This window comes from Oncorhynchus tshawytscha, linkage group LG09, assembly GCF_018296145.1.
Source record: "Oncorhynchus tshawytscha isolate Ot180627B linkage group LG09, Otsh_v2.0, whole genome shotgun sequence".
Classification (NCBI taxonomy): Eukaryota; Metazoa; Chordata; class Actinopteri; order Salmoniformes; family Salmonidae; genus Oncorhynchus; species Oncorhynchus tshawytscha.
In genome coordinates, this window is record NC_056437.1 from 71520079 (window position 1) to 71592167 (window position 72089).

Consider the following 72089-nt stretch of genomic DNA (forward strand, 5'->3'; position numbering starts at 1 on the left):
GTTATCAGTGGTGTAAAGTACTTAAGTAAAAAAATACTTTAAACTACTACTTTTGAAGTTTGAGGTAAATGTACTTTACTTTTTTAAATATATTTATATTTTATATTGTACTTTTTACTGCATACATTTTCCTTGACACCCAAAAGTACTCGTTACAATTTGAATGCTTAGCAGGACAGGAATATGGTCCAATTCACACACTCAACAGAACATCCCTGGTCATTCCTACTGCCTCTGATCTGGTGGACTCACTTAACACACATATTTAGTTTGTAAATTATGTCTGAATGTTGGAGTGTGCCTCTGGCTATCCTTAAATTTAAAAAACAAGAAAATGTTGCCGTCTGTTTTGCTTAGTTTTTTTTTCAATTGCTAACAAGTACCAGTCAATACTGAAGCCACTTTTTCAAAACTCTTCACACAGTCTGCATTACCAACATGCATCTTGGCCAAACAGTTAATCTCACTCCAAAACTCACCATAAAACTTAATGTTTCAAAATTAGCTTGTTCGGCCAGAACACTGGTAACAGTTCTCACTTCGAAAGCATATATTGTCACTCATAACACACTGACCTAAAAGTCACTAACAGGGAGCATTACATAAATTTACTTTTCTCTTTATAGTTTGAATGATTTTTCACATAAATCAGTATTTCATTAAAGAATAAGAATGTAATGAACACGAGGGCGACAAAGAGCTGGTTTCAAGCGCAGGGCGCAGCAGGTGTTTGATGTAAAGGACCACAGGAGGAGGCAGGTAGCTGGGTCCAGGGGCAGACAGCAGGTCATACACAGGGGTCCAAAAGGCAACAGTACAGGCAGGGAAAAGGCTAGTAATGTCATCCAGGAGATCAGGGAATAGGTGAATAACAGGAAATCTAATAGGCTAAGGTACAGGCGTCATTAGTGAGGCAGGCAAAAACTATCCTACCCGAGAACACCAACGCTCCGAAGAGAAGTGTGTCAAAAACAAACAATATCTCACAAAGATTGGGTGCAAAGAACTGAACTAAATAGTGTGTGATAATGATATACAGGTGTGTGAACAGGTGATCAGAATCCGGGTGATTGGGATCTGGAGAGTGAGCTGCGTTCAGGAGATCTATGTGTGAGAGTGTGAGCTGGAAAGTGGACTGGAAAGTGATCTGCATTCAGAGTATCTACATGTATGGGAGTGTGAGTTGGAAGCAGACGTGACAAAGAATAGCACCTTTTCACTTTATTGACTGTACTAAAGTATATGTGACAATAATGAATCAGCAATGCAGCACTTTGCTTCTATAGCCTTTATTTTTTCTATATCTTTGCATATAGTAATTTACTTGTGAAAAATAAAAAGTTGAAATAAAATTAAAATCCTGAAATTCAGGGCTGCAATAAAAATGACAAAAAACTCCATCAACAACATGTATAGTATAATCATTCATACTGTACAGTACTGTGATGGTTCTAGTTCTCCCTCTCTCCTGCATTTGGCCACAAGTTCTCATCAACATCACATCTTATGTCTTCTCTGGCAATGCGTCTGGGAAAGTATCTTCTGGAATGTCTAATCCAACCCGGGCAGTCTTCAGGAGAAGTGTCTCCACACCCTGGCAGTCTTCAGGGGAAGTGTCTCCACACCCTGGCAGTCTTCAGGAGAAGTGTCTCCACACCCTGGCAGTCTTCAGGAGAAGTGTCTCCACACCCTGGCAGTCTTCAGGAGAAGTGTCTCCACACCCTGGAAGTCTTCAGGGAAGTGTCTCCACACCCTGGCAGTCTTCAGGAGAAGTGTCTCCACACCCTGGCAGTCTTCAGGAGAAGTGTCTCCACACCCTGGCGGTCTTCAGGGAAGTGTCTCCACACCCTGGCAGTCTTCAGGAGAAGTGTCTCCACACCCTGGCAGTCTTCAGGAGAAGTGTCTCCACACCGCACATTCATGGCATTCAGTAAGGACATCTGGTCCTGTGAATGGTGGTCATAAACCTTCCACCTCCACGCAGAGAAAAACTCCTCTACGGGGTTTAGGAAGGGGGAGTTTGGAGGCAGGAATAGTACGGACATCCTGGGATGTGTGGGTAACCAATCTGTGACTGCAGCAAAACCAGTCTGTGACTGCAGCAAAACCAGTCTGTGACTGCAGCAGAGTGGTGGAATGACACATTATCCCACACAACAACGAAGGTAGGGGAGTTTCCTCCCTTCTCTCCTCCGCTGGCACAAGTCGATTATGCAGGTAATCCGGAAAAGAAATGAGCCTCTCTGTATTGTAAGACCCAATGAGTAGTTTGTCTAACAGCAAACCATCATTGGACAGTGCTGCACACATTGTGATGTTCGCTCCTCTGTTGGCTGGGACATCCACGGATGCTCTCTGTCCAATTACATTTCTTCCCCTGCGGCGTGTTTTTGCCAGGTTCCAGCTTCATCCACAAAGATGAATGTATGTGCAGTTTACCTGGCTTCCATCTTCATTACTCTCTAAAATAGAGTAAATCCACAGTTTTGCAGTACTTTACATTATACATAACTGTGTATGTACCCTGTTTGGTTATTGAACAGACATCTTACCTGGACATACTGATACGGGAGTTCTTTCACACGTTCACCGTTTCCCTCAAAGGGTACAGTGTACAACTGCTTCATCCTTATTTTATGTTTCTCTAGGACTCTGGAAATTGTCGTTGTGCGTACCGTATTCACATTCCTAAAAGTGATATTGTCTGCCAGCACGCTGCACCGAATTTCCAGCGGTTTTATTGCATTGTTGCCAATTACCATTTCAACAATTGCAATTTCCTGCGCATCTGATAATATTCTGCCTCTCCCCGCTGTGGGAGGCAACCTTTGGATCCTACTGAAAAACACAAAACAATCAATATGTTTCAAAATGTCAGTACATGTAAAAATGTGAACATACTGTATTGTACTGTAATATGCAGTTCAATTATCATTGAAGGAGGCACATCTCACCTGTTGTTTTGCCGGAAATGTTGTACTATTGATGCAACTGTTGAACGCTGCAGATTTGGTTGCACCCTTAAACCGGCCTCTCTCAGAGAGAGACCATGGTTTACAACATGGTCAATAATTGTGGCCCTTATCTCATCAGAGACCACCTCTCTTGGTCTTCCTCTCCTGTGTCCTCCATGCATTCTCCCTCTCCCTGCCACTCTTCTTTCCCCATCAACCTGTCTTCCTTCATCCATGTTTCTTAACTAAATCATTCCGAAGCCATTCTCTTTTGTCTGTTTGGTAACGAGACTGAAAGATGGATACTTGGGTAGGCTTTAAACTGAAATTGCAATTAGCTGTGTTTGGAATGATTAATTATTCTGCTGAGATGTTCTATATGTTTCCATCTGGCTACTGCAGAAATGCACAACATTTGCCATCCTTCTGTATGAAATGTGTTTTGAATAGTTTTGGTAAAAGTGTGTAGCATTTGAAAACGTGCTGCAAATATATGGTTTTGCAGGTAGTGGAGTATGAATGAGAAAAGAGTTAATGGATTTTGGAGAATGTGGTCATTGAATGCATTTTGTGTGAAAGCAATGAACAATGATTCACAGTTTGGTCCACATTCACTTCTGTTTCGCTGACTGTGTGAAGAGTTTTGACAGTGTGACTTCAGTTTTGACCAATGCATGTTAGCAATTGAAAAAAACTGAATACAAGGAATTTCTAATTATTTATACTTTTACTTTTGATACTTAAGTATATTTGAAACCAAATACTTTTAGAATTTTACTCAAGTAGAATTTTGCTGGGTACCTTTTACTTGAGTCATTTTCTATTGACGTATCTTTACTTTTACTCAAGTATGACAATTGGGTACTTTTTCCACCACTGAGGGTTATACCTGGAACCAAAAAGGGTTCTTCAAAGGGTTCTCCTGTGGGGACAGGTGAAGAACCCTTTCAGGTTCTGGATAGCACCATCTTTTCTAATAGTGCAGTTGCAGGTATTTTGTCATTGTATTGTCAGTTTGAGTGCAGATAAAGATCAGCTTTCCATCGCTGTCTCCTTCCAGCCCAAAGGTTAAGTTAAGGTTGCGGATGGGACAGGAAGGCGTCAGAGGCTTCACCACCACTGCACCCCCAGGTAAACCAATCCTCTCCCGGTGCAGAGGAGACTGAGGAGAGAGCTAGTCTCTACCTGCAAGCTGTCCTTGACTATCAATGATGAACATGTCTTTAGGGTGGCCTAGCTCCCCCAAGTGACTATTTACACTGTATTCAAGGATTTCCTTTGTGTTGTCTTAGGAATTCAGCCCTCTTTGTGTTGCTCTTGACATCCCCCATTCTGTCACAGGTCTATGAAGCAGAGGTTCAGTTGTCTTTACATTCTCTAGGTCTAATAGCTGATTGGAGGTTAACATTACAGTAATACTATTGGTCAACAACTCAGATTGTGAATCCAAACAACTCAGATGTTATAAAGGGGTCTTGGATTCGATGTCTCTTTTTCTTTGTTCCTGACCTGTCACTGGTGAGATACACTTCTCTCTTTCCTCCCCAGGGACACTTGGGGGCATGGCCTTTTAAGCTATGACTTCTCTCTCTCTCCCCCGCTCTGATCTTGCCTAGAATAATGCCTTGTAATGGTTGTTAATGATTTGTAACCTACGCTTTATGCATTGTATAATGTATCGTTCATTTTACAATGATATTAAATATATTTGCCCTTAGAATTCCATTCTCAGACCTTTCTTGACCTTTCTATTACTGTAACTCATCAATAGTCTCTTGCACATTGCTAAATCATCTTTATGGAGTCAGATATTCAGTTTAATAGACTTTGTTAACATACAAATGGTATAGTTTTTTCACAGGTCACTTGTGAGGTATATATATATATATATAATATCATATGATAACTATTACCCCACTACAGGTCCGACTGAGACAGCAAGAAAACAAATCTCACATCAGTCCCAAATGACACCCTATTCCCTTAATAGTATATCACTTCTGACCAGAGCACTAGTGCACTAAATATGGAATAGGGTGCCACTTTGGGACTCAGACATCATTACCTCATCTGGTATTTAAGGCAACTTGCTGGGTCACGTGACAAACTGCTCATAGATGGCTATCAATTCTCTTTACTCATCTATAATTCAGTGCATTACATTACTGTCTTTCCTCGGTCTCCCTTCCTCTGTTCCTTTGTCTCTCCTCCCCCCCAGATCCACCCAACACGAGAGACGATCCGCACAAAATAGAATCGCTGAATATCACATTACATTCTTTGTCTATTATTGGAAGCCAAGGAGAAAGGGATGATTGACAGGCCAGGCTGAGTGGCTGGCCTTGATTTGCAAAACTAAGCTCCTCAATTGAGGAAAGCCCCTGCCAGTCAAACAACAGGAGAGGAAATCTCAACATGGCTGTTAAGACATTTGAAAGGCTTTGATATTTTTGTCTTGATATTTCAGAAAGTACGATTGCCATGACGATAAAAAAAAATCTGTTCAAGTATTTCATCATTAGCCATCTTAGTTGTGTGTCTACATTGCTGTGGTACTGCGGTAGTTCTGCTTCTACAATCTAATATTATATTGGGATTAAGAGCAGGGATCTAGGGGAGGATAACCACATGTAAATGCAGTTTACCCACTTTTTTTTGGCTCAACAGTTTACCCAACCTTCGCAGAAAAATGCATTGAAGTATCACCCACCTAACATTTTACCACTAAATCCCTGATGAGACTATGTTACTGGGACGTATATACACCATTTCAAATATCCCAAATGCTTCCACTAATTCCATCTCTGTGTTTGTGCATTTTGTTCTACTTGATTGGGTCTAATTAGATTGTATTGATTCTAGCCTCTCTCCCTCCAGACAGAAGATCTTGGCTGGCAGCCCGGTGGACTGTCTCCTGCTCTCTGGCTGACTACTTCTGGCTAATGTTTTTACAACTCTCTCTCTCTCTCTCAATTCAATTTCAATTTATGCCATAAAAAGGAACATACAATTTGACATACCAATTAGGATCTGGCCAAAAAAATACTTGAATCAGTTATCAGTTATTGGTGTTTTACATTTGTACACTGAGGATATTTTTGCAGAATTCTGCATGCAGTCTCAATTTGGTGTTTGTCCCATTTTGTGAATTCTTGGTTGGTGAGCGGACCCCAGACCTCACAACCATAAAGGGCAATGGGTTCTAAAACCGATTCAAGTTTTTTTTAGCCAGATCCTAATTGGTATGTCAAATTTTATGTTCCTTTTGATGGCATTGAAGGCCCTTCTTGCCTTGTCTCACATCTCTCTCTCTCTCTCTCTCTCTCTCTCTCTCAATTAAATTCAATTTAAGGGGCTTAATTGGGTTGAGAAACATTTGTTTACATTGCCAAAGCAAGTGAAATAGATAATAAACAAAAGTGAAATAAATAAATACATTTAATTAATAAAAAAATGAACAGTAAACATTACACTTACAAAAGTTCCAAAATATTAAAGATGTTTCAAATGTTCTATTATGTCTACATACAGATACAGTGTTGTAATGATGTGCAAATAGTTCAAGTACAAAAAGGGATATACATAAACATAAATATAGGTTGTATTTACAATGGTGTTTGTTCTTCACCGGTTGCCTTTTAATCTTGCTATGATGGCACACAGTGGTATTTCACACAATAGATATGGGAGTTTATCAAAATTGGATTTGTTTTTGAATTCTTTGTGGGTCTGTGTAATCTGAGCGATATATGTGTCTCTAATATGGTCATACATTTGGCAGGAGGTTAGGAAGTCCACCTAATTTCCACCTAATTTTGTGGGCAGTCTGCACATAGCCTGTCTTCCCTTGAGAGCCAGGTCTGCCTTCGGCGGCCTTTCTCAATAGCAAGGCTATGCTCACTGAGTCTGTACATAGTCAACGAGTTCCTTAATTTTGGGTCAGTCACAGTGGTCAGGTATTCTGCCACTGTGTACTCTCTGTTTAGAACTAAATAGCATTCTAGTCTGATCTGTTTTTTTGTAAATTCTTTCCAATGTGTCAAGTAATTATCTTTTTGTTTTCTCATGATTTGATTGGATCTAATTGTGTTGCTGTCCTGGGGCTCTGTGTGGGTCTGTTTGTGTTTGTGAACAGAGCCCCAGGACACACTTGCTTAGGGGACTCTTCCCCAGGTGCATCTCTCTGTAGGTGATGGCTTTGTTATGGAAGGTTTGGGAATTGCTTCTTTTTAAGTGGTTGTAGAATTTAACGTCTCTTTTCTGGATTTCGATAATTAGCGGGTATCGGCCTAATTTATGCCTTATTTGGTGTTTTACATTGTACACGGAGGATACCCCCCTGTCTCGCTATGTCTGCACATTGACCCTGGCTTCTCTGGCTCATGGTGGGCTTGTGTTTGGGTTTTATGTCCTAGTAGTTATCAGTAAAAAGGAGCAGTGGTTAAGATTGGCTATAGTAAAAAAAACTTGGTTGGCAAAGTGCCCCTGTAGGGCCCTTAGAAAGTGCCCCTCTAAGCCCTTAGATCGCATTATCTACTAAGCTAACATAGGGAATTGTTTTAAGATGGTCATAAAATTTATCATTTAGGCATTTGATTTGGAATTTTAGGACCCCTGTAGGTATAAACAAATATATATTCAAAAAAATGATTTGATGAAACATTGAATTTTGCCTTTACTGCTGTACCCCATATAATCACATTGAATAACACATTCATAGAAGGCAAAATAGAAAGTCAAAAAAATAAATAATAAGCCACAAGGTTTTGAAGTGCCTGTCCTATATCTGAAAGATAAGAAAATATTTAATGTTTTGTCACATTACTTTTGGCACATTTGACCCCCTATGCACTTTTTGTCATTTCTACAGCCCAGTACAGGGTTAAATTCAGATGACTCCCCTGAAGCTTGTGTGTGTAGTAGAGCAAAACAACTGACACCTTCGTGTTTGTGAGAGTCTCCTTTCGATTTTGGTGACATAGCTCAAACAGTTTGGTCTGGACAGTCTGTTTTGTGAGAAGACCTCTTTGAAATATTACTTTGTAGCTCACACGGTTTGGGTTCTACAGCTGATTTTGTGATGACTTTCTTATCCGGATCCTTTCATGTAAAAACAAAAGGCGGCTTTCACAAGCCCCATGTTATGGAATGGGCGCAAACTTTATATCTCGGCTGACAGCGGAAAGAGGGGATTGCGCTGTATCCACTACAAGACGGTCTCTAGCATAAACACACGGGTAGCTATACAATATTCAAAATGACATCACTCTAGGGGGCTATATTCATGACACACACACACTAAACACACACACACACACACATACTGTGGGAGCCGCTGGAAGCAATACTTCGCATTATATTAATCTGCCGTATAATTTCTGATGGATGCTTTTAATACAGTTTTCAACAGGTCTATCAATGAAAACCTGCAAAGAATCCATATAATTTCTTTATTTGATATCTCCCTCACTATAATTTAGAGCCAGAGGGAAAATTAAACCAGTCAGTCTTGCGATAATCTTTTCCAGAGGAAAACAATACACATTGAATATAATAAGGTCCAACTTGATAATTTTAAACTGGCAGTTACTGAAACAGCCAGTTGCTGATACAGTATATTTGGCAATGACTCAATACTCTTATTTCAACATACAGTACCAGCCAAACGTTTGGACACACTGACTCATTCAAGGGTTTTTCTTTATTTGTACTATTTTCTTAGTGAAGACATCGAAACTATGAAATAGCACACATGGAATCATGTAGTAACCAAGCAAGTGTTTTATATTTGAAAATCTTCAAAGTAGCCACCCTTTGCCTTGATGACAGATTTGCACACTCTTGGCATTCTCTCAACCAGCTTCACGAGGTAGTCACCTAGAATGCATTTCAATAAACAGATGTGCCTTGTTAAAAGTTAATTTGTGGAATTTCTTTCATTCTTAATGTGTTTGAGCCAATCAGTTGTGTTGTGACAAGGCAGGGTTGTATACAGAAGACCAAGTCCATATTATGGAAAGAACAGCTCAAGTAAGCAAAGAGAAATGACAGTCCATCAGTTAATCCTGAAAATGTCAAGAACTTAAGTTTCTTCAAGTGCAGTTACAAAAACCATCAAGCGCTATGATGAAACTGGCTCCCATGAGGACCGCCACAGGAAAGGAAGACCCAGAGTTACCTCTGCTGCAGAGGATAAGCTCATTAGTTACCAGCCTCAGAAATTGCAGCCCAAGTAAATGCTTCACAGAGTTCAAGTAACAGACACATCTCAACATCAACTGTTCAGAGGAGACTGGGTGAATCAGGCCTTCATGGTCAAATTTCTGCAAAGAAACCACTACTAAAGGACACCAATAATAAGAAGAGACTTGCTTGGGCCAAGAAACACGAGCAATGGATATTAGACCGGTGGAAATCTGTCCTTTGGACTGGTGAGTCCAAATTCAAGATTTTTAGTTCAAACCGGTGTGTCTTTGTGAGATGCAGAGTAGGTGAATGGATTATCTCTGCATGTGTGGTTCCCACCGTGAAGCATGGAGGAGGAGGTGTGATGGTCTGGGGGTGCTTTGCTGGTGACACTGTCAGTGATTTATTTAGAATTCAAGGCACACTTAACCAGCATGTCTACCACACCATTGTGCAACGATACGCCATTCCATCTGGTTATTAGTGGGACTATCATTTGTTTTTCAACAGGACAATGACCAAAAACAGACCTCCAGGCTGTGTAAGGGCTATTTGACTAAGAAGAAGGGTGATGGAGTGCAGCATCAGATGACTTGGCCTCCACAATCACCTAACCTCAACCCAATTGAGATGATTTGGGATGATTTGGACCGCAGAGTGAACGAAAAGTAGCTAACAAGTGTTCAGCATATGCGGGAACTCCTTCAAGACTGTTGGAAAAGCATTCCAGGTGAAGCTGGTTGAGAAAATGCCAAGAGTGTGCAAAGCTGTCATCAAGGCAAAGGGTGGCTACTTTGAAGAATCAAAAATATATTTTGATTTGTTTAATACTTTTTTGGTTACTACATGATTCCATATGTGTTATTTCAGTTTTGCTGTCTTCACTATTATTCTACAATGTAGAAAATAGTTTAAAAAAAGAATAACCCTTGAATGAGTAGGTGTGTCCAAACTTTGACGGGTACTATAGGTGGTTAAAAAAAAGTATTCCCGAAAAGATCTGTTGAGTGTCTAACCTCTGGGAACCCATTCTCATTCCATTTGAACACAACAGCAAACCCATTCATTGTCTATCTGTCCGTTAGATAACTGGGAATCTATCCATAAGTGACTAATCACAGTGAAACAGCTGGTTATCTCCTTGTGGGCCTGTTAATGGCAGTAACAGATGATTGTATTACTGCAGCAGATAATGTATTTGATCCAACTGCTCTGCTGAACGGACCTATGTCATCAGCCACACTACTCTCTCTCTCTATAAACACAAGGTAAAGCCAGAATAAGTTGGGCCTATAAATAGCCTAGACCAAACCATTACACAGCCCCATTGTGATACAGTATATAATTGTTTTGATATAAACTGATTGTACAAAACGTTAAGAACACCCCTCTTTGCCCCTCAGAACAGCCTTAATTTGTCGAGGCATGGACTCTACAGGGTGTCTAAAGCGTTCCACATGGATGCCGTCTCATGTTGACTTCAAAGCTTCCCACAGTTGTGTTAAATTGGCTGGATGTCCTTTGGGTGGTGGACCATCTTTGATTCACAGGGGAAATTGTTGAGTGTGAAAAACCCAGTAGCGTTGCAGTTCACACAAACTGGTGTGCCCAGCACCTATTATCATACCCAATTCAAAGGCACTTACTGTCGATCTTTTGTCTTTCCCATTCACCCTCTGAATGGCACACATACACAATACTTGTCTCAAGGCTTAAAAATCCTCCTTGAACCTGTCTCCTCCCCTTCATCTACAGTAATTGAAGTGGATTGAAGTGGTCTTAGCTTTCACCTGGATTCACCTGGTCAGTCTATGTTCTGGATGATTTGTATACTCAGTGTAGATAAAATGACCTGGACATCAGTGACCATGTGGAATGGACAGACAGACAGACAGACAGACAGACAGACAGACAGACAGACAGACAGACAGACAGACAGACAGACAGAGACAGACAGACAGACAGACAGACAGACAGACAGACAGACAGACAGACAGACAGACAGACAGACAGACAGACAGACAGACAGACAGACAGACAGACAGACAGACAGACAGACAGACAGACAGACAGACAGACCTAGGAGACATATAGATGGTTATGAAGTTTAATCAATGCAGAATCGGACTAACAGGAATTAACAATATAGCATAACTATGCACAGGATTCAGCCATCTTCTACAGTTACAATACATTTCTTTGTGCTGGGCTGATTAGCAGCAAGTGCCAAGGTCGAATCTGCCCACTGTTTTGAAGATGTCCTCTGGGACATGTCTGAAAAGGGCCTGTAGTATGTTTGAATCAATAACAGCCTCTCCACAGGAAACTAAAGAAGAGCAACTACATTAGCAAGGGGGTTGAATTTGGAGCTGTGTAGAAATAGAGTGCACATGAAAGTTGCTGCAAAGCAAATTGGAGTAAATCAATAAACACTGTTTTTACTTGACTGATTTAATAGACGGCCTCAAAGAAAAGTATAGGCCCACTAAATAAATCACTGACACCTGCGCTACGCTCATACGACTGTACGTGCGTTTTCTGTCCGCAAGGTGGCATTGCCTGACTTCAGAGCAGGTAGCGGGGAAACTGAATGGGGTCCAACCATCCCGAGTTTCATTAGGCTACCGTAGCCTAATCAAGTGGTTGTTTTTGGTAATGATCCTCTCCGCAGGCCTACCTCTCCCCAAGGAATACTGTTTTTGAATGACATATATATATATATATATATTTAATTTGAATATTTAAAAACATCTGCTGATAAATTATATTGAATAACCCCCCTCTCTCTCTTGCACACACACACACCACATTGTCTCTCGCTAACTCTCTAACTCTCAGTGTGGTCATGTCTGTTCAGGAGACAGTCTACTCCGAGGGCACTCTCACTTTAATCGAAAGCAGAGGGACAGCGAGTGAATAATCATCACCTCCTTATGGCACACCCAACCCATCATATCTTTTTGTGGAAAATGTTCAACTAAAGCCTGTGAGAGTAGGTTAAACGCTTTTGTAAAGAGTGCACTGTTTAGAGGAGGATACCCAGATCCATGCGCAGCGCGTTATTGGCCATGGAGACCTTTACGCGCTACAGGTAACAAGTCTTTGTGAAACAAAGACAACAAAGTAATGGATCAAAACTGCAAGTGATTTTTTTCATACTCTGATAAAGTTATGGCTGCGCTACGGAGGAAATTTGGGGAGGACTATCAGGTAGTGAATACAAACCGAGACACCACCGCTTTTACCGCACCTGTCAAAAAGAAACGCCAGCGGTTCGTGGAGAAGAACGGTCGTTGCAACGTGCAGCACGGGAACCTCGGCGGGGAGACCAGCCGATACATCTCCGACCTCTTCACCACCTTGGTGGACCTCAAGTGGCGATGGAACTTACTTATCTTTGTTCTGACCTATACAGTAGCATGGCTGGTCATGGCTTCTATGTGGTGGATCATCGCCTACATCAGAGGAGACATAAACCATGGTCACGACTCGTCCTACACCCCCTGCGTTGCCAACGTTTACAACTTCCCCTCCGCTTTCCTATTCTTCATAGAGACCGAGGCCACCATCGGCTACGGCTACCGCTACATAACGGAGAAATGTCCAGAGGGCATCATTCTCTTCTTGTTCCAGTCGCTGCTGGGGTCTATCGTGGACGCCTTTCTGATCGGCTGCATGTTCATTAAAATGTCCCAGCCTAAGAAGCGCGCAGAGACGCTTATGTTTAGCCAGGACTCAGTGATCTCGCAGCGCGACGGGAAACTGTGCCTCATGTTCCGCGTGGGCAACCTGCGAAACAGCCATATGGTGTCTGCGCAGATCAGGTGCAAACTCATAAAGGTAAAGTAAACAAGCATCACCGGGGTATTTAGGCAACTGATCATAAAATGACCCACGGTGATAATTCTCTACTAAAAGCCTTTAGCGGTAGGGGAAATTAAACTCCCAGGCATAAAATGCCAAGATGTTGTGTGCTAATGTCATATTTAATGTGCGTAACTAATTATCGTGTATTATATTCGCATTCATTGTTTCACATAACCTATACAGTATGTGCTTCTCCATCACCCCGTCTGCATTTGGGGTCCTACAATGCTGTGACAAACAATCAATTCAACATGAAAGTGGCAAACATAAGAGCACAAGAAAATGTAATACATGTAATCCCGTTGAATAGAGCAAACCTATAGCAGTTGCATATAAGAGATATTCATTCATCTTCTTTTTCTAAGCTTAATTATAAGCATGTCTTAGTCCACAGTTTGTGCCTCGTTAAACAACAAAATGGCTTAAGATTGAATTTCGGGTGAGCGATAGACATGTCCAAGACAGGGTCTGATAAGAGAGTGAGAGACAGAGGGGAGGGAGGAGAGAGAGAGAGAAAGAAAGAGAGGGGCAGCTGATAAAGAGAGAGAGAGAGAGAAAGAGAGAGAGGTGGGAGAGGAGAGAGAGAGAGAAAGAAAGAGAGGGGCAGCTGAGAGAGAGAGAGAAAGAGAGAGAGAGAGAGGTCTTCAATGGCGCAGCTACAGCGTGTCCGACATCAGTCACCCTTCAGCCAGTGACATTTAGAAGAGCAGGTGGTTTAACTGCGGGACACGGTAGTGTATCAGTGAGCTGCTCTGACAGAGATTTGGGCTCTCAGGCTGGCGTTTGACAGTTAAAACTCCAGCCATGAAACACACAGAAACAAATCATCATCAGCCATACATGCTGCTCACCCCGATCAAGCATGATATCAGGTGAGAAGTGGCCCTGGACTTAAGACCCTGGAGTAAAGGAATAAATCATATTTATAGTGCATGTGGAAACACCTTTCATCTTCACCCTCACGCAGGGTAGCCTAGTGGTTAGAGCGGTGGACTAGTAACCGGAAGGTTGCAAGTTTAAACTCCCAAGCGGACAAGGTACAAATCTGTTGTTCTGCCCCTGAACAGGCAGTTAACCCACTGTTCCTAGGCTATCATTGAAAATACTGACTTGCCTAGTCAGGTTAAAAAAATAAAAATACTTTTTTTTGTACAGTCTGGTTTGAATAGGACTTTGTAGAGACACTCTGATATGAAACCAAAGAGAGGCAATAACATTGGTTCTGGGAACACACACACACACACACACTTTGAGCTATGTGTTCCCCCACTGCGAACACATCAGCACATTGAACATACCGCGGGTCAACTTAATAATACATGCATCCAGTGTGGCTGAGAGAGAGAGAGATTCAGGGAGAACCCCACCACTCTACAGTCACAGCCAGGCAGTCCCCAAAGAGAACAGCCTCCTAAGGCACACAGTCAGAACAGACACAATAGATAGCCCCAAGAAGGGTGTTTCTCTGGGATGAACCTCAGCCTCCCAGGCAGACCATATACAGCAGCTGGAGGGGTGCACCACACATGTGACAGGGTGTGCACGGTTCTCCAAATGGCTGGTCATTTACTGGAGGGCTAGTTTGTTGATTCGTTTAGACTGTGTAATAATTGAATAGGGCTCAAGCACAGACCCAGGCGCCTTCACAATATAAAGCTCCCCTATTAGGGTGGGTGTATTTTGAGAGGAAAAAGGAGGACGGGGCACAGACGTCCGTTCAACGTCCATTCAACGTCTGTGCCCAGTGGAATGACTTGGAAACAACTTTGATTCAACCAGCGTGTGCCCAGTGTTTGCCCAGCGGTTAGGCTATGAGAGGCAAACACAGAGATTGCGCCATGAAATATGTGAAGCGCAGGCAGGCACTTTGAGCACGAGTAAGAAACCCACACTCACTTTTTCTCTCTGACTACAAAGGGGGGGGAAAAAATGAAAGAATAAAACATCATCCCCCTCCTCCTCTCCTGCTCTCTCTTTGAGTTACCATCCATACAACCCACACTGTGCTCTGGGCTCTTTCGTATCGTTGCTCTGCTGTCAGGCTTCACAGCACAGCCCTGTGCTACTTTCACTTCAAAGACCCTTTATCCGGAACAAAAATGTACAAATAAGCCTCTTAGTTTTGGGAAAACATATCTGAAAACAAATGACTCGTAAATTAATCATATTAAAACAATTGTAAAAGTTAACATGAATTATAGTCATGAAGAATAAAACATTTCTTCACATGAATCATGCTATTTTGTAAGTAAATAAATGTGTATATTTTGTCAGTGCAGTACTAGTAGAGGGATGATGGTGGTGCTGTTGAAACGTGCCCCTCTTCCACCTGTTTCCCAACTCACAAACTGTACAGGTTTTTAAATAGTCCTTTCCACCTTCCATTTAGGTATTGACTTTCCATATGTTCATAAATATACACTGTATATTTATATAGAGCACACATCGGTTGGAGAAAAGCAAAGTCCTGATGAACTCCTGTATTCATTCTTCAGTTAAGTCCCATCATTCATACATACTGTAGGATTGTGCAGAATGTGTGTACATAGGTGTGTGTGTGTGTGTGTGTGTGGCAGTGACAGCTTCTCATTTAGAAGCTCATAAATGACAGAGGAGAAGATGGGCAGGCAGTATTGGCAGGACTACTGTTTGGGTTTACAACATGGTGTAGTTAAGGCATCTGGTCCTTGTGCCCACGTCTGTCAGTCACAGTCCACATCTCATTCCAGCCAGGACCGCTCACTTCAATCAAACCCACCAATCGCACAGCCAGCCACAGAACCCACATCCAAAAAGCAGCGGGGCCAATTCTGCAGGCAGTAACCGAGAATACAGGCCTACGCAAAGATTTATTTTATAAGACTTTTGCTGGATGATTTGACTGGCACTGTGAGCTGGCTGAGCCAAGCGACAGTCCAGTCCTAGACGAATGCCGGCCTGATCATTGGTAGCTAGGCTACTTGTTTGTTTTTTGGGGGAAAGTGTTGTGTTGACTAGCATGGTGTAGCCTCGCGTAATGCAGCGCTGCTGAAGTGGCGTGGCTGATTACTAGAGGAGAGCAGAGAGCAGAAGGGCGATGCTCCATCTCACAGGGCACAGAAACATACCAATCAGAGCTGTCACAGCCAACAGCCATCCAAACCCAGAGCTGGTGCTGGCAGGGCCAGGCAGACTCTGTAAGCTTTCTAGTGCATCCTGCTGGAACGCTCCTCGCTCTCACACCAAAATATGAGAGAGGCACAGCTGAATGGAGAAAGAGAAGAGAAAAGGCTGTAATATAAAATACAGAGAGAGAGAGAGAAAAAGAGAGCTAGAAAGAGAGAGAGAGAGAGAGAGAGAGAGAGAGAGGAAGAGAGAGAGAGAGAGAGAGACAGAGGAAGAGAGAGAGAGAAAGGAAGAGACAGAGAGAGAGAGAGAGAGCGAGCGAGAGAGAAAGAGAGAGAGAGGAAGAGGCAGAGAGAGAGAGGAAGAGAGAGAGAGAGCGCGAGAGAGAGAGAGAGGAAGAGACAGAGAGATTTGTGATTTCAACTTTGAAATTTCCGAATGTATTTTTCCTTACAAAGAAATGATCAACCCCCAGAATGTCCATGAATTATGTAGCAAACTGTGTCAATGTGGGCGATGTGGTATAGACTAGACAGGCAGGCAGCTACTAGCACTGGGAGATGCAGTTCTAAGTGTGGGCTGTGAAAAATTGTGAAATCTACAGAGGGCTTAAGGTTGGACTTGCAGACATTGATCCTCAGAGCCTAAATATGGGTGCACGCACACACACACACACACACACACACACACACACACACACACACACACACACACACACACACACACACACACACACACACACACACACACACACACACACACACACACACACACACACACACACACACACACCACTACATCATCCCATCCAAGGCAGTGGAAGGGTTAACACTACCACCTGGCCTCTCATCCCACATTGTTATCCGAGGCAATAAAGGAAGCCACGCGTGAAGTGTGTGTTTGAGGTGTGTGGCAGAGTGTGTTTTATTCCTTATATCACTGCCAGAGACCATGTGACCCGTGAGTGATACAGAAGTGGAATGTGGAAGGCAGATGGACACAGTGTGTCGGTGGAGATAAAGCAAGAGCATTTGACTGTAAACCATGATGTTACTCAACAGCTGGAGGTTACAGTACAGTGTACTCACAGAGCCACATTAGGCTAGGCTCTTGTTACCGGTTCTCCAATGTGAATCCCTCTCAGGTTTTCAGTGAACTAGTGGGTGGGCTCTGGCAGCACTGTTACATTAAGCCCTATTTTGGCCATGGCAATTGTGACCGGAGTCCTATTCAACCGTTCCTGTCACAGTCTATGAGCATTACACTGCACATTAAAACACGGTTCAAGACAAGAGACAGAGAGAGCTAACTAGCCTCCAGTTTAGCATTACAGAACAGCCTATTTGAATTTCAGAGTGGATTATTTTTTTCCCAAGAAAACAGTGATTTCCGTTTTCCCTGCGTGTCCTCGTGTGAAGCGCTTCCAAGCAACCTCTTTCCTTTCCTCAGCAGCCAGTGAACCAGGGACCACTCCAGTACCTAATCAACACATGCACCGTCGCCTGCCTGCCGCTCGGCCTGCCCCCGATTAATGAGAGCTTTGGAGAGACCCGGGCATGGAGTGTGGAGATGACTCGGATGACCAGGCCTCTTTAGGCCTAATCCATTTCATTTAGCGCCTGTCGTCAGCCACGAGTCACTGCGGAGATAAGACTCAGAAGATATGGCTCCAAAGAAGAAAATTCACTGGGTGGACAAAAAAGGACTGAAAGGCATTTTGAAATTTGTATAAATGGGTGGTTGTTTAGAGTAGTTACTGGAAACACGCACACGCACGGACACACACACACGCACGCACACACACACACACACACGTTTGTTTTACCAAACAATTGATTCCCATTCAAAATCCTATTTTCCCTAACCTGTACGCTTACTCTTAACCTAACTCTAACTCCTAACCCTAATGCTGAACCTAACCTCTAACCCTAACTCCTAACCCTAATGCTAAACCTAACCTCTAACCCTAATCATAACCTTAATTGTAACCCAAACCAGACAGCAAGTAAAAAGAGGTAGTGCCCAGAACCAATTTGGTGCTAAACCACACACACAAGAACAATAGCGAACACATGTCCAGTATTCACTGGGGCTGTAAACACCTGACAGTAGACATGAACAATATCCCCTCTAAACGCAGAGAGAGATGAGTTTATCATAACACAAACCCCACCGTGCTGCTCATTGAGATTCAGTGTATAGTAAGACAGTGGTGATATTTCCTGGCATCCCAGAGGATGTGTACTGATGCATCATCCCCTGTTTGGCACCTCAGAGGACTAGACCACAGGCCAATGTCATGGGAAGGTCAGTATCAGAACAGTCTTATCCATCTTGCCCATCTTACAGGAGCAATTCAAGTTAAGTGCCTTGCTAAAGGGCACATCAGATTTTTAAAAATCTAATCAGCTCTGAGATTAGATTGGTTACTGGTCCAACGCCCTTAATCACTAGGCTACCTTTACACAAAGGATTGCCATGCCTCCTCCAACCCTAAACCTAACCGCTAAGCCTAAAATAGCCTTTTTCCTGGTGGGGACCGGCAAAATGTTCCCACCTTTCTGAATATTCCTTGTTTTACTATCCTTGGGAGGACTTCTGGTCCCCACAAGGATGGTCCCCACAAGGATGGTCCCCACAAGTAAAACAAAAAACAGACACAAATAAGTAACATTCTTAGAATGTTCTCTGAATGTTACTAAAGTTTTCTTGTGGTTTTTATGGGAAGTTTTCTTACCGTTCTCGGAACAATTTGAGAACATGACTTTAAATAGAACCGCGAGGAAACCTGTAGGAGACATTATACTGAAGTACTGCAATTCCCACAGAAGAACGTTGTTTCTTAACATTATCTGAACTATTTGAGAGCATTTCCAATGTCAAACCAGTTGAACAACATTGCCGTGACATTCCAAAATTGAAATGCAATGTAACCATGTTTGAACTTCTGGGAAACGTTCTATTTAAGTAATGAAATAGCAAGAAAATTATGTTTTTGGGTCAAGTTCTTTAAATGTGCTGAGAATGTTCCAAGCCGAACAACTTTCGTGCACCATTCCCAGAAAGTTGTGGGAAAGTTGTGTGCAAAATAACCATACACTGTAGGACAACCAGGACCTCACCAAGCTCTAAGAAACATCTGGTTCTCAGAACGTTATGTATCAGACCAGCAGTTTGGTGCTGCTTTCTTCTCAAAAGCATCTAGAATTGATAAGTTAAAATGTCCTGTCTGTCTGGTTATGTCAGTGGGAAGGTTAGCGTGTTTGTTTGAACAGAGACAGAGATGTAGAGAGAAAGACTGTGCACCAACAGCTATCTCTGATTCTTCCGCTTCACAAAGAGAGTGGAGGAGAGTGCCACAGGCACAGGAAGATTTGCTTGTCAGCGTTTGCGATACAGTCATCCGTCTTTTTAATCTTAACCGACACAGACATCAAGTAAAAAGCGGTAGTGCCCAGAACCAATTTGGTGCTAAACCACACTCAGAAGAACAATGGCCAACACATGTCCAGTATTCACTGGGGCTGTAAACACCTGACAGTAGACATGAACAATATCCCCTCTAAACGCAGAGAGAGATGAGTTTATCATAACACAAACCCCACCGTGCTGCTCATTGAGATTCAGTGTATAGTAAGACAGTGGTGATATTTCCTGGCATCCCAGAGGATGTGTACTGATGCATCATCCCCTGTTTGGCACCTCAGAGGACTAGACCACAGGCCAATGTCATGGGAAGGTCAGTATCAGACCAGGCTTGACAGAGCAACTTACAGGAGCAATTCGAGTTAAGTGCCTTGCTAAAGGGCACATCAACAGATTTTTAAAAATCTTATCTGCTCTGGGTTTCAAACCAGCAACCTCTTGGTTACTGATCCAACACCCTTAATTGCTAGGCTACCTTTACACACAGGATTGAGAAGCCTCCTGATTGGGCCAAAGACTGGAAATCATTTGGACACATTTAACCTTGAGGTCAATGAGTTTTTCCTGGCGTTGTGAACTGACTAGGAAAAACTCTGGGCTCTAGATATTAGTCCTTTGAGAAGGAGATCTGTTTGTGGATTTGTAGGCTCGACCCTAATGTATGTGTTCTCTGTCACCCGGCACTGCATGGAAAATGGTCCAGGAACAAAAGGACAATGCCCAAGGACTAGTCAGCCCATCCCCCTCTGAGGGGCCAAAATGTATCTCTCTGTTACAGTAACCAGAGGACTGACTATTGAATGTGATAGAATAATACTGTCTGGTATCTATCTAAAACGTGTTCACTGAGGATAACTCTGATGCTACCTATATGGATGGATGATCTATGTGGTCACTTGTATCTATACAGGGTGAACTCTGAATTACTCTTATGCAATTTCTTTTGCCTTCTCAGAAAGTTGTTGAATTCTTATGAATTCTGTCTTGTTTACGTTGGTCTCATCCTCCACACAAGGTATTAGATGTTGTGACACCCTGTAGAGATTGGGCCTTGGTGATCAGATTACATGGTTAACTTGATATCGTTTCATTGGCCAATGGGGGTTGGTTTTGAGTTGTGAAGGTTACATCAGATGTTAAAAATGAATTGCCTTTGTTCTCACTCTTATCCTGTATCCCGTCCATGGAGGAAGGATTGTATGATCAATTCTTATTTCCTAGGTTTCTAGGCCTCTGGCCTAATGGACATTTCTTTGTTCATGCTTTGTCTTCTGAGCTAACTGTATGATCTACAGTACCAGTCAAAAGTTTGGACACACCTACTCATTCAAGGGTTTTACTTTATTCTTACTATTTTCATCATTGTAGAATATTAGTGAAGAAATCAAAACTATGAAATAACACATATGGCATCATGTAGTAACCAAAAAAGTATAAAACAAATTGTGGATGTCAGGTCATCTGATGCAGCACTCCATCACTCTCCTTCTTGTCAAATAGCCCTTACACAGCCTGGAGGTGTGTTGGGTCATACTCCTGTAGAAAAACAAATGATAGTCCCACTAAGTGCAAACCAGATGGGATGGCATATCGCTGCAGAATGCTGTGGTAGCCATGCTGGTTAATTGTGCCTTGAATTCTAAATAAATCACAGACAGTGTAACCTGCACAGCATCCCCACACCATCACACCTCCTCCTCCATGCTTCATGATGGGAACCATGCATGCAGAGATCATCCGTTTACCTACTCTGCATCTCACAAAGACATGGCGTTTGGAACCAAAAATCGTATATTTGGACTCATCAGACCAAAGGACAGATTTCCACCAGCCTAATGCAGCCTGTAGATAACACATTTCAAGGAATTATTACATGGGCCAGCACACTAAACAGTGAGTACTTGTACTCACTGCAAACGACCAGGACTTGTAGTGAAAACTTGTTGGGATCTGTGGAGGATTCCCATCGAAGTATTGGAACCTTGAATTTGGGATTCCACGTTACTTTATGCGTCTTAAACTAGACATAGAGCAAATGTTTCAGACCTGGATAGCACTTGTCTGAAGCCTACCTGGTGGCGGCCACATCCGCCCCCCCCCTACCCCCGAACTAAACAGGAGGATTAAACTCAAAATGCAGTAGCCTGGAGCTCAGACGTTCAGACTAACTGTAATTCTAACATAGCCGGTAAACTGCTACAATGTAGTCTCAAACATATGTTTAGATTATTTAACCCTTTTAATCTTGTGTGGTAATCAGTAATCTTGTGTGGTAATCAGTTGTGTTAGACGGCAGGGTAGCCTAGTGGTCAGAGCATTGGACTAGTAACCGGAAGGTTGCAAGTTCAAATCCCCAAGCTGACAAGGTACAAATCTGTCGTTCTGCCCCTGAACAGGCAGTTAACCCACTGTTCCTAGGCTGTCATTGAAAATAAGAATTTGTTCTTTACTGACTTGCCTAGTTAAATAAAGGTTAAAAAAATAAATAGTGACAATCAATCATTTTCTCTTTATTTAGCCATCTTACATATAATGCCTTATTTGTTCATCAAAAATGGTGACTAACTCACCACAGGTTAATGAGAAGGGTGTGCTTGAAAGGAAGCACATAACTCTACAATGTTGGGTTGTATTGGAGAGAGTCTCAGTCTTAAATCATTTTCCACACACAGTCTGTGCCTGTATTTAGTTTTCATGCTAGTGAGGGCCGAGAATTCACTCTCACATAGGTATGTGGTTGCAAAGGGTATCTGTGTCTTAACAGCGCGATTTGCCAAGGCAAGAAACTCTGAGCGCAGCCCAATCCAGAAATCTGGCAGTGGCTTCTGATTAAATACAATTTTCACAGAACCGCTTGTTGCAATTTCGACGAGCCTCTCTTGTTCAGATATCGGTAAGTGGACTGGAGGCAGGGCATGAAAGGGATAACACATCCAGTTGTTTGTGTTGTCCGTTTCGGGAATGTACAGTGGCTTGAAAAAGTATTCACCCCCTTGGCATTTTTCCTATTTTGTTGCCTTACAACCCTGGAATTAAAATAGATTTTTTTTGGGGGGGGCAGGTTGTATAATTTAATTTACACAACATACCTACCACTTTGAAGATGCAAAATATTTGTTATTGTGAAACAAACAAGAAATGTGATTGGATGTTAATGATTTGACTAGGCTACCTGTATTTGACATTGTTTTGTTATTTCTGTTATGAGCCTCCTTAAAGGAGGGAGGTGCAGGAATCAGGCACAGGAGAACAAGGAAGTCCCAGTGGCACAATCGTTTATTTAAGACGTCCCAACTCAGCAACAACATGGGGGAGAATACGCCCAAACGAGGTCGCCACCCACAGAGAAATAAACGTTACACACGGAGGAGAAACCTCTACTTCTAAACACATACCAACCGGTACAAACTGCCATGTAAAAGAAAACCCCATGGTGCAGACACGCACCCCTAACAAAGATACCACAGCAAACAATCCCGCACAAAGACTAGCAGGCAGCGGAGGTAAATAAACCCCCCGAAAACAACTAATAGGACCCAGGTGTAAACAATACAGACAGACACAAACGAAAAGGAAAAATGGATTGGTGGCAGCTAGTAGGCCGGCGACGACAACTGCCGAGCACCGCCCGAACAGGGAGAGGAGCCACCTTTGGTGGAAGTCGTGACAATTACGATGAACACTAGATAGTTTAATTGCATTTTTGACAGTGAAACGAGGCTACTCATGCATGACTAAAACCTCACCCAAATATATAGCCCCATTGGAAAATAGAAATTTACTGAAGAAAAATTATATATTTTTTTATTAAAAAATAACATATATAACATATATAACATATATATATATATATATATATACACTACCGTTAAAACATTTGGGGTCACTTAGAAAATAACATAAAATTGATCAGAAATACAATGTAGACATTGTTCATGTTGTAAATGGCTATTGTAGCTGGAAACGGCTGATTTTCTATGGAATATCTACATAGGCGTACAGAGGCCCATTATCAGCAACCATCACTCCTGTGTTCCAATGGCACGTTGTGTTAGCTAATCCATGTTTATCATTTTAAAAGGCTAATTTATCATTAGAAAACCCTTTTGCAATTATGTTAGCACAGCTGAAAACTGTTGTACTGATTTAATAAGCAATACATCTGGCCTTCTTTAAACTAGTTGAGTATCTGGAGCATCAGCATTTGTGGGTTCGATTACAGGCTCAAAATGGCCAGAAACAAATAACTTTCTTCTGAAACTCATGTCTATTCTTGTTCTGAGAAATGAAGGCTATTCCATGCGAGAAATAGCCAAGAAACTGAAGATCTCGTACACGCTGTATACTACTCCCTTCACAGAACAGAGAAAATGGCTCTAGCCAGAATAGAATGAGGAGTGGGAGGCCCAGGTGCACAACTGAGCAAGAGGACAAGTACATTAGAGTGTCTAGTTTGAGAATCAGACACCTCACAAGTCCTTAGTCCTTAACTGGCAGATTCATTAAATAGTACCAGCAAAACACCAGTCTCAACGTCAACAGTGAAGAGGTAACTCCGGGATGCTGGCCTTCTAGGCAGAGTTCCTCTGTCCAGTGTCTGTATTCTTTTGCCCATCTTAATATTTTCTTTCTATTGGCCAGTCTAAGATATGGCTTTTTCTTTGCAACTCTGCCAAGAAGGCCAATTTGTACTTAGGGACATTGGCACGTCAAAAGCACATTGTCAATGCTCCCATGTAATACGTTCTTGATGTCATGGGCCCAAGGACTAGAAGTGGGATATATATAATATACTGTACATACACATGTCAAATATTACTGCCCACTCACTACAGGTTCTATGGTTTGGTCTGGAAGTACTGGAAATGCTCTTGAGATTCATATAGCAGGTAGGAGGCAGGATAAGAGGATCCTAAAACAGCAACAGCAGTGTGTTGAGTGGAGGAGTGGGACTGTGTGGGGGTGCAGGGTGTGTGTGTGTGTGTGTGTGTGTGTGGGTGTGTGTGTGTGTGTGCATGTGCGTGTGTGTGTGTGCGGTAGAGAAGTGTTAGAGGTGAGGTGTGTGTAGGTGGTGAGGCTGACACATCGTCCCAATTATCAGGAAGGTTGAGATAAGAAACAGAAAAAGAAAACTGCAGTAACAATCTTTCCCTCAGTTTTGGAGACTTACTGTACAGAGAGAGAAAGAATGTGAAAAAACCTGAAAAAAAGAAAAGAAAATTAAGATTGTGACCTTCAATGTGAATAATAACACTCCGAAACAGTGGGAATAGAAACAATTGTGCAACTCTCCACACTCATTTGTCCTTCGATTTGAAACACAAAACCTACATTTCTGACAAACAGCATGTCTTAAATGGCCAATCAGCAGTTGCTACATCCATTTTTGGACATTAATTAATTAATTATTCCCCTTGAGTCTTGAAGAATATAACTGATTAGCTTAGTTTAACTATCGTACCCCATCAGAACCTAAAATATAATATTGTTTTACTCCAACGTTTGTAAACGAAATACATGTAAACAAACACTGTATAGCCCCCTTGGTTAAAACTATCATTTTAATATCATGGATGGTCAGTCCCTGCATCAATAGCTCTGTCTATGAATTTGAGAGTGAATCCAGCCCAATCCCTCAGTTTTTACATAAACAGTGGTGGGGAGCTGGCTTTGTTATGGCTTTTGCTGATTGGCCCATTCATGTTCATTAACCCTCTTATTTTCCTCACGGAAAATCCCAGCAGCTGCATTGTGCACAGACTTACAGATAGAGAGAGATACAGAGAGGGGTATAAGGAAAAAAGAGAGGGGAGGTGGAGGGAGACACAGAGAGAGAGAGAGAACTATTAGAGAAGGCTTCAGAAAGAGGGAGAGAGAATGAAAGAGACAGAGAGAGTTAAAGAGAGGAGCCCAGCTCAGCTTAGCTCAGGCAGCTGAGAGCCCAGCGCTGTGCCCTGTCTTCATCTGGGCAATGAAATGCTTCTGCACCAGTTAGCACGCCGCAGGCTGGGTCTGTCCAAACAGGGATTTCTCACCACCTCCTCATCTAATCCACTGCAAATTAATGTGAAGGGCCAGGCTTGCCACTGACCCGGGTTCTATCCCACAACCTGCCGTGACTGGGACTTCCATAGGGCGGTGCACAATTGGCCCAGCGTCGTCCGGGTTAGGGGAGGGCTTGGCCGGGCTGACTTCAGTTGTCAGTTGAACGGTGTTTCCTCCCACACATTGGTTAAGTGGGCGGGTGTTTAAGAAGCGGAGTTTGGTGGGTCATGTTTTGGAGGACGCATGACTCGACCTTTGCCTCTCTCAACTTTCAGCCTTGAATATTTAGAGGAAGGAATGCCCTCTGTGGCTCCCACGTGGTACGGGGCAAAAGAGAGAGAAGGAGTGTGTGTATGTGTGCGTGTCTCACCTTGGAGAGTGGTGAAACTAGCAGAGTTTAGTGGCTTTTTCCTGGCACAGATGTGTGGTGCTTCCCTGGGTTGGAGATAAGGGGAGGGGGATGGGATGATGTGCTGGGTGATAAGAGAAAGGAGGTACGTTGTGCTGGAGGCCATGGCACCTAAAACATAAATGTTCTATCATATATCAATGTATGCACCCCCATGTCCTGAAATGTTCCTATATTACTTTTGGCTGCCTACTTTGTTTTGGTTTATGTGCTGTCCACTCACCCACCTCCTGAAGGGAAGAAAATAGGAAATGAACAACAAGACAAACAGCATGTGGTGGTGTAGAGAAGATTGATAGGCTCCAGGCTACTCTGCTCCAGTCACACTGTTATCTACAATCATCTTAATAGCACTGCAGAGTGACTCCAATAGAGGCCATGGTAGAGTGGAAAAATGCAAGTCTACAGTTTAAAGTCTAAAAAAACTCTCTCTCTTTCACTCCCCCCCACCCCCTATTTCTCCTTTCTCTCCTCCCCCTCCCCCTCTCTCCCACCCTCTCTCCCAGTCTCGTCAGACCCCGGAGGGAGAGTTCCTACCCCTGGACCAGTGTGAGCTGGATGTGGGTTTTGGGACGGGTGCGGACCAGCTCTTCCTAGTGTCACCTCTCACCATCTGCCATGAGATCAATCCTAAGAGCCCTTTCTTTGACCTGTCCCAGCGATCCCTCATGAACGAGCAGTTTGAGATTGTTGTCATCCTGGAGGGCATTGTGGAGACCACAGGTGACGAACCACTACCTTCTCTCCTCCTGTTAACCCGTTACTCTCTTCTTCCTACCCTTCTCTCCTCATTTTTAATGGACTATTCTTTCACTACCCTTTATCCTCCTTTTAACCCCTTTACTCTCTTCTTCCTAAAGAGGCTCCTCCTTTTCAAAGGCCCAATGTAGCCATTTTTATGTCAATTTCAAATAATTTCTGCATAACAATGAAGTATCTTACTGTAATAGATTTACATTCAAAATAGCAGCAACAAAAAAAATTGGGCCAAAAACCTATTTCTCCAGCAAGTTTCACGATGGAAAGCCACAACTCCCGCCCATTCAAACCTGCTGATTGAAAGGTCATAACATTGGTAAAAAAAAAAAAGTCACGTATTTACAGTGGTAGTTTCATCAGCTGTTGTACAATATGATATAAAACACAGGAAGAAAATGAATTTTGAGTGCACTGGGCCTTTATTTGATTATCCTTCCACTCTTGAGTCCTTTCCCGATCCTTTTCTTCTCCACCCCAACTGCTATCTCTTTCCATTTCAGTGGGTTGCTCGTTCCCTATCTCCACCCTTTAGCTTGCTATTATGTTATCCCTCTCTCGCACCTCTATCCTCTGAACTCAAATTCAACTGTATTCTTATGTGCTTACCAGTCTTACCTCTTCATGTCAACCTGCCACATAATCCCTGTGCAATATCTCATTCCAGATTCTGGAGATAGAGTCAGACTAACACATCTCTCTTAATCTCCAAAACCCTGTAAGAATGTAGCAGATATTAGGATGTGTTCAGTGGTAAACAGAGCGAGCAGTGGAGAGGTGGACTTTGGGTATTGAGGACAGCACCGGGGAATGGCTTCCCGATTGAATTATGAAGGACGTTTTATTACTGCAGGATGGTTTTCATCCCTACCCCATGTATAATAGACAGGGTCATAGATGCGAATGTCACTAAGATAAATAAACTGGGGGTTCAGCTGACGTTTGACTGTATTTCTCACTGGGCAGGATGCAGGGTTAATTCTGGGATAATTCTGTAACAGTAAGAGACGTTGAACACAACAGCTGTACTAATCTACAGGCAGGCTGCAGGTGTGCTGGGTCACCTACGGCAACACAAGTGCTTTTCTGTCTTCTACATCGAACAATACGATTCCTCATCCTTATTTTCATACCTAAATAACAAAGTCTTTGTCTTCTCTGGCATCATTTATTTATTTCTCTGTTGCCTTCTCTTTTTCCTTTCATCTCTCCTCGGTTCTTCTCCCCTCCTCTCTTCTCATTGTCCTGGGCAGAAGAATGAATAGGCTTAGAGGAGGAGGGAGGGATGAGCAGGCAGGCAGGCAGGCAGGCAACATGGTCTGTGCTCTGTTGATAATGTCATTAAGGCAGGCTGCAGCCAAACGTTTAACCCCCTTTAGCCCCCCTTTAGCCCCCCCTCTCTTTCTCTTTCTCTCTCAGCAGGACTGTGGTTCTCTGAGCTGAGGAGCAAAGCAGGGGGCAGATGAGGGGGTCTGCTCTGTATGAATGAGGTGGCCTTGGAGTCACCTGGGTGGTCCCTTGCACAATGTGACATCCCTTTCTCCCCAGAGAAAGACATCCATATCATCCACTGAGAGACAGACAGAGCATTGTCCTGCCATTTGAGAAACCTTCTGTCACCAACTGATAGCCTTTGCAACTTTCTGGTGTCTGATTGGATGGTTATGGGGTCTTTCTACTACCACACTATGACTGTGCATCAGCTCCTGTTCAACTAGAGATGTGTGTTATGTAGGCCTAGTTGTCACAGCTTTCTGACAGGTGTGTGTGTGTGTGTGTTAGATGAAGAGAGCCAGTGGTAGGATTGAAAAGTCGCTCGGAGAAGAAGAGGCATTGTATTATGGAAATGGTCCATTTGATTAGTGCCAGTGGAGGCTTTACAAAAAGCTCTCTGCATGGACACATCACTCTCTGTCCACCAGCTGTTTGCTCACTTGCTCAGCTGCTTTGATTTTCATTCAAGACCCACAAAACATAACATACTGCCAGTGTAACTCAGGACACCTGGATGATGATTGGGCGAACTGGCAGGAACGCCGGACCCTGAACCCACATCACTTCCTGCTGCACCTGTATACTTTCCCAGTCATGTATCCACCATCAATAATAAATTATAGCAAATTATTCTATATGCAGAAATATAAAATAACTTTAATTCATTTCAGCTTTGGTTTGGTTTGATGATAGTCAAGGGTTTGGGTATAACCTTAGGCTTAGGTTGTGATAACCCCTTGGTAGTGATATCACTGTGTCAGTCAAATGTCAGAGAAAGAATCAATTTCTCTTTCTGCAGTCAGCCAGCTCTGTTTGGGGCAAAAGGTTGGGCCAGTAACCGAAAGGTTGCTGGATTGAATCCCTGAGCTGACAAGGTAAAGAAAATATGTTGTTCTTCCCCTGAACAAGGCAGTTAACCCACTGTTCCCTGGTAGGCCTTCAATATATATACGAATTTGTTCTTAACTGACTTGCCTAGTTAAATAAAGGTTCATTTAAAAAATGAACAGAGCAATACAGGTCTCATAAGTGGCTATTTTACAAGAGATGAGGTCAAATAAAAACCTGGCTTGTCAAATCAAATAAAAAAATCAATATACAATTGTATGTCACGTGCTTCGTGGATAACAGATGTAGACTTACAGTGAAATGCTTACTTATGGGTCCTTTTCCAACAATGCAGAGTTAAAGATCACAATAATACACAATGGATAATGAATTTTTTTTAAACGAGTAGAAATAACATGGCTAAATACAGGAAGTACCAGTACCGAGTCGATATGCAGGGGTAAGAGATAATTGCGGTAGCTATGTACTGAACGCATAACTTGCCTTGGGAAAGTATTCAGACCTATAGACTTTTTTCACATTTTATTAGGTTACAGCCTTATTCTAAAAAAAAATGTAATTGTTTTTTTTTCTCATCAATCTACACACAATACTCCATAATGCCAAAACAAAAAACACATTTCTAGAAATGTATTAACATCACATTTACATAAGTATTCAGACCCTTTACTCAGTACTTTGTTGAAGCACATTTGGCAGCGAGTCTTCTGTATGACGCTACGAGGTTGGCACTCTTGCATTTGGGGAGATTATCCCATTCTTCTCTCACTGCACAGCTATTTTTAGGTCTCTCCAGAGATTTTCGATCGGGTCCAAGACCGGGTTCTGGCTGGGACACTCAAGGACATTCAGAGACATTCAGTCCCAAAGCCACTCCTGCGTTGTCTTGGCTGTGTGTTGTTGTCTTGTTGGAAGGTGAACCTTCGCCCCAGTCTGAGGTCCTGAGCGCTCTGGAGCAGGTTTTCATCACGGATCTCTCTGTACTTAACATCTCCACAGCATGATGCTGCCACCACCATGCTTCACCGTAGGGATGGTGCCAGGTTTCTTCCAGACGTGAAGCTTGGAATTCAGGCAAAGAGTTGAATCTTGGTTTCATCAGACCAGAGAATCTTGTTTCTCATTGTCTGAGAGTCTTTAGGTGCCTTTTGGCAAACTCCAAGCGGGCTGTCATGTGCCTTTTACTGAAGAGTGGCTTCTGTCTGGTCACTCTACCATACAGGCCTGATTGGTGGAGTGCTGCAGAGATGGTTGTCCTTCTGGAAGGTTCTCCCATCTACACAGATGACCTCTAGAGTTCTGTCAGAGTGACCATCGGGTTCTTGGTCACCTCCCTGACCAAGACCCTTCTCCCCTGATTGCTCAGTTTGGTTGGGAGGACAGCTCTAGGAAGAGTCTTGGTGGTTCCAAACTTCCATTTAAGAATGATGGTGGACACTGTGTTCTGGGGGGACCTTCAATGCTGCAGACATTTTTTGGTAACCTTTTCCAGATCTGTGTCTCAACACAATCCTGTCTCGGAGCTCTACGAACAATTCCTTCAACCTCATAGCTTGGTTTTTGCTCCTGAAAATAAAAGAGAGCACACTCTAGGAGCTCAGATGCAAAAATTTAATTACCAATGTTTCGACAGCCAAGCTGTCTTCATCAGGGTGTCATCACAAACACTGGATGACTCGTTTATGTAGTGTCAAAAGACACAGGTGTCTGTAATCATGGCCAAGAGTGGCCAAGAGTTTTTGCTCTGACATGCACTGTCAACTGTGAGACCTTATAGAGACAGGTGTGTGCCTTTCCAAATCATGTCCAATCAATTGAATTTGCCACAGGTGGACTCCAATCAAGTTGTAGAAACAACTCACGGGTTGTATGCAAAGGGTCTGAATACTAATGTAAATAATTATTTTTAATTCATTAAAAATCCTACAATGTGATTTTCTGGATTTTTTTCTCATTTGGTCTGTCATAGTTGAAGTGTACCTATGATGAAAATTACAGGCCTCTCTCATCTTTTTGAGTGGGAGAACTTGCACAATTGGTGGCTGACTAAATACTTTTTTGCCCTACTGTATGTGTGGGTGTGTGTATGAGTGTGTGGGTATGTGCATAGATGTGTGGGTATGTGCACTGTATGTGCATAGATTCAGTGCTAGAGAGTTAGTGCAAAAAAAGGACATTGCAGGTAGCCATTTGATTAATTATGTATCAGTCTTGTTTAGAAGTCTTATGACTTGGGGTTCAATTCTGTTCAGGGTTCTGTTGGTTTCAGACTTGGTGCACTGGTACTACTTGCCGTGCGTTAGCAGAGAGAACAGTCTATGACTTGGGTGGCTGGAGTCTTTGACAATTCTTTGGGCCTTCCTCTGACACCACCTGGTATAGAGGTTGTGGATGGCAGGGAGCTTGGCCACAGTGATATACTGGGCCATATGCACTACCCTCTGTAATGCCTTGCGGTCGGATGCCAAGCAGTTGCCATACCAAGCGGTGATGGAGCAAGTCAAGATGCTCTTGATGTTGCAGCTGTATAACTTTTTGAGGATCTGAGGGCCCATGCCATCTGAGGGTCCATCTTTTCAGCCTCTTGAGGGGGAAGAGGTATTGTCGTGCCATCTTCACGAATGTGTTTGGACCATGATAGATCCTTTAGTGATGTGGACAAAGGAATTTGAAGCGCTCAACCTACTCCACTACAACCTCGTCGATGTGAATGGGGGCATGCTCAGCTCTCCGTTTCCTGTAGTCCAGAATCAGCTCCTTTGTCTTACTGATGTTGAGGGAGAGGTTGTTGTCCTGGCACCGCACTGCCAGGTCTCTGGTTTCCTCCCTATAGGCTGTCTCTTCATCATTGGTGGTCATGCCTACCACCGTTGTGTCGTCTGCAAACTTAATGATGGTGTTGGAGTCGTGTGTGGCCACGCAGTCGTGGGAGAATAGGGTGTACAGGAGGGGACTAAGCACGCTCCCCTGTGGGGCCCCCTTGTTGTGGGTCAGCTTGTCAGATGTGTTGTTGCTACCCTCACCAGCTAGGGGCAGCCCATCAGGAAGTCCAGGATCCATTTGCAGAGGGAGGTGTTCAGTCCCAGTTACCTTAGCATAGTGATGTGCTTCGAGGGCACTGTGGTGTGGAATGCTGAGCTGTAGTCAATGAACAGCAGTCTCACATAGGTGTTCCTTTTGGCCAAGTTGGAAATGGCAGTGTGGAGTGCAATAAAGATTGCGTCGTCTGTGGATCTGTTGGGACGGTATGCGAATCGGAGTGGGTCCAGGGTGTCTGGAATAAGGATGTTAACGTGAGCCATGACTAGCCTTTCAAAGCATTTCATGGCTCCAGATATGAGTGTTAAAATGGCACCGACAGAGAGGGCTGCCTCACTTCTAGTCCTTAGGAAACTTTGCAGTATTTTTAAAAATGTATTATTTCTTACATTGTTAGCCCAGAAAATCTTAGCTGTTATTACATACAGCCGGGAAGAATTATTGGATATTGGAGCGGCTTCAACTTACCAGCACTACGACCAGGAATACAACTTGAAGCGGATCCTTTGTCCGCACCACACAGGGCATTTGAACTGATTCCAGAGGCCGATCCAAAACAACACCGCCAGAGGAGAGGGAGTCGGACTTCGGAGACGCGCACACCACCCACCGCTTCCGAGTATATTACTTGCTAATGTCCAGTCCCTAGATAACAAAGTTGACAAAATCAGGGCACGGGTTGCTTTCCAGAGAGACATCAGGGATTGTAACATACTCTGTATCACTCTTTCGGGATATGCTGTTAGAGTCGGTATAGCCACCTGGATTCTCAGTGCATGGCAGCATTTGCGCAAAACTGAAAGCGTGTACCACCGCATTTAACCATGGCAAGGTGACTGGGAATATGACAGAATAAAAACAGAGTAGTCATTCACTCACGCAAGGCAATAAAAAAAGCAAAATGTCAGTATAGAGACAAAGTCGAGTTGCAATTCAACGGCTCAGACACAAGACATATGTGGCAGGGTCTACAGACAATCACGGACTACAAAAGGAAAACCAGCCACGTCGCAAACACCAACGTCTTGCTTCCAGACAAACTAAACACCTTCTCTGCCTTCACCTTCGAGGATAATACAGTGCCACCGACGCGGCCCGCTACCAAGGACTGTGGGCTCTCCTTCTCTGTGGCCGACATGAGTCTGATATTTAAACATGTTAACCCTCGCAAGGCTGCCGGCCTAGACAGCATCCCTAGCTGCGTCCTCAGAGCATGCACAGATCAGCTGGCTGGTGTGTTTACAAACATATTCAATCTCTCCCTATCCCAATCTGCTGTCCCCACATCCTTTAATAAGATGGCCATAATTGTTCCTGTACCCAAGAATGCAAAGGTAACTGAACTAAATTACTATTGCCCCGTGGCACTCACTTCTGCCATCATGAAGTGCTTTGAGAGACTAGTCAAGGATCATATCACCTCCACCTTATCTGTCACCCTAGACCCACTTCAATTTGCTTACCGCCCCAATAAGTCCACAAACGATGCAATGGCCATCACACTGCACACTGCTCTATTCCATCTGGACAAGAGGAATACCTACAGTGGCTTGCGAAAGTATTCACCCCCTTTGGCACTTACCCTATTTTGTTGCCTTACAACCTGGAATTAAAATAGATTTTTGGGGGTGTTTGTATCATTTGATTTACACAACATGCCTACCACTTTGAAGATGCAAAATATTTTTTATTGTGAAACAAAAAACTGAAAACTTGAGCGTGCATAACTTTTCACCCCCCCCCAAAAGTCAATACTTTGTTAGAGCCACCTTTTGCAGCAATTACAGCTGCAAGTCTCTTGGGGTATGTCTCTATGAGCTTGGCATATCTAGCCACTGGGATTTTGGCCCATTCTTCAAGGCAAAACTGGTCCAGCTCCTTCAAATTGGATGGATTCCGCTGGTGTACAGCAATCTTTAAGTCATACCACAGATTCTCAATTGGATTGAGGTCTGGGCTTTGACTAGACCATTCCAAAACATTTAAATGTTTCCCCTTAAAGCACTCAAGTGTTGCTTTAGCAGTATGCTTAGGGTCATTGTCCTGCTGGAAGGTGAACCTCTGTCCCAGTCTCAAATCTCTGGAAGACTGAAACAGGTTTCCCTCAAGATTTTCCCTGTATTTAGTGCCATTCCTTCAATTCTGACCAGTTTCCCAGTCCCTGCTGATGAAAAACATCCCCACAGCATGATGCTGCCACCACCATGCTTCCCTGTGGGGAGAGGGTTCTCAAAGTGATGAGAGTTGTTGGGTTTGCACCAGACATAGCATTTTCTTTGATGGCCAAAATGAAATACAAATTTAAAATACATTTAAATTACAGGTTGTAATGCAACAAAATAGGAAAAACGCCAAGGGGGATGAATCATTTTGTAAGGCACTGTATGTAAGAATGCTATTTATTGACTATAGCTCAGCATTCAACACCATAGTACCATCCAAGCTCATCATTAAGCTTGAGGCCCTGGGTCTCAACCCTGCCCTGCACAATTGAGTCCTGGACTTCCTGAAGGGCCACACCCAGGTGGTGAAGGTAGGAAACAACCTCTCCCCTTTGTTGATCCTCAACACTGGGGCCCCACAAGGGTGCGTGCTCATCGACCTCCTGTATTCCCTGTTCACCTTCAACTCAATCATCAAGTTTGCAGACAACACTAGTAGGCTTGATTGCCAACAACGACGAGAGTCTACAGGGAGAAGGCTCAACATCAACAAAACAAAGGAGATGATTGTGGACTTCAGGGAACAGCGGAGGGAGCTCCCCCCTATCCACATCGACAGGACAGCAGTGGAGAAGATGGAAAGTTTTAAGTTCCATGGCGTACAAATGAAAATGGTCCACCCACACAGACAGTGTGTTGAAGAAGGTGCAACAGTGCCTCTTCAACCTCAGTAGGCTGAAGAAATTTGGCTTGTCACCTAAAACCCTCACAAACCTTTACAGATGCACAATTGAGAGGATCCTGTCGGCAGGGCTCTCCAGAGGGTGGTGCGGTCTGCACAATGCATCACTGGCGGCAAACTACCTACCCTCCAGGAAACTTACATTAACCAATGTCACAGGAAGGCCAAAAATATCATCAAGGACAACAACCACCCGAGCCACTGCCTGTTCACCCCGCTACCATCCAAAAGGCGAGGTCAGTACAGGTGCATCAAAGCTGGGACCAAGAGACTGAAAAACAGCTTCTATCTCAAGGCCATCAGACTGTTAAACAGCTACCACTAGCACAGAGAGGCTGCTGCCTACATACAGACTTGAAATCATTGGCCACTTTAATAAATGGAACACGAATCACTTTAATAATGCCACTTTAATAATGTTGACATATCTCACATTACTCATCTCATACAGTTGAAGTTGGAAGTTTACATTCGCTGTGTTTTTGCTGGACACGGGTGACATGGTATGCTGGTATGCTGGTGACCACCATCAAAGTGCTGAATTATTTAATACAGTACATAAAATACAGTTGAATTCGGAAGTTTACATACACCTCTGTCAAATACATTTAAACTCAGTTTTTCACAAGTCCTGAAATTTAATCCTCGTAAAAATGATTTGTTTTAGGTCAATTAGGATCACCACTTTATTTTAAGAATGTGAAATGTCAGAATAATAGTAGAGAGAATGATTTATTTCAGCTTTTATTTATTTCATCACATTCCCAGTGGGTCAGAAGTTTACATACACTCAATTAGTATTTGGTAGCATTGCCTTTAAATTGTTTAACTTGGGTCAAACGTTTCGGGTAGCCTTCCACAGGCTTCCCACAATAAGTTGGGTGAATTTTGGCCCCTTCCTCCTGACAGAGCTGGTGTAACTGAGTCAGGTTTGTAGGCCTCCTTGCTCACACATGCTTTTTCAGTTCTGCCCACACATTTCCCATGGGATTGAGGTCAGGGCTTTGTGATGGCCACTCCAATACCTTGACTTTGTTGTCCTTAAGCCATTTTGCCACAACTTTGGAAGTATGATTGGGGTCATCGTCCATTTGGAAGACCAATTTGTGACCAAGCTTTAACTTCCTGACTGATGTCTTGAGATGTTGCTTCAATATATCAATTTTCCTCCCTCATGATGCTGCCACCCCCGCGAGACACTGTTGGAATGGTGTTCTTCGGCTTGCAATTTTTGGCTGATTTCTTTTGTTTTTCCCATGAGTTCAAGAAAAGAGGCACAGATTCTTATTCCATTCTTTACTTAGATTTATGTGTATTAGGTATTTGTTGTGGAATTTTTAAATATTACCTGTTAGATATTGCTGCACTGGAACTAGAAGCACAAGCATTTCGCTGCACTCGCAATAACATCTGATAACCATGTGTATGTGACCAATAGAATTGGATGTGATTTGATTTGAGTGCTACAGGGTGATAGTCATTCATAAAGTTTACCTTAGCGTTCTTGGGCACAGGAACGATGGTTATTTGCTTGAAACATGTAGGTATTACAGACTGGGTGAGGGAGAGGTTGAAATCAGCGCATTCTCCTGGTAATCCATCTGGCCCTGTGGCCTTGTGAATGTTAACCTCTTTAAAGGTCTTACTCACATCAGCTAAGGAGAGTTTGATCACAGTCGTCCGGAACAGCTGGTTCTCTCACGCATGGCTCAGTGTTGCTTGCCTCGAAGTGAGCATAGAAGGCATTTAACTAGTCTGGTCAGCTCGTGTCACTGTAATCACTGTAATCTGTGATAGTTTGCAAGCCCTGTCACATCCGACGAGGGTCAGAGCTGATATAGTGGGCTTCGATCTTAGTCTTGTATTGACGATTTGCCTGTTGGATGGTTCGTCGAAGGGCATAATGACATTTCTTATAAAAGTCTGGGTTAATGTCTCGCTCCTTGAAAGTGGAAGCTCTAGCCTTTAGCTCAGTGTGTATGTTGCCTCTAATCCATGGCTTCTGGTTGGGATATGTATGTACTGTCGCTGTTGGGATGACGTTGCCAATGCATTTATTAATGAGGCACCCAGAGAAGGCTGTGCTCAGGATGATACTTCGGTCATTATCTGGCTGACTCTTAGAGACCTTTTTAAATAGGACTAGGATGTAATGTAACCAACCACCTTTTCATATAGGACTATAGAACATCACGCAGATAGCAATACCAGAATACCCTTTCCTTGGCTACAGGTGCTACTTGTTTTCTTTTTATTGATGCATGGATGCTGCAATTTCTGCTACAATGTTACTGCTCTTTACTTAGGAGTATCATGTTTTGTTTATGGTAGACTAGATTCAACTTATTTATATGAGGAAGTCTATTAGTACTATTGATAGGAGAAATAAACAACTGGTAATTATGACTAAATGCATTACAACACTGATCAAAGGGATGTGTCACCTTAGGCCTCTAGTGATTGCCATGCATACAAAATAACAGCTGTAGAATCAGGTAGGATGTGGTTTCATTGAGACAGAGCTAGATATAGAAAAGAAAAGTATCTAGCTATGACTCCCAGCCTAGAACGACTTGCAGCCAATATCTCCTTTAGTCAGCTGTCTCCATCAAGCTCATTTGAGCCAATGGCCCCACACTCTGCAGAGGCAGAGGGAGGTAAACAGTGAGTGCCATATCTGTTTGTCTCAGGGTCAGCCTCAGCCATACCTATTAGTGGAAACCTTTCGATGAGTAACAGTGCCGTGGCCATTTTTATGAGCCATCAGAGGAACGGCAAACGTCTTCCAGCTAGATTTAAGGGTGCACCAGTATTTAAATCTCCCCTCTATGGCAAGAGTGAGGGAGGTCTGTGCCAAAGCAGGTCTGTGTCAGGGAAATTGCTTTTTCTCATGCTGTCAGACAACAATTCAAAGACTGAATTGTTTCCACACATGCTGAGAGTGGAAGAGAAAAAAAGAGAAGGGGGGTGGAGGGAGAGGATGAGATAAGCAGGAGGGGGTTGGTTGCTGCATCCTTTTTCTCTTTCTTCCATGCCTTATTGTTTGATGTTAACTGAACTCTACAATATTTTCATCATATTTATAAAAAATGACAAGGCTATTTAACACCTGTGTTTGTGCTGCCTAGTCAATGCTGGAGACTGAGTTTCACTTTTTAATTCTCTCTCTTTCTCCCTCTCTCTCAGGTATGACGTGTCAGGCGCGGACATCGTACACGGAGGATGAGGTGTTGTGGGGCCACCGCTTCCTGCCCGTCATGTCTCTGGAGGAGGGATTCTTCAGGGTGGACTACTCCCAGTTCCACAGCACTTTCGAGGTCAACACCCCACCCTACAGCGTCAAGGATCACGACGAGAAATCCTCCCTGCCTTCACCCCTCTCCACCCCCACGCTGGGCGAGAGCCACGGGCACGCCCGACGTGCCCGGGTCTTCTCTGTGGACTGCATCAACACTACGGACAGGGAGGAGCGGGCAGGGCAGTCCAGGCTGCCCAGTAAGCTTCAGAGGATGAGCTCGTCTGGGAAGGAGGACCTACAGAGGAAGGTTCTGATGCTGAGCTCCCAGCACTCCGAGAAGGCCTGTAGTACTGGAGACCTGCCTCTCAAGTTGCAGCGTCTCAGCTCCTCCCCCGGTCCAGAGGCTGCAGCTCGGCTGCAGCTCAAGGCCTTGAAACTGGGCTTTGAACCCATGACCCAGTCCACTGGAGACCTGCAGCTGCCCCCCACCCCAGCCCCTGTCCCCGCCCGCATCCACACCCCTCTGCCCTCAGGAGGGGGCCGACCAGAGGACAACCTGCCGGCCAAATTACGCAGGATGAATGCTGACCGCTGAGGTCATCATGACCAGACTTTGCATGCATCCCAAATGGAACCCTAGTCTCTATTTAGTGCACTACTTTAGAACAGGTCAAAAGTAATGCACTATGTAGGGAATAGGGTGTTATTTGGGACACATCCCCAGAGTCTAACTTCTCTTTGACCACACATCAAACTATGGAGAGAGGGAAAATGGAATGTGACTGAAAAACAATGATATGGAAGGGAAAAATAACTGATGGACGGTGTGTCACTACTTCTGTTTTTTCAAACACAATCTTTACTGGAATTACTGTGATTTTTGGGTGTTTTATAGCAACAGTGTTCATACTGGTCAAACACACACACACACACACTAATCTTTCCATCATCACCCCCACACTCTAAAGAATTGTGCATGTATACAATCAATCCATCTGAATGCACTACATATCCCCTATCTTAGTTTTAAACAAATAAAATATATTTAAGATGATAATATGTGGTGTACCTGCAACTTCCTTTGTCTATATTCTAGTTTCCATCAAACATCTACTTAGCTAAGAAATACAGTCAAAATGCAATCTACATCTTGTTGTTATTATTCACAATTGGGGCAGTATGTTATCTGTAATCTGCTACTCATTAGTTTACATAACACCTTTGTTTTTACATTCAACAGGTTGTTGATGGCCTAATCTTATAGCTGCTGGCGCGAAACACTTTCTATAACAGTTCCATAACTCCTTTGAACAGAGTCCGACACAGTGGATAATGGACTTTGCTGATACCAGAGAGAAAACACAGTCTTCGTCCAAATGGCACCCTACAGAGGCTTGTCCTTGGTGGTGATTGGCTGGTGTTTGGGAGTGGAGGAAGCGGAGGATAGGGAGTGAAACAGTGGAGGAAGTGTCAACCCCCTTCAGACGGGCAGAGACAAGCAGCATGGCTAAATTGACTAAACAGACTTACAGACATACAGACACACACACTCTCTTTCAATTGACTTGTAGCCCGTTGTCGCTAAAAGGAATTATGATTATTATATAGAGTAGGATATACATTAGTCACAAGACTTCTCTCACAATGAAGTCTTTGTCGCGCTGGTATAAATGATTCGGGAGGAATTCGTAATAGCGTTTTTTTTACTGTACCCAAATTACGGCGTGCCGTGTAAAGGCACGGGGACGAAGACCAAACAAACATGTAACAAAAACACAGGGTTGAAACCCAAACAAAAGAGCGAGGAGTACCTCGAATAAATACACACGCGCACAATGGTTAACGCACGGGACGAGACCCGTAATCATCTGCGCAATCCATAAGGGCATGAAAGCCCAAAACACAGGTACTCACACGCACCAATGGACATTGTAACAATAATCAACCCCCAATGGAAACCAAAGGGCACACATATACAAATACTAATCAGTGGAAATAGGGGACAGGTGTGCGTGATGAAAGTTCCGGAGGGATCCGTGACAGTCTTCATTATAAAGTCCAACGGCAGACTTTAAGGACAGAAGCTTTGAAATGGACACAACCTGTAACTCATCTGAACGAATGGAGAGGAAAAAGTGGAGAGGGAGAGAGCAAGGGAGGAGAACAGAGAGAAAAGAAAGAGTGGAGAGGGTCACCTGAGCTCAGGGACAGAAGTGCAGCGTAGGCTTTGGGAGGATTAGTCCACGTCTGCGTCCCAAATGGCCCATAGGGCTCTGTTTAAAAATATTGCACTATGAAGGGGAATGGGGTGCTATTTGGCACACAGCCAACACAGGCCTCAGTGGGATTTAGCACTCCTATGAGTAGAGGGTTCAGACAAAGGGATGTATGATAGTTGGAGGCACCCACCCACCAAGCACTAATTTCTCCACCAAAGCCACAAAGGGAGGAGATTCGACCAGGGGAATTCGATTTTCCCTACTTGAGGTGCACGCCTGAAGCGACCTGCGTGGAGGGATCTCTAGCCTCTGGTAATGAATTCCTCACTGTGTTCGCCCACTCAGAGTTTAGGCTAAAGCCTGACCTGATCCACACGATCCAACCTTTTCATTTAGCAGCATAAAGAGTCTAAGTGGGTGTGTGTGTGTGTGTGTGTGTGTGTGTGTGTGTGTGTATCTATTTGCTCACACTCTTAAACACGACACTTCTTCCACTGGCTCAGCAGAGGACAAGTCACCCAATCATACTACAACAATGAATAGCCTCATTACAATAAGAGGAAAGGGATGAGTGACCGGGACTGAGCTCAATCGACACCTCTTCAGAAGATGATTACAATACACTCTAATATCACGGTCACAGACCACATGCACTTAACAAAGATGACATACTGTATGAATGAATCGATGCACCACAAAAGAGTGCATTACTCTCATATGCAGATGTAGGCTCTTCATTTGATCACCCTGTTCCAGGAGAACTTTCCTGCGTTGAAGAAAATGTTTAACTTGTAGTGTGTTTGAGATTTAAAAATCAGGCTAGAAGATACTCTGGACCTATGCACATCACACATTCTTATTTGTCCTCAAAAGTCCGAACTCGCTACATGCTAATAATAAGGATATTGAAGACCTTTCCTGTGCGCCATCATTTCCTGCTCCTTATTGTGATGTCTTATTCAGGAGTGTCAGGTAATTAGGTAAAGATCTGTCCCAGAGATAACACCTCCACTGGGTAAAAATACCAGGAGCATGAATACTTTGTTTGCGTCAAAAACGGCACCCTATTCCCTATTCAGTACACTACTTTTGACCAGCGCCCATAGGGAATAGGGTGCCATTTGGGAAGCATATTTGGCATGGCGACGTACAGCACAGTGAGATTAAAGAACAGTCTCCCTTTAGATTGTCTTGTCTGCTCTGCCCCCGAGTCTGTTTGTCAGGCTCACTGTCAATATCACTGCTTTCCTCCCACAGCTTCAGTCCTTGGCTTTGATCATGGAGAGAATACAGTGCCCAGTGAAAGTCTACACACCCCTCGTACAGTCTTCACATTTTGCTGCCTTAAAATGTCATCTAAAAAGAGATTGCATTTGTTTTATTTCCTACTGATCTACACAACCTACTCCACAATTTCAGTGAAAGAAAAATTATAGAAAATGTTCCAATTCAGTAAGAAATATAAAATTAGTATATGTATATGTCTATCTTCACACCCCAGAAGTTAATACTTGGTGGAAGCACCTTTGGCAGCCATTACAGCTGTGAATAATTTTGAATAAGGTTCCTACCAACCTTGCACAGCGTTTTAAGGCAGCAAAATGAGAAGACTGTCAAAGGGATGTGTAGACTTACAATAGGCACTGTGTGTACTTTAATCACAAGAATTATATTTTTAAAATGTAGTTGCATTGGAATTATAGTTAATTAGGCAACTTCTGAACACATCGATACACTGAATACACACACACCCACCCACGCACACACGCACACCCACGCACACACACACACACACACACACACACACACACACACACACACACACACACACACACACACACACACACACACACACACACACACACACACACACAAACAAACATATATAAAAACACACTTACAAATTGTGCTTTAATGTCACCAAGTGGGAGGGAGTTATTCCACTTCTCCCGTAGATTGACGTGTTTAGAGGGAGATTGAACGGCCATCACATTAGTTTGTCTACAAGGGGATGTGTGCCGCGCCGAGCAACCACATCCACAAAACCTCTACGTTTTGCAAATTTGTAACACATAATATGAATTTTAATTCATAACATATCATACAAAATGGGTGATGGATATTCACAAATTAATACATACCATACTAAATAGAGTGTCCCGGAATTACGTACAGAATAATTTTAAATTATCTGAAACCAGGTTGAGATAACTTGTTAACAGTCTAACCAGCTCTGCTACGGCAAACAAAATGGTCAGAGTGAGACGTTCTCCCATTTGTGGCTGGAAGTAACTAGCAAGCGTACACGGGACAATATTTTCATGTTCTCATTAAATGCTTTCAGTATGTTTTATATAAACATTTTTACAATTGGTTTGAGGTTTTTAAGCCATTGAAATGTGGAACTTTTAAATGTAAGAATATTGTCCCCATGTACAGTACCAGTCAAAAGTTTGGACACACCTACTCATTCAAGGGTTTTTCTTTATTTGTAGGTGTGTCCAAACTTTTGACTAGTTCTGTATGTACATTGTGTAATGTATTGATGGTCACTAACTAGCCACATAGAGATATCCAACATCGAACTCATTTTACCGTGGTCAGTGTGCGTCCCAAGAGAGAATTTATGAACTAACACCCACATGTTATTTGGAATTACTTGCAATCAAACTCAACCCTCAAATATGCCAAGAAAGGCAGAGACATCCTCAATCCTCTAAATCTCAGACATTCTAGTATGGTAAAATACTGACTTTATGACCAAAGTTACCCTATTTACACTTTTCAGTCAATTTGGGGACTAGAATAGATTACTACCAATGCCACATAGGCTGTTTTCAACCAAGGTTTTGGTTTTCCGGTTTAGTTCCTTTTTAAACAATTGCTGGCTGAAGTGTACAATCTGTCAGTGTGAGTCTGAATGAATCACGAGTGTGAAGAAGGGGGAGGAAGGGAGAGATGTCACACATAAACATGCACTTCATACTAGTGGAGGCTCCTCAGAGGAGGAAGGGTAGGACCCCTCCTCAGTGAAAAAAAATGTTTAATCAAAAAAGCTTTTAAGATAAATCTTGACTAAGATAAAACTATACTAAATATATTCATGTCACCAAATAATTGATTAAAACACACATTTTTGCAATGAAGGTCTACAGTAGCCTCAGCAGCACTCTGTAGTGTAGCACCATGGTGTAACAGTGGAGAGCTTGCTTCAGTCCTCCTCTGGGTACATTGACTTCAATACAAAACCTAGGAGGCTCATGGTTCTCTCCCTTCCATAGACTTACACAGTAATTATGACAACATCCGGAGAACGTACTCCAACTGATCAGAGTTCTTGCAGCATGAACTGACATGTTGTCCACCCAATCAAACGATCAGAGAATGAATCTAGTACTGAAAGCATAAGCTACAGCTCTCTAGCACTGCAGTGCATACAATGTGGTTAGTAGTTGACTCAAAGAGAGAAATTAATTTCTTCCAAAATTAAGGAGAAGCAGGAGAGAGAGAGAGAGAGAGAGAGACAGAGCGAGAGAGAGCTAGCTATAGTTGGTTGTATTTTTTTAAAACTTTCACTTTCACTTAGCTAGTGAATGCAGCTAGCTAGTGTAGCCTATCCAAACACCCGGCTCAAACATAGAGGGATGCAATGTTAGCTAGCTGGCTATGGCTATCCAACATTGGAACTCATTCAAGTCAAGGTTTTATTAATTTATTGCCACCTGAGCCTGCCGGTGTAACTGCTCAAATGCTTGATGACTGTTCGCTGTACTGTAATATTGTAGTGGGTTTACTAATACGTTAGTTATAGTAGATATGTTAACATGACAATAATGTAGGCCGTGTGTAGCGGTTAGCGGTAATGATATGAAGGTTTGGCTTGGAAAGTGTTTTTCACCTGGTTACAGACAGCTGATGTGTTGTGCACTGAGGTCCACAAGCGTAGGGAAAATGTGAGGGGAAGAGAGCACGTAGAAAGTTGCAAGAAGCAATTATATATAAAATGAGCAAAGTGATCCAGCTGTTTTTATGTCACTGCTGTGAAATGGAACTGTGTTTGCGTGTCATCAGGGGATGCATTAATTCTGCCGATTCTGTTGAAAAACGTTTCTTAAACTGAAGCAAATGGAAAGAAATGGGGATAAACATATCTGAATTTGTCCAATAGAAACTCACATTTGCAACTGTTGGACTAATGATTACACTCTAGATCAACTAGATGCAGGCAAGACTATGCAGGCGATATTGAATGTGTCACAGTCTGTCACCTTGATTGCTCAAAATTCTCTTGACCTGTTCACATACGTTGTGAACTTTCATTCATAGGCTAGGTTGTAGCAACCTCATGATGGGTACATGTAGTAGCCTAAACCTATCAATGTTACAGTGAGCCGGGGCAATGGAATATGAATGGCAGTCATACAAAATGCTGTAATAGAATGAAGATGTAGCATCTTCCGTCATAAAGGGCACCATCCGCCACTGCTTCACACACACCACCATATGGAGGAGGAAGGAAAAGACACACACACACACACACACACACACACACACACACACACACACACACACACACACACACACACACACACACACACACACACACACACACACACACACCACCATATGGAGGAGGAAGGAAAAGATCTCTCTCTCTCTCTCTCTCTCTCTCACACACACACACACACACACACACACACACACACACACACACACACACACACACACACACACACACACACACACACACACACACACGCAGGCACACACACACACAGGGCAGGCACACACACACACACATACACACACACACACACACACACACACACACACGCAGGCACACAGAGGGCCAATTATGTCAACCCTCACCACAACAATTCTAGCTGCAACATTCCTCAAGCGGAAACAAACAAAACGACAGCTTCCGTCCAACAACACGACAGTCACCATGGCAATCTGGGAGCCTGTCTGCCCCTGCAGTGATGGAGGCTCATCCCTAATTTTGCATTCAGTTTTCGAATGGGTGGCCAGTAATTAACTGGTCCTGAACATCTCAAAATCTAAGAGCATTGTATTTGGTACAAATCATTCCCTAAGTTCTAGACCTCAGCTGAATCTGGTAACGAATGGTGCAGCTGTTGAGCAAGTTGAGGTGACTCAATTACTTGGTATTACCTTCGATTGTAAACTGTCATGGTCAAAACATATTGATTCAATGGTTGTAAAGATTTCTTTCTATTTGCTCTTCTAAATTGTAGCTTGAACTTGGCTGAACCTCCCATACTTCAGCTCTGATTAGGGCTAGATGTAAAACCTAAAGCTAAGCAAAACCTAAGGGAAACAGCCAAGAAATTATTACAAAAACCCCCACATAAACCAGATCAATGCAAATCTACTCTTACAGAGAAAGTAGTAGTGCATTACTGGTCTCATTGATTAAAACGTAACTTAGTCAATGAAAATCTAGGAGACTGGTACGTTTGGTACATAAGACAGAAGGTTACTTCAGGCAAAAATGAAATTAGTGTGGTTGATCGAGGTGGATGAGTAGTTGTATAACGCTAACGTCTAGATACCCAAAGGTGTTTGAGTCTTAACTTGAGCATTTGAACTAATTATCACATTTGCAACCACTCTACTTATTCACTTTTAGCTACTTTGCAAGTACTTAGCATGTTAGCTAACCCTTCCCCTAACCCTAACCTTAGCCCTTTAACCCTTTAACCTAACTCCTAACCCTAAACTTAACCCTAACCCTAACCTTAACCCCTAGCCTAGCTAATGTTAGCCACTTAGCTAACATTAGTGTTTGCCACCTAGCCAACGTTAGCCACAACAGATCGTAATTCGTAATATATCATACGAAATGGATGATGGACATCCACAAATTATTCAATACATACGATACCAAACATGACACATACCACTAATTTGAGTGTCCTGGATTTGTACTATATGACGTCTACTCCTGAGTCTAGGCTGACATACTTGGTCAAAAGTAGATGCATTATATAGGGAATAGGGTGCCATTTGGGATGCAATCTGTTTGTATCACACAGGTCTCTGGGGATGTACAGATCCACTCAGCACAAACAGATCACAGATCGAACTGGCCAATCAATACCTGTCTTACTGATGCACCTCAAACTGGTACAAAACACCACCGGAGAAGGGCAATCCCTCTCCACTCTGCAGGGGTCTGCAGGCACCTCAGGGTTATGGAGGAGGAGGGATGTATGTGATTCTGGCGTAATTTTTATGTGAGTGAGGTAGAGTTGACCATGGCCTCAGTTCACCTCACATCGATTGCAGGGCACACTGTCTTTGTTAATCACACACACACACACACACACACACACACACACACACACACACACACACACACACACACACACACACACACACACACACACACACACACACACACACACACACACACACACACACACACACACACACACACACACAAATGCACAGATAAACACAACACATAAACACATCACAATACACTCCCCCCAGGATAAATGTTACATTTGAATAATGCCCTCAAGGTACCTGAGACAAACAGTAGCCATAAAAAGATAGTACTTTTTTACATCAAATTGACCTCTAGTCCCAATACGCTACAAATCAATCTCAAATTCACACAGACCAATAAAACCACTGTCTCAAAACACGGCAGCTTTATACCTGTTATCTACTGGAGAGATCTCTGGACATATTTGACTTTTTCTGAAGTACATAACATCCTGCAGAGCATCCTTGACCAATGGAGTGGACCGACTCCAATGAAATGACTGGAAATTCAACAAGCCTGCAGGTAGCACCACTCAAAATGTCCACCTGGACAGCTGGCTGACTGGGGATGTGTTAAGAAAAAGGAAACAGCGCCAGGGATAGAACAGAGATGACTTGACAGACACTCATGCACACAATCCTTCCTGCCTCACACACACACACACACACACACACACGTTTGTATTACTATCCTTGTAGGGACCAAACAAAATCCTATTTTCCCTAACCTCTAACCCTAAGCCTAACTCTAACCCTTAACCTAACCCCAAACCTAACCCTAACCCCAAACCTAACTACTTCTAACCCTAACCCTAATTGTCTTCCTAACCCTAAACCTAACCCCTAAGCCTAAAATGACGTTTTTCCTTGTGGGGAACAGCAACATTTTCCTTGACAACTTGAATGAGAATGGTTTGGTCCCAACAAGGATAGTAAAACTAGACACACACACACTTTTGTTTTACTGTCCTTGCGGGGACCAAACAATTCCCATTCAAGTTGTCATAATTACTGCATAGGTCTATGGAAGCGGATGAGAACCACGAGCCTCCTAGGTTTGGTTTTGAAGTCAATGTACCCAGAGGTGGAGAGAAACTAGCTTTTTAATGTTTACATTTTTTTTTCTTAAATTCATTGAGGAGAATGGTCCTGAAGAGCCCCCACTGTCCTAAACATAACCCCTAAGCCAAAAATAGCCTTTTCCCTTGTGGGGACCGGCAAATTGTCCTTATTTTACTATCCTTGTGAGGACTTCAGCCCCCCCCACACATACAGACACACACAGACACACACACACACACACACACACACACACACAGACAGACACACACACACACACACACACACACACGCACACACACACCCACACACACACACAAACACATACTCAAACATGCTCACAGCAAACGAAATAACAAAATGTGCTGTTATCCCGAATACTGGTATTAGTAGCAAGATTTCCAACAGCACATATGTCTTACTGGAAGATACCTGGACTGTCATCAGAATACCAAACCTTACAACAACAGAAAAACATGAAAAATCATGTGAACAATGTGATTTAAAAGAACATCCACAAGTTAAATACACTGCCGTTGGGGCCACTTAAAATGTCCTTGTTTTTGAAAGGAAAGCACATTTTTTGGTCCATTAAAATAACATAAAATTGATCAGATATACAATTTGGACATTGTTCATGTTGTAAATGACTATTGTAGCAGGAAACAGCAGATTTTTAATGGAATATCTACATAGGTGTACAGATGCCCTTTATCAGCAACCATCACTCTTGTGTTCCAATGGCACGTTGTGTTAGCTAATCCAAGTTCATAATTTTAAAAGGCTAATTTATCATTAGAAAACTATTTTGTAATGTTAGCACAGCTGAAAACTGTTGTACTGATTAACAGTTTTTTTGGATTGCTTACACACTAAAATTAAAAGTAGTACACTATTAGCAAAACCTTACACTCAAGAAGCAAAACATCAGCCCATATTTGCACAACTATAAGCACATTGTCAACCTCACACTTGTTGCAAAACTCTACACACAGTGATTTGCAAAACACTTAACACACTTACAGTTTTTTTCGATTGCTAAACGACAGTGGACACAACTGGAGTCACATGTGCAAAACTCTAACTACAGACTGCACAGCAGCAGTTCATGTGGACCAAACTCTAGTTCGTTTTTCATTGCTTGAACACAGTTTTCAAAACTCTACACACTTATCCCATGACTTTAACCACAACCTGCACAGCACTGTGGATTTACAGCACTTTGTTCAAATGCTAACACACTGCTGTCAAAACTGTGAACCACACATTCAAAACGGAATAGATTTCAGCCTTGTGCCTTTCAAACACTGCTGATTGCAATTTCAGCTGAAAGGCTAAGCAGGTGTCTTGTTTTAGACTTGTTAGTGAACACACACACACATATTACAGTATATATAGGTAGAGCTCAGAAAGACTCATTTTGGAAATGGAACAAGGAAGATGGGTTCGTGGAGGGAGAAGGGTGGCAGGGAGAGGGCGGATGCGTGGAGGAAGACAAAGAAGACAAAGAGCTGTTATTTCAGATGAAATAAGGGCTACACTTATAGACCATGTCGTGAAACATGGTCTCTCATTGAGAGAGGCAGGGTTGAGGGTGCAACCCAATCTGCAAAGATCCACAGTGGCATCTGTAATGCAAATTTTCCATCATGCAAACAGGTGAGAGTTACATCCTTACAGTAAATGAAAACATTACAGGAATCTATTTTGTATTGAAATTATAGAATATTTACACAGATATATATTACAGTAAGTTTGACTGTAAAGTATATTTTTACAACAGGACCCAAAGGCTGCCCCCAACAGGGGGAAGAGGAAAAATATTTTCAGATGCGCAGGAAAATGCTATTGTTGACATGGTTGTTGTCAACAATGCAATAAAACTGCGGGAGATTCAAGATAGAGTGCTGGCTGATAATGATATATTTGAAAATGTTAATTCTGTCAGCACAACAACTATTGCTCGAGTCCTAAAGAAACACCAAGTTACAATGAAACAGTTATACACTGTACCGTTCGAGAGAAACAGTGAATGGGTAAAAGAGCAAAGATACCAATATGTCCAGGTAAGACGTCTGAGGTTACGTACACAGCTATACAAAATATTTACAGTAAAAAAAAACACTAGCATTTCTACAGTAAAACTGTGCACTTACTGTTTTTCAGAGAGTAATGGAGGTGGAAGCACTGGAAAGACCAAATTCATTTGTATTTATCAATGAAGCTGGATTTAACCTTGCCAAAACACGGCGCAGAGGAAGGAATGTTATAGGTCAAAGGGCCACTGTGGAGGTTCCAGGCCAAAGGGGGGGAAATATCACCATGTGTGCTGCAATGGCCAATGATGGTTTGCTTCTCAACACACCACTCATTGGCCCATACAACACAGAAAGGCTTATAGCTTTCCTAGAACAGCTCTATGCTCAGCTAGTGCCAGCAGAACAGGGGGAGCCAGTTCTTTTTGTCATAGTTTGCGATAACGTTGCTTTTCACCACTCTGCAGCTGTCACAGATTGGTTTGCAGCACATCACAGATTTATAGTTTTGTACCTGCCTGCATATTCACCCTTCCTCAACCCAATAGAGGAGTTTTTCTCTGCCTGGAGGTGGAAAGTGTTTGGTCACCAACCACATGACCAAATGTCTCTTTTGGAAGCCATGCATGCCGGATGTGAGGACACGAGTCCAGAGGACTGCCAGGGATGGATAAGGCACTCCAGAAGGTTCTTCCCCAGGTGCATGGCAAGAGAAAACATTAGATGTGATGTTGAAGAAAACCTGTGGCCTGATGCTAGAGAGAGAAGGATTAGCCCCTCAATTATTTGTTCGAATTACAGTATGTACTTTTAGTTTCTACCTTTTTTTTCTCATTACTGTAATTCCGTAAATTACTACAGACTATTGAAGCAAACTGCTAATTTTCATTTACCTTAAAGAATTGTTATGTTCTAAAAATTGTAATAAATCATGTGAAAGAATGTCACTCTTTTCTTTGAAGAAAATATTACTTTGTATGAAGTCACTGAAATTGTTCAAACTGTAAAGATGAAAAGTTTGTATTTTCTGTATTGGTGTTTGATGCTAGTGTTTTTACTCTCAGTGTGTTCTGAGTGACAGTGTGTGTTATCTCAGTGAGGGTTGTGCATTGTGTTTGGCTGCACTGAGCGTGTTTTGAGCCATGTGTTAAGAGTTGTGTTGCTTGGAATGAGTTTTGCAGGTGATGTGAACTGTTTAGCTCAGGTGACTGTCGGTAGTGCAGACTGTAGTTAGAGTTTTGCACATGTGACTCCAGTTGTGCCCACTGTCGTTTAGCAATCGAAAAAAACTGTAACATACATTACACACAAAAATCTATCATGAAGTCACATCCTTGCAATACCAAAGCACTGACTGTCAGATTACCACACCCTCCAACCTATTGGTTCAACACAGTCATCAGGTGTGCAAACACTCGCAGTGTGATCTTGCATACTGTCTCATAATCTTTTACTGTACTGTAATATGTATACTAGATCTACACTGAACTACACAATTTTGCCTGACACTGTTTTTCAGAGAGTTTTATGGATGGAGAGGAGATCCAGCATGAGTTCATTTACGTAGATGAGGCTGGGTTCAACCTGACGAGAACACGAAGGAGGGGAAGAAACATCATTGGCCACAGGGCTATAGTCAATGTCCCAGGGCAACGTGGGGGTAATATAACACTCTGTGCAGCCATTACACAGAATGGGGTCCTCCACCGCCATGCCCATATGGGCCCTTACAACACAGCACTCATACTTACATTCTTGGACCAATTGCACAACATAAGAGCAGCAAATCAAATCGATCATATGCAATACATTGTTGTCTGGGACAATGTGTCTTTCCACCGCTCTGGTCTGGTTCAGATCTGGTTAGAGCAACATCCACATTTCACTGTCCTATATCTTCCACCATACTCTCCATTCCTCAACCCTATAGAAGAGTTTTTCTCGGCATGGAGGTGGAAGGTATATGATCTCCGTCTCCAGGCTGAGGTACCCCTCATCCAAGCCATGGAGGAGGCCTGTGACCAGATGGAGGTAGCAGCAATGCAAGGATGGATTCGTCATTCAAGACGCTTCTTTCCAAGGTGTCTTGCTAATGACAACATTACCTGCGATGTTGATGAAATTCTCTGGCCAGATCCAGCTAGGCGAAGAGACAATGTCTAGTTATTTTTTTATTTTTTATTTTGATCTTACAATACGTAAAGTGACGTTTGGTTACAGTATTATGAATCTCCATGTCAACATTTTGGGCGTGTTGAGAAATAAATGAGTTTCTTCTGTCTGCAACATTGGTCTTGTGTAGTGTTTGGTGAATTGACATTATATTTGTACTTTGTTGATAGTAGCCTACTCTAATCATAGGGAAGTAGAAGTGCTAAAAGTGTTTTAGGTTTATCACAGCAGAGTGTAACTCTTGCAAATAGAGCATAGTAATGTGAAACGTGTGTGTTTCATATGGTAACAAAGTGTGGTTTTTAAAAAGAAGTGTATAGTTTTTACAAGCGTGTTTAATTTTGCAAAGGATCTGTAGTGTTTTGCTAATTGGGTGTGTGGTTGTGCTAATTGTGTGTAGTGTTTTGAAAACACGGGCCCTGTTTTGAAAATCGTGCTTAAGCAATCAAAAAAAACTGTAAGAAGCAATAAAACTGGCCTTCTTTAGACTAGTTGAGTATCTGGAGCATCAGCATTTGTGGGTTCGATTACAGGCTCAAAATTGCCAGAAACAAAGACCTTTCTTCTGAAAGTTCTGAGAAATGAAGGCTATTCCATGTGAGAAATTGCCAAGACTCTGCCAAGAAACTGAAGATCTCATACAACGCTGTGTACTACTCCCTTCACAGAACAGCGCAAACTGGCCCTAACCATAATAGAAAGAGGAGTGGGAGGCCCCAGTGCATTAGTGTCTAGTTTGAGAAACAGACGCCTCACAAGTCCTCACTCAACTGGCAGCTTCATTAGATAGTACCCGCAAAACACCAGTCTCAATGTCAACAGTGAAGAGGCGACTCCGGGATGCCGGCCTTCTAGAGTTTCTCTGTCCAGTGTCGGTGTCCTTTTGTCCATCTTAATCTTTTCTTTCTATTGGCCAGTCTGAGAGATTGCTTTTTCTTTGCAACTCTGCCAAGAAGGCCAGCATCGCAGAGACACCTCTTCACTATTGACGTTGAGACTGGTGTTTGGATTAGCTAACACAACGTGCCACTGGAACACAGGAGTGATGGTTGCTGATAATGGGCCTCTGTAAGCCTATGTAGGTATTCCATAACAAAAATCTGCCGTTTCCAGCTACAATAGTCATTTGCAACATTAACAATGTCTACACTGTATTTCTGATCAATTTGATGTTATTTTAATGGACACAAAATGAGCTTTTCTTTCAAACGTGTGTTTAGACATTACAGTGCTTGTTTACATTTACTTTGCTTACAAACATTGGAGTAAATGTGGAGTTTTCTTTCATGTGAAACTGCAAATTCGATGTTCACTTTAACATGTGGATTTGCAAGATCACGTGTAAAAAATATAATTTGCTGTTTCACATGTGAAAAACTTTTAACTGTGAAAATCTCACAATCACATGTGAAAGTTTTAGACCTAAACTCAATCAGATCAATCGTTAACTGGCGATAGCAGCAACCAGCATAGCAGATGTTTTGGCGTTGTCGGACATGGAACTGTGTTGGAGCCTTCATATCAGTGAGCATCTGCTCTTGCAGTCATTGTCATGAAGCCACACCCGCCACACACGCCACACCCACTCGTAGAAATAATTAAGCTCAAATTAAAAAAGAATTCAACAAAATAATAATCCTTATCGAGGTCTCACATTCCAGTGTTCGAACTTGTAAACACAGCTGCATAGAATTTCTGGTAATGGCAATGTCCGCTATAGGTATAATGCCAATGGCCATTTGTGGATTTGACAGCTATAACGCAGTTTCACCTCAGACACTGTCAAAACAACTGCTATGTAGATGTAGGCTAAAGCGGATCTCATTGAATAGAACCCTAACATGTGACCTTGATACGATTCTCACATATGAACATTTTTAACATGTGAAACTACAATTTATATGTGAGGTGAAAACATGTTATTCTCCTTACATGTGAAAAAGTGGTGTTAAAATAACTCTAAATGTAATAGATGTGAAAATATGGTTTCAAATGTGGAATTTAAGTTCAACATGTGAAAACATCTATTTCACAAGTAAAAAAGCAATTTTGCTTGTGAAATTGCAAATGTTACATGTTTTTTTTGTAAGGAAATACCATTTGAAATCCTCTATCTCTCCCTACCCTTGGGATATTGCCTGGGTATAAGCTGTGCAACACCTTCAGACAACCAAGCACGTACATTGTCTTATCCAGGCACCAGTAATTAGGCACAGTGAGACAACTGCATTGATTTTATGTGAGCTTTGCTATTCGGGTCTCTGGATCAGAGGAAAGGATTAAAGCTAGGGAAGAGTAGAGAAAAGGTAGAGGATTTGAGTGGGAGCATCTCCATAAGGGTAATATAAAAACACAGAAACCATGTTGTTTTTGAGAGAAGATCAGTTGTGTAAAGTACTTAAGTAAAAATACTTGAATGTAGTTTTTTGGGGTATCTGCACTTTACTTTAGTATTTATATTTTTGACTGCTTTTACTTTTACTTCACTACATTCCTAAGGAAAATTAAAAAGTTTGAGTTAAGTCCAGAGGGGCCAGACAGTTACAGTAATTGGGCAGATACTAGCAGATACTGTCTGACAGCACAGTCCACCTCTGATCAACCAATGATAACAATTTACAGATATATATATTTGCCCAAGCGACTACAAGTGGATTGTGGTTAAGACACTGTGAGACATACTGTGCAGGCTAAGAAAGTCCTCGTCATGGACTTTGGAGCCACTACGAGGGAGGAATCTGTATTCATAGGTCTATATTTATGGGTGTCAAATTTGAATATCCAGAGGATTAGAGAAACCATGCTAATAAATTAAGCTGCGGGCGCTAGCTTCATAAGCCAGCCACGAAACACAATTAGGCTAAACACAATGAAAACAAAAACAGAGCAGTTAAGAACTCCCCTTGTCTATTTACACAAATTAGCACATGCACGTGCAAGCACATTCATTTTCAGGACACACATGCAAGCACACGCAAACACATACAATTTAACATTGATCTTGTTTAACCCTGCCCCACTAGACTGAGTGAGACAATGATTCATGCTAGTGTGCTTGCATGTATGTGTGTGCACGTGTGTTCGTGTGTTTGTGTGTTCGTGTGTGTGTGTGTGTGTGTGTGCGTGTGTGTGCATATGTGTGTGAATATACAAAGCCTTTGTGTGTGTGTGTGTGTGTGTGTGTGTGTGTGTGTGTGTGTGTGTGTGTGTGTGTGTGTGTGTGTGTGTGTGTGTGTGTGTGTGTGTGTGTGTGTGTGTGTGAGTGTGCGCGTGTGTGTGTGTGTCTGAAATTTTACATTTGTATGACGTGTAGGTGTGTGTGCAAGCATATTGCACATGTGTATGTGTACTTGTGTGTAAGTGTGTGTTAAAAGGCCTCACAGTGCCAGCCAAGTCTAATTCGATTCACTAACACACCATTACCATTGAGCATTTCCCTGTGGTTAAGAGATAAATAAAACCCCAGTGTCACCAACCTGTAAACATGAGTAATGGCTGCTCTCCATGGTCCATTTATCTATTTACTCCTGCTCTCTTTCTCTCTCCTTATTTGTTTCTGTTTCATAGTCCTCCCTTGCTTTATGGCCTCCTGCTTCAGTGCTATACTGTGCCTGATAAGCACTTTTCTCCCCGGCCACATCGTTTGTTTGACATGACCTCTTCTGTGAAATTATGCTTTTCACACACCCAAACACACACACGCGGCAGGCAAACAACACACACACACACACACACACACCAATACATGCACACATCTAATAGCGTGAGAGTGTATGGATTACCATTGCTCTTTCACATCGCAACTGGCGTCCAGCAGCAAACTTCTTGAAGCTTTATCTCAAATGTATTTATTAGTCTGTAGGGGAGAGCTGATGCGTATTTGTAGAGAAAGAAAGAGGGCGATACATCGAGAGAGAGAGAGGGAGAGAGAGTGAGTCAAAGGGAGAACAGAGGATGAGGGGTGTTCAGGAGATAAAGACAGGGAAAATGAGGGAGGGCCCTCTCCATTACAGATTCCCATAAGGTCAAACAGAACAAAATGACCTTTTATCATCCTGTCTTCTCTTCAAAAGCTTAATTGGGTTTCCAGGGGAACTCATAAATGACCTCCCTTTCCCGCGTTCACTGCCTGCCCTGCCTGCCCATCCAAATGCCCAATCAGCTTCCTCTGTTTAGCATGAAGGGCATCATGGGAATGAATCACCATTTCCGTCACACACTAATAGACATGCCAGCTCAGTTACTGTATGTACTGTAGGATTCTACCACTTGCTAATGTGATATTGTGTGCTGTGGTGAGAGCTCATTTCACGTGTGGTCAATCAACAGCATGGTATTCTCTCCTAGAGGATATGAGTATATAAGGGGCTCCCGAGGGGTGCAGAGGTCTAAGGCACTGCATGTGAGTGCTAGGGGCATCACTACAGACCCTGGTTCGATTCCAGGCTGAATCACAACTGGTCGGGATTGGTCGGGAGTCGGGAGTCCCATAGAGCGGTGCACAATTGACCCAGCATTGTCTGGGTTAGGGTTTGGCCAGGGTAGGCCGTCATTGTAAATAAGAATTTGTTCTTAACTGACTTGCCTAGTTAGCCCTACTGGTAACACAGAGATAAACCTGTATCAATCAGCATAGCAAGGCTTTATGAAAGGATGGGATAACTAACACCAGCCAGCAGGCCATGGTGCTGATAACAGCACTCTTCTCACTCTCACCACCACTCTGTTCCTAACGCTCAATAAATCTGTCCTCCTCGAACATCCCCAGTCATCTCACTCCCCTCCCTGCTTGAGCCATTTGTCATCTCTTTCATTTTACACAAATATTCATCTTACTTAAGGGAAAACTTTTCCCATCCTCCTTCCCTCCATTCTCGCTCTTGGCAGCGAGGAGCAGAGAGCACACACACACACACACACACACACACACACACACACACACACACACACACACACACACACACACACACACACACACACACACACACACACACACACACACACACACACACACACACACACACACACACACACACACACACACACACACACACACACACAGCACACACACACAGCTCCTAATCTCCAACACAGCCTTTGTTTAAAAAAAAACGTCCAAACACTACAGCCCCTCTCACAAAAGGAGAGAGAGCCTCACTCTCTGGTCGACTGTTTAAACAGCTGCCAGCCCTGTCTGACTGCCAGCTCACTTCTTCAAACGGCCCCATCCCATTCAGACATTTACCAAACGTGGATTAAATCACAGACACCTCGGGTACATTCCAAATGGCACCCTATTCCCTATATAGTGCACTACTTTTGAACCCGGTCAAAGTAGTGCACAACAAATAGACAATGGTCTTACAGTTTTTTACAATCACTTTGGCACTAATTTCAGAACCTTGTGGTAATTTTTCAAAGCTCTAGACACAAAACTCAAAACGGTCATCACTTGTAACACAGGCTGTTCAATGTTCAAAACACTGCATTGTGCATTCATATCTTTTAAAAAAACCTTGCACTTGCAGAATCATTGGTTCAAATAACTCATTTATCATGAAATACCATAGGAACATTCATTTAGATCACCCACACATAATATACCGATAGTTTCACTGTGTAGTTGTTCGTACAATCATTAAATATTGTAATACAAAATATGTGATACATGTTTCATTATGCTACTACACGTAAATACATCACTGTAAAAGGACTAGTAGAGAGAATACTACAGACACAGTGGAATTATTGAACAAAATATGAAATTTATTGATGAAATACAATAAAATCACCACATAGGGTTCTTTGAATCAAAGCAAAAATAATTAGCTACAAAAAAAAGAAAAAAACTACAGTAAAATGTCAACTGTAGTTTTCCTCACCTGGCTTACTGTAAAAAGCAAAACAAAGGATTGATTACTGTACTTCTATATTTCCCTCAACCCTGTCTTGTGGATTTGGCCATAGGTTCTGATCCAGATCACAATGGATGTTTTCATTAGCCAAACATCTTGGGAAGAATCTTCGGGCATGGCGAATCCAGGCCTGACACTGGTCTGCCATGATGTCATTGCATGCGTCATCCATGGCCTGGAGAAGGGCGGCTTGTTCGTGAGGGCGCCTATCATATACCTTCCACCTCCATGTGGAGAAAAATTCCTCAATCGGGTTTTAGGAAAGGAGAGTATGGGGGTAAGTACAGGGTGGTAAATTGTGGTTGGGCCTGAAACCATGCTTGCACCATTCTGAGCATGGTGGAACATTACATTATCCCACACAATGACATAGGTCACACCATCAGCTCTACAGACCTGATTTAGCCCATCAAGGAAGGTTACATTCGAACAGCGAATCATGTGGCTGCCTGCAACTCACTATATAGAGTATATCGAGTAGAGAGCTTTAGATGTTGTTCGACCAAACAATAGAACAGGCAAGATGAGTAATCCAAGCAACTTTGACCATGGTATGATTGTTGATGCCACACATGGTGATTCCAGCATCTCAGAAACAGCTGCCCTCCTGGGATTTTTACACACTACAGTCTCTAGAGTTAACAGAGGATGGTGCGATAAACAAAACACAATCAGTGAGAGGCAGTTCTGTGGGCAAAAACACCTTGTTGATGAGAGAGGTCAGAGGAGACTGTCAAGACTCATTCAAGCTAACAGAAAGGCCACAAATGCTCAAATAACAGTTGTTTAAAACAGTGGTGTGCAGAATGGCATCTCTTAACGTACAACACCGTGAATAATTCAGGCTTTTGTGGAGGCAAAAGGGGGTCCTACCCACTACTAGATAGGTGTACCTAATGTACAGTGTTTTGAACATTGGACAGCCTGTGTTACAAGTGATGACCGTTTTGAGTTTTGTGTCTAGAGTTTTGAAAAATAATAATAAGGTTCTGAAATGAGTGCCAAAGTGATTGTAAAAAAACTGTAGTTCAATGAACAAATGATCTTAGCTTTATGTGTATTGTAGCCAAGCAATTGGAAAAAGTGTTAGAGTTTAAAAAAATGTGCATTTTGATCATTGGTTGTGAGTTTTGTGTCTAGAGTTTTGAAAAATGACATCAAGGTTTCAAAATTAGTGCCAAAGTGATTGCAACAAACAGTAATTGTCTTAATTCATTCCTACTTAGATTTGTGTATTATATATGGTGTGTAATTTGTTAGATATTACTTGTTAGATATTACTGCACTGACAGAGCTAGAAGCACAAGCATTTCGCTACACCCACAATAACATCTGCTAATCACGTGTATGTGATCAATACAATTTGATTTGATTTGATTTGAGTGTCATTTGGGAAAAGGAGTGCTTTAGCTGGCGGTTTACAGAGCGGTTTTTATCCCTTTGCTAAAGGGGATGCTGGGTAAACATACTACCCAGCTAGCACATGTGGTTCCTTGGAAATTGTGTGGGACCGTAAGTTTTTGGTTTTCCATTGGTTCTGGGAACAAAGCCACATGTTTCCTGACCGGTAAAACGGAATGTTTTTGAATTGTTCTGAGAACGGAAGTGAACATTTAGCCTGTCCACCCTGCAATTTTAAGTTACAGGGTGGTTCTGAGAACCTTTTACTATGGTTCCCTGAAGGTTTTCCTGGGAGGTTTTATTAACGTAAACTATAGGTTATTACACTAAAACACTAAAACCCATTGGCTGAACAAAGTTCTCAGTTGCCTGGACTCATTTAGCCAGTTATGCAGTCTGTTGTCAATACCTTAAACCATTTCACATGATAAAACACAATTTGCAGATCTCACTTAGACTTTTCAGTACACAACCAATATAAGCCAGTTCAGAGAGCAAACAGGTTGTTGAAGATGGGAAGGAGAAAGTCTGAGAATGGATACTGTAGTACAGTGCATTGTAGGCTGTATACTGTACAATGGATGAATTATATGGCCCTGAACATTGTGCTTTCCATTTATTAACATTACTGACTGCTCAATAGATTTTGACTGGTTTCCAGGTTCATATCAACAAAGAACAAGAATTACAGTATCACAGAGACAAAGGACAAGTTTGTGAGATGCAGGGTACAGTACTGTAAAAATAGGGGCACAAGGAGGAGGAAGAACAAAAAACAAAATTGCAAAGAGCAAAGCAGAGTAGTAATTTCTGATACATTTTGAGCTACTATGATAGAACATGTTTTCGTTCATCAAAAGACAATGACGGAAAAATATTAGTATTTTTTTAGATTAAAAATGTACTTCTCCCTGAGAGTTGTATGTTTTGAACAATGTGTTTTCTATTTTTCAGTGTATTGTTTACTGACTGCTTGAGAGTGTATATCATTTTGATCACTTTGTTTCTGATTTGAGAGCAGTGTTTGATTTTGAACACAGGTAAAACTGTTTTGAGGCGAATGTTTCATTTTGCCAGAGGAGTCAGAGGTTATGCAAATAGTGCTTGAAGATGAGGTTTTGTTTGAATGTTTTCAGGAAATGGAGCAAGGATTCAGAAATTGTGTTTTAGCAATTGAAAAAAACGGTATTATTATTATTAAATTATAGGTTCTGAGAGGTTCTGTTTCTATAAGACTTTTATTAACACTGCTAGCAATAGTTTGGATTAACTGTTTTGAACTCCAAGCACAGATAGGACACACAAATTAATTTGCTTAGGCATTAATCATGCAAACACATAATCTGTTTTACTGTGAGATTCGAACCTATTATCTTCTGTTTTCTAATCATGGAATTAGTCCACTGTGGCACCACGATGGAGCTAACATGCCATGTTTTTTTTTAAAACTCATACAAACGTGTTAATTTTAGTCTATTCAAACAGACCCCATTTCATTAACATCAGGTGTGGTCATTTAGTGGGTGCGGACAACTCACCTGAACACACTTAACAAGATAGAGGATAGAGAGAGTTTTGTTGATACTGAGAACGGAATGCATATGTTTTAAAATAACATTCTTATCAAGTTCTTTGAACGTTACTAATGTTTTGTTGCTTTTTTATGGAAAGTTCTCTTAATGGCCTGAGAACACAACTTTAAATAGAACCACAAGGTAACCTGTAGGAAATGTTATGCTGAAGTACTGAAATTCACACCTAAGAAACATATGGTTTTCAGAACGGTATGTGCTAGCTGAGTATCCTGCACCATTCCCAGAACATTGGAGGAATGTTTTATGCAAAATAACCATAGGACAACACACTTTCACCAAGCTCTAAGAAACATATGGTTCTCAGAACGTTATGTGCTAGCTGGGTAGTATGTCTCAGCAGGGAGCAATTGGAGAGCTTGGCTTGCCATTGAACAACCAGTATTGATTGGCTTTCTGGACAATAGCTGAGTCATACAGGAGTGTGCTGTTGCTCAAACATCACAGCTAGGTCTGTGTTTACTCCAAAACAGATAAGATATGAAACATACAGCAGACCAGGTCTGACCCATTGTGTGAGGTAGGTCTATGTGATCTGGGATGGTGGTGCCAGGATGGTAGATCAGGCTTTGATACTCCACAGCCAGAACACACCAGTAGAGAGCGAGAGACCGAGAGAGAAAGAGAGAGAAATGTGTCTTATCTTTTACTCTACACAAATCTGGCCACCAAGAACAAACAAAAGATGTATTCTCTGTGGTAATATCAATCTCTACACTATTTTCTCTTTCTCTCTCTCTCTCTCTCTCTCTCTCTCTCTCTCTCTCTCTCTCTCTCTCTCTCTCTCTCTCTCTCTCTCTCTCTCTCTCTTTCTCTCTCTCTCTCTCTCTCTCAATTATATTCAAATCCATTCAAAGGGTTTACTGGCAAGTGAAATAGACAATAAACAAAGGTGAGATTTTTTATTTAATATTTTACAGTAAGTCCACTAAATGAGCAGCAAATGTTTGTAACTAAATAGTTTAAGATGTATCCAACAGCCTTCTGCATTACATTTCGGATCTGTCATTAGCGGATATCACTCTGTCCAACACAGTTATGAAAACTAGTCTTATCTTTATCACAGTGTCTCCTGACCCCTCTTGTCTCAGCCTCCAGTATTTATGCTGCAGTAGTTTATGTGTCGGGGGGCTAGGGTCAGTTTGTTATATCTGGAGTACTTCTCCTGTCCTATTCGGTGTCCTGTGTGAATCTAAGTGTGCGTTCTCTAATTCTCTCCTTCTCTCTTTCTTTCTCTCTCTCGGAGGACCTGAGCCCTAGGACCATGCCCCAGGACTTCCTTGACATGATGACTCCTTGCTGTCCCCAGTCCACCTGGCCGTGCTGCTGCTCCAGTTTCAACTGTTCTGCCTTATTATTATTCGACCATGCTGGTCATTTATGAACATTTGAACATCTTGGCCATGTTCTGTTAAAATCTCTACCCGGCACAGCCAGAAGAGGACTGGCCACCCCACATAGCCTGGTTCCTCTCTAGGTTTCTTCCTAGGTTTTGGCCTTTCTAGGGAGTTTTTCCTAGCCACCGTGCTTCTACACCTGCATTGCTTGCTGTTTGGGGTTTTAGGCTGGGTTTCTGTAAAGCACTTTGAGATATCAGCTGATGTACGAAGGGCTATATAAATACATTTGATTTGATTTGATTTGATCTTTGTGACCTCCACAGTGATACAACTAAACAGTCATAAACAAACCTCTATGTATGTGCCCTTTTGTCTTACATTCTCTCTTTTTCATCTCACACTTTTTATCCATGTGTCTTCTGTGTCAGTGCATCTCTTCTGTGTCCCTCTCTCCCTAAACTACCTCAATTACCATACTCCATAGGTGTCTCTTATCCTCATTCTCTCTATCTCCATCTCTCTCTCTCTCTCTTTCTCAGGTTGTGGATGAGAAATGGCATATTCTCAGAGAGCTCAGCATGCCGTCCACAGATGCTATTACTTTTTCTCACATTACCAGCGAAGTGTGAAAGAAGCTGAGAATGAGACTGGGAATGAAATGTTATGAGTTGGAAAATGACCCTGGAAGCCAATAATCTGACATCATGTGAATTATATGACACTCATAATCAATGGCCAATGGTCAAAGGTCAAGGGTCAATCGCTATTTATATATTCCCCACTCAGATAGTCTATTTAAAATAGTGGTGGTTCTAAGTCACCCATTTTGGTTTAATCACCAAAACACAACATAATCATATCTTCTTAATTTACTCATTTTAGCAACCAGTTAATCCAATAGGAGAAAAAAGTAATTTACATGTTTCAAAATTGCCTTTTAAATTTACTATGCTATTATACTGTTTTCACATTAGGCAATACACTTGCTCTACCATTAATAGAATTGACTGAACAATCGATTTCCATAATTTCTATTCCATGTGTAATCAAAGGTGTGAACAGGTGTGAAATCTTTCACAATGTAATCAAATTAAAGATATTAAAGAAACTGTCTTGAGCATTTGGCTATAGATTCTCATCGACATTGCAGTAAATACATTAATTGTTCATGCACCTGGGGAAAATCATTTTGGCATGGTGAATCCAAGCCTGACATAGGTCTGGATTGAAATCATTGTATGCCTCATCCATGGCCTGGATACAATACATTTTTTTATTTTTTTATTTTTTTTATTTAACCTTTATTTAACCATGTAGGCCAGTTGAGAACAAGTTCTAATTTACAACTGCCACCTGGCCAAGAAATGGCAAAGCAGTGTGACACAAACAACAACACAGAGTTACACATGGAATCAACAAATGTACAGTCAATAACACAATAGAAAAAGTCTTTAAACAGTGTGTGCAAATGGCGTGAGGAAGTAAGGCAATAAATAGGCCATAGTAGCAAAGTAATTCCAATTTAGCAAATTAAGTGGAGTGATAGATGTGCAGATGATGATGTACAAGTAGAAATACTGGTGTGCAAAAGAGCAGAAAAGTAAATAAAAACAATATGGGGATGAGGAAGGTAGATTGGATGGGCTATTTACAGATGGGCTGTGCACAGCTGCAGCGATCGGTAAACTGCTCAGATAGCTGATGCTTAAAGTTAGTGAGGGAGATATAAGTCTCCAACTTCAGCGTTTTTTGCAATTCGTTCCAGTCATTGGCAGCAGAGAACTGGAAGGAAAGGCGGCCAAAGGAGTTGTTGGCTTTGGGGATGACCAGTGAGATATACCTGCTGGAGCGCGTGCTACGTGTGGGTGTTGCTATGGTGACCAGTGAGCTGAGATAAGGCGGAGCTTTACCTAGCAAGGACTTATAGATGACCTGGAGCCAGTGGGTCTGGCGACGAATATGTAGCGAGGGCTAGCTAACGAGAGCATACAGGTTGCAGTGGTGGTGGGTATATGGGGCTTTGGTGACAAAAAGGATGGCACTTTGATAGACTGCATCCAGTTTGCTGAGTAGAGTGTTGGAGGCTATTTTGTAAATGACATCGCCGAAGTCGAGGATCGGTAGGATAATCAGTTTTACAAGGGTATGTTTGGCAGTGTTGGTGAAGGAGGCTTTGTTGCGAAATAGGAAGCCGGCTCTAGATTTATTTTTGGATTGGAGATGTTTAATATGAGTCTGGGAGTAGAGTTACAGTCTAGCCAGACCCCTAGGTATTTGTAGTTGTCCACATATTCTAAGTCAGAACCGTCCGGAGTAGTGATGCTAGTCGGGCGGGAGGGTGCAGGCAGCGATTGGTTGAAATGCATGCATTTAGTTTAACTAGCGTTTAAGAGCAGTTGGAGGCCATGGAAGGAGTGTTGTATTCCTTCCACATGCACTGTAATCGTGTATTGTATTTTACAGTATTGTTTCGTACTTCTGTTTTGTAGTGGTACTGTAAGTGCCTCAGTTCATAAGGCATTAGCAACACCAGAGTTGTGGGTTCAATTCCCACTGGGGTCACATACCAAAATGTGTGGACTGTTGTCACCGAGGATATGTGTTTGCTATGTAAATGGCATATTACAGCAATGTGTTTGCCAATGCAATGTTAGTAAAGCAGTGTGAACTGTAGGAGCTGGAAACCCAAGAATTTCACTGCACCTGCTCTAACATCTGATCATTTGTGTACATGACCAATCAAATTTGATTTGTTAGAAGCAGTACAACTCTGATCGTGTCAACATCAGATTTGTTATAAACTTACTGTGAAGTAAAATCAAAATAGTCATCATCATAGCAGAACATTCAAGTATATATCATACATTTTATTTTTCTACTTTACAGAAACACATTTTCATTACGTAGTTTTCAAAATCTGTAGTAAACAAACCATTTTCCATGGAAATTCCAAAGGTTTACCAAATGTTTAAGTGGTCATTTTGTAGCAGTCAGATTAAGTAATAGTAACATTTATTTTACCAAAAGAGAAGATAATCATATTAAAAGTAATGTGAGCATTGCATTGTGAAAGGTACATACTTTATATGAACATGCATTACAATATTAATATTATATTATTATTAATACAATATTACAACATGCATTACATATTTCTAGATGAAACACTGAGTAAATTTGGTAAAAAAGTGACTATGATTTTGTGTGTACTTAGTCAATACTAGCAGCATACCACCCTGCATCCCACTGCTTGCTTCTGAGGCTCAGCAGGGTTGGTCCTGTTCAGTCCCCGGATGGGAGACCAGATGCTACTGGAAGTGGTGTTGGAGGGCCAGTAGAAGGCCCCCTTTCCCCTGGCCTAAAAAAAAATATATCCCAGGGCAGTGATTGGGGACATTGCCCTGTGTAGGGTGCTGTTTTTCAGATGGGACATTCAATGGGTGTCCTGACTCTCTGTGGTCACTAAAGATCCCATGGCACTTATTGTAAGAGTAGGGGTGTTAACCCCGGTGTCCTGGCTAAATTCCAATCTGGCCTTCGTACCATCATGGCCACCTAATCATCCCTAGTTAACAATTGTCTCATTCATCCCTGTAACTATTCTTCAGGTTGTTTCTGTGAATGAGAATGGGTTCTTAGTCAACTTGCCTGGTAAAATATAGATATTTTTTAATGTGCTTAGAGTTTTGAAACAACTGCCTCCTCTCTATCTAAATTTCTATCTCTCTTTTTATCACGTAGGTTGTGGATGAGAAGCTGAATATTCTCAGAGAGCGCAGCATGGCGTCCACAGATGCTATCACTCTGACATGTTTTCTCATATTACCAGAGAACCGTGAAAGATGCTGTGAATGAGACTGGGAATTGGAAAATGACCCTGGAAACCAATAATCTGACATTATATTAATTATATGACACTCATAATCAATGGCCAACAGGTCAATGGTCAAGGGTCAAGGGTCAATCCCTATTCATATATTCTCCACTCAGATATTCTATTTAAAATAGTGTTAGTTCTAAGTCCACCTCACAAAGAAACTCTCTAATCTCAGTTGACACTAATAGCAAATGCCTGACCCAAAAGTATTTGAATATCCTTGAGGCATACAAAGGTACATCTTATCACATCAAAACCACCGTCCGGGAGCTGAAATTAATAAATATTTTACAACTGCTGCTTTACAGTGTTCCGGAGCAGAGACGTAAACTTTCATGCCTCATTCTCTCAGGATCAGACAAGCAAAATATTACAGGAGCCATACTGTACTTCTGTGCTAACATCACTGCTTGATTAATTCTGTCTACAGAAAATATGTGAGAATACAAAAGTGAACCCGAATCAACTTTCATCTGTCAAACTGTAAACTTATACTGCATCCCTCTCGACGTTGACTGATGCTGCGGAACAGCAGCTTGTCGATAATTCTGCTGTACAACACGCTGAGACAACATCCACCCGTCAGACAGGCACAGTCTCTTGATGATTCATTTCTCTCCGTTTGATGTGGCGGCCTGCGCTCTCTTACCCGTGGGGGGGGGACGGAGAAACACACCTGTCCTGGGTTACAATGAGCCCAGAGAGGATGCACTGAGATAAGCTCAGTTTAGACTGCCATTCACGTCTACAATGCCCCACAGCCTGAGAAGCACATCACATCTCTCAAGCTGCTCACTGTGAGGTTTCCTCTAGAGAAATCTCATTATCTTATCTAGGTAAAAAAAATGACAGTTCTTAGGCGATATAGAAGTTAGTACAAGTCGTTCCACATACTTCAGTGATGTCCTTTTTTCCTTCTGGGTGGAAAGGAAGTGATACGGCAATAAGGATTATTCTACCTCACAATGAAGCAATTTTCAAAAGTTTGGGAATTTCTCATACTCTGTACCATCAGAGGGAGGTATAATCTAGCACTTCCTTAGTGTTTTGTCTGCCTAATCCCAAAAGGGAAACAAGTATGTTTTAGAACATGTGCAAAAGAGCTCAGATGTACTGATCTATTCACCCACGCATGGCACAACACTAAAGAATAGAATTGGACATTGATTTTGAAATAAACAGACTTTCAAGCAAGCGTGCAATGGGCCAGGTGAAATTCTCCTTGAGGGATGATGAAGCTGTATCTGAAACAGAAGGTTACCAAGAAGACGTTTAACTTCCGAGGGAAAGGTATTGTAACAGAGTATGGGAGAACCCCGGTGTTTTTTTTTTTAACTAGAGAACTTGACGAGATGCTTGGTTCGGATGGCGAGGTAGCATAGTGCCACACTCATTTCCTCTAGACTCTCTCCTTTTTGAAGAGGCTTGAAAAAGAGTGCGGGCTCATTGTCCCTTCAGGTAGTCAGACTTCAATATTACAGAACAGAGGTTTCTGGGGAAATAGGGCTTTCGGGAAGAGGGCATGATGCTGCATCCCAAATGACACCTTAACCTATATAGTGCCATACTACCAGGGCCCATGGGGAATTGGGAGCCATTTAGAACACATCCAGGGTCCTAATACACTGAGAGCTCAGGTTGTCACGACTCAACCACAGACTGTTTCCTTTATACCCGCCTGCTGAACCATACTTTTTTTTCAGTGATAGACCTATCCCTTATACGTCAAATAAGTGCTCTAAATATTGAAGATGCATTAGCAAATAAAGCATTTGTTGTTTTCATTCAGCATAACATTCGTTGGATGCTAATTCATATTCAGAAAGGGAGTTAAACAGGATTTCATTTAGGTACATTATGTGCCTAAAAGGTTCCCAAATGGCACCCTATTATCTATGTAGTGCATTACTTTTGACAAGGGCCCATAGGGAATAGGGTGCCATCTGGGACACGCCAGAGAGGGACAGGTTTAGTCAGATCCATTTAACACGGTGAGGGCAACACCGACTCCAATAACAGGCTCTGTCTCACTCTCTATGCATAAACACATTCGATATTCACCACACTGGCAAGGAACAGATTATAGTAAACAACATTTTAAAATGTATCTCTTTTACAGAGGAATGCAATTTAGCGGTCCCAAATCCCTCCTTTTGGGGATATTAGTCAAATGCAGCTGCTGTATCACTGAGAGCACCTCTCATCAAAGGGGAGAGAGAGAGAGAGAGAGAGAGAGAGAGAGAGAGAGAGAGAGAGAGAGAGAGAGAGAGAGAGAGAGAGAGAGGGAGAGAGAGAGAGGCTCTTAGAAAATGGTGGTGGCAGGTCTGTGCAGACAGAGACAGAGCAAATGTCCCCAGCACATAAAACACAATCTAACTTTACTCTGTGGTGACTCTACAGACATACACCAACTTGTGTCTGTGAGTTTGTCTCCCAACCAGGGAGCATTATATCAGGACTGACAGAAATCAGGATATTTGCTGCTACTGCAGCAGTGAGTGCAGTGAAGGGTAAAACACTGTATATCGAGTTCCAAAATGATTACTAGTCTGTAAGTTTATTGAAGCTTAGAGATGGCCCAAGCATGATTTGTTATTAAAAGTTTATGCAGAAGTTGGACCATTACGGTATGGATCGTCATATGTTATTAAACAACCCTAGGTATGGTATTTTAAGGTCATACCTGAGCATGTCATAAATAATCAATAACTCACATTTACTCTACATGTCAACAGCAGTGGAGGCTCCTCAGATGAGGAAGGGGAGGACCATCTTCCACAGTGAATTTCATTTTAAAAAATTGTGAAACATTAAAAAAGTTAATCTTTTTAGAAAGAACTATACAAACTATATTCACATGTCACCAAATCATTTATTAAAGCACACTGTTTTGCAATGTATGTGGACACCATTTCAAATGAGTGGATTTGGCTATTTAAGACAAACCCGTTGCAGACAGGTGTATAAAATAGAGCACACAGACATGCAATCTCCATAGACAAACAATGGCAGTAGAATGTCCTTACTGAAGAGCTCAACTGTAAGTGCTGTTATTGTGAAGTGGAAACATCTAGGAGCAACAACTGGTCAGCCACGAAGTAGTAGGCCACACAAGCTCACAAAACGGGTCCGCAGAATGCTAAAGAGCATAGCAAATAAATATTGTCTGTTGCAGCACTTACTTGTGATTTCCAATCTGCCTCTGGAAGCAAAGTCAGCACAAAAACTGTTCGTCAGGAGCTTCATGAAATGGGTTTCCACGTCTGACCAGCTGCACATACGCCTAAGATCACCAAACGCATTGCCAAGCGTCAGCTGGATGGTGTAAACCTCACAGCCACTGAAGCACTGGAAATGTGTTCTCTGGAGTGATGAATCACGCTTCACCATCTGGCAGTCCAACGGATCTGGGTTTAGCGGATGCCAGGAGAATGCTACCTGCCCCAATGCATAGTGCCAACTGTAAAGTTTGGTGGAGGAGGAATAATGGTCTGGGGCTGTTTTTCAGGGTTTGGGCTAGGCTCCTTAGTTCCATTGAAGTGAAATCTTAACGCTACAGCATACAATTACGTTCAGGATGATTCTGTGCTTCCGACTTTGTGGTAACAGTTTGGGGAAGGCTCGTTCCTGTTTCAGCATGACAATGCCCCATTGCACAAAGCGAGGTCTATACAGTAATGGTTTGTTGAGATCGGTGTGGAAAGAACTTGACTGGCCTTCACAGAGCCCTGACCTCAACCCCATCAAACACAGTCATAGTCTATTGGTAAATAGCCCACCAATTTTCACCTACCTCATCCCCATACTGTTTTTATTTATTTACTTTTCTGCTCTTTTGCACACCAATATCTCTACCTGTACATGACCATCTGATCATTTATCACTCCAGTGTTAATCTGCAAAATTGTAATTATTCGCCTACCTCCTCTTGCCTTTTGCACACATTGTATATAGACTCCCCCCTTTGTTTTCTACTGTGTTATTGACTTGTTAATTGTTTATTCCATGTGTAACTCTGTGTTGTCTGCTCACACTGCTATGCTTTATCTTGGCCAGGTCGCAGTTGCAAATGAGAACTTGTTCTCAACTAGCCTACCTGGTTAAATAAAGGTGAAATAAAATAAAAAAAATAAAAACACCTTTGGGATGAATTGGAACACTGACTGCTAGCCAGGCATAATCGCCAAACTTCAGTGCCCGATCTCACTAATGCTCTTGTGGCTGAATGGAAGCAAGTTCCCGCAGCAATGTTCCAACATTTAGTGGAAAGCCTTCCCAGAAGAGAGCAGGCTGTTATAGCAGCAAAAGGGGTACCAACTCCATATTAATACCCATGATTTTGGAATGAGATGTTCGACTAGCAGGTGTCCACATACTTTTAGTCATGTAGTGTAGCTAGCACTGCAGTTCATAAAATGTGGTGAGTGGTTGACTCAAAGAGAGAGAAAGACAATAATTGTACAGTTTTGAACAAATTAATTTGTAAAAAAAAATAAGGAAGAGCAAGAGAGTGAGAGAGAGAGTGAGAGAGAGAGAGAGAGAGAGATATTATTTTTTATTTTTTTCACTTTCACTTCACTTAGTTAGCTAGCAAATGCGGCTAGCTAGTTTAGCATACTCAAACACCCTGCTCAAACAGAGGGAGGCTATGTTAGCTAGCTGGATATGACTATCCAACACTGGCACACATCCTGAAAAGACATCAGGTTCAAATGCAACAACTTTATCGAGTGCCTTTTGAGCGGAATTCAGAGAGGGTCAAACGGCTGCGGCATGAGTATGTGGAGGTTTGTATTGTTCAAAGTCTTCAAAGTCAAGGTAAACTTTTGGTTTCACTCATTTATTGTCACCGGGGCCCGCCGGGGGTGTAACTGCTAAACTGCTTACTGACTGTAATGTTACACTGTACAGCATGATTGTAGCGGGTTTCCTAACGCGTTAGGTCTATTAGGCTATGTTGACTATGATGTTACTTTAGCTAATATGGTGACAACAATGTAGGCTGTGGGTAGTGGTTATAATATGAAGGTTTGACTTGGAAAGTTTTTTTGCCTGGTCACACACAGCTGATGTGTTGTGCATTGAAGTCCACAAGTGAAGGGAAAAGGTGAAAGAAGGAGAGTGAGTAGATGCGAGAAGGAATTTCAACAAGCTGTTTGTATGTGGCTATTAAAGTTAAAAGCTTGCGTGTGACCAGGGATGTATTCATTCCGCCAATTCTGTTGAAAAATGTTTCTTAGACAGAAGCAAACGGATCAAAACAAGGATAAACATACCTGAATTTGTCCTCGTTAGAAACTGCTGGACTAATGGTTACACCCTAGATCAACTAGATGCAGGCAAGAGTGTGTAAGGTGGTATTGAATGTGTCTCTTTTTGTCCATGTGCCACTGTCTGTCACCTCAAATCTTTGTCTTGAATTTTTCACCTACGTTGTAAACTTTCATTTATAGGCTAGGTAGTAGCAACCTCACGATGGGTATAGAGAAAATGTGAGTATTAGGTAGTAGCCTAAACCTGTCGATGTTACATTGAACTGGGTGAATGGAATATGAATGACAGTCAACCAATATGCTGTAATAGAAATAAGGCCGTGCTCATATATAAATAATCATCCTCCCTTTTCTTAAACGACACCAACCACCACTGGTCAACAGGGTATTCACCATTACTTTGTTGACTCATTGTATCATACATTTGTGAAGCACGGCACGTTCTGGCTGACTCAAACAAGGTGACATGCGGCTATGGAGCCCCCCCCCTTAAACAAGATGGACATCCCACAGTGTGGCAGGCCAGCGGGATATGACTTATTTGGGCTAAGGGCCAAAAGCCTCAGTGCTAAGTCAAGCCTGATCTGTGTCTCTCTCACCCTCCCTTTACGATTAAATCAGATGCCCTTTCATGTC

The 72089-nt window shown here is 42.3% G+C and overlaps 1 protein-coding gene across 1 annotated transcript; it reads left to right on the top strand.

Moving 5' to 3' along the window:
• The first annotated feature begins 11973 nt into the window (after positions 1-11973).
• On the top strand, positions 11974-39329 carry LOC112258591 (G protein-activated inward rectifier potassium channel 1-like). Its single transcript, XM_024433053.2, has 3 exons — positions 11974-12980; positions 26499-26715; positions 38221-39329. Exons 1-3 carry the CDS (start codon positions 12312-12314, stop codon positions 38865-38867), a joined length of 1533 nt encoding a protein of 510 aa, XP_024288821.2. The 5' UTR covers positions 11974-12311; the 3' UTR covers positions 38868-39329.
• The last annotated feature ends 32760 nt before the right edge of the window (positions 39330-72089 follow it).

Bases quoted from the DNA above. Each gene is read 5' to 3' on its own strand.
- LOC112258591 (XM_024433053.2), top strand. From the start codon at position 12,312: ATGGCTGCGCTACGGAGGAAATTTGGGGAGGACTATCAGGTAGTGAAT. The intron at 12,981-26,498 runs GTAAAGTAAACA...CCTCTCTCCCAG, and splicing joins TCAGGTGCAAACTCATAAAG to TCTCGTCAGACCCCGGAGGG. The intron at 26,716-38,220 runs GTGACGAACCAC...CCTCTCTCTCAG, and splicing joins GGGCATTGTGGAGACCACAG to GTATGACGTGTCAGGCGCGG.